The 72,089-nt window shown below is 39.7% G+C and overlaps 1 long non-coding RNA gene across 2 annotated transcripts; it reads right to left on the minus strand.

The window, feature by feature from the left end:
- Window positions 1-23,292: 23,292 nt before the first annotated feature.
- On the minus strand, window positions 23,293-37,306 carry LOC119004196 (uncharacterized). 2 transcript variants are annotated; one of them, XR_005070147.1, is made up of 3 exons: window positions 37,295-37,306; window positions 29,766-29,771; window positions 23,293-23,383 (listed from the first exon to the last, which is right to left on the minus strand). It is a non-coding gene; the product is annotated as an uncharacterized LOC119004196 (long non-coding RNA). The 2 variants fall into 2 exon arrangements; XR_005070148.1 differs by lacking the exon at window positions 29,766-29,771 and adding an exon at window positions 36,436-36,443.
- Between the last annotated feature and the right edge of the window lie 34,783 nt (window positions 37,307-72,089).

Raw genomic sequence — 72,089 nt, forward strand, 5'->3', positions numbered from 1 at the left:
CTATTTTGGCAGGTGTGATATGGTATCTCATTGTAGTTTTAATTTGCATCTCTCTGATGATTAGTGATGTTACATGTCTTTTCATGTCTATTGGCCATCTGCATGTCCTCCTTGAAGAAGTGTCTATTCAAGTCCTTTGCCCATTTTTTACTTGGTTCATTAGTTTTATAGAATTTTTTCTCTAGTAACTCTCTTAGCTCCAATATGTTTCCCTTGTTATCTTGTTATTTATGTTATTTATGTTATCTTGTTATTTATGTTTCCCTATGATATCTTTTGTTAAAGGAGGACTTATGAGACTATATATACTATGCTATGTACAATTTACACAAATTGAAAAATTTTAAAAAGAGATTTTTTTATTTCATTACTTTCTTCCACAACCATCTATACTAATGACAAGATCGCCCCTTCCCTTCTGAGCATGGAGTGATGTCATTTATCATTTCAAAGTGCTGTGGGTGAAAAAGTGGGGATGACAGAGAATTCCAATGAGCAAAGTGTTTCCCCAAACTCCTGTCTCAGTGTCAACAGAGCTCAGGTGGCCCTGCTTACAATCCCTACCCAGCACCACCAAAATAATCCTGTGAGCTACTATCTGTTGAATGCATTCTAAGTGCCAGGTAATGATTTCAGTGCCTCGTGGAAATGTATTATTGAATCAACCCCATGATAACCCTATGAGGTAGGTATCTCCATTTCCAGAGGAAGGACCTGGAACTCAAAAATATTAAGTGAGTTTTGCTTATGTACCTTATAAGAAGCATGGTCATTATTCAAACTAGGTCTTTCTGATTCAAAAGACACAGCTCTTAATGACTACAAGATGGATATTAAAATCTGAAGGTGCTTTCAGCAGAATAGCTGGGAAACTAGATATGGGATTCTAATGTACCACTGTGGATTTTGAAATATGACAGTTATGAATTTTCCCATGATACTCAAAGTGAAAAATGTAATATTTCTTAATTTTCATAAATCAAATTAAAATCTGGCTTATAGCCCTCACACACCGAAGTTGACTTGGAGTTCAACATCAGCAATAATTGAAGCTTTCTTTTATCTACTCTGGGGCTTACATAGGTCTATAAAATTGGGGCAGAGTCTGGTCCTTAGCATATTGTCATATCTGATACCTCCAATGATCCATGTGCCTTCACTATCTGTGGTCTTTGTGTCTCCTGGTCAGCTTCACTGGCTTTTACTTTCACCTAGGCTTCGTTGTAATGCACTAGGCCATCCCCACAGGAGGGCTTACTACCTGCAGTCTGCTGTATCTAAGTTGGATCCAATTCCTGCTGTGTGCATAGCCCCACCTACCCCTCTCCAGGTCAGGGAAGGTTTCTCTCCAACTGCATCTACCTTCAACCTCTTCCATATCACGCTTAATTAATTATGTCAATCCCCACCAACATTTGTAAACAAGTCTTTTAAGATTTGACCCTTGGGTTTTTCACTATTCCACAACATTACAAACAAAAACAAAACAAAATACCTGTTTTTGTTGCTCTTGGCCAGGAAAGCTCAAAACTGAGAAAAATGAGAGAACTTTCTTTCTTTTCTTTTTTTCTCCCCTAATGAAAACATGGGGAGTTGGGATTGGGAGATCAAATACCAATTTTTTTCTCATTAGCTCTTATTTTCACTTCAATGGTCATGAACTCGGGACAAAATATGAGAGTTGAAAGCAAGAAAGCTTCTTTTTCAAATCTCTCTGAGATTCTCCTGTTATGTTCCCCAGATTGAAATCCTCTGGAGGTCACAGCAAGTAAATAAAAAATATGCTTTTTTTTCTTTCCTCTTCAAGGTCCAGCTCAAATGTCACATCTTCCATGAAGATTTACTTGATTATCATTCTGATCAGAACTATTCTTTTCTTTCTCTGTTCTCACAGCTTTTGCCTTATAGTAATTGTATTCTGATTTGTATCTTATGTTAAATGTATTGAGTAAAATTTTTTTTAAAAACCTGTGATATCTCCCAACTAAGTGTTTTAGGGTACAAGAACATGAAACTGCTCCATCCAGTTCTGACAGAGACTGAGGGAACCACTTTGGGCCTAGCAGCCATACCCATAAATTGAGAAGAGAAAATCATAAATATGTTCAGATTTTGACCAATATCTTCTTCAAAACATATCAAGCAGAGTAACTTTTGCTGACAGTCATTCAGGATAATTTTATGTCAAGTTCTCTTATTTAAAACCTTAACCTGAACATCAACTAGGTCTATACAGTTGCATTCTTCTGCTGTCAGAGTATCTAACTTCTCTGTGAAGGGGTCTGTCTCTAGGAAATGGTGCAGAACATCCCAACTATGAGGGTGATTAACCCTCCTGTGGAGCAGAGGCTGCAGATCCTGCCCTGTGGTTGCAGACAGCTTAGAGATGCAATCTGGAAAAGCACAGATAGCACTCATCTGGGGGTCAGAAGCCTAGGGTGTACTGGGAGGAATGACCACAGAGCCTCAGCCACCTGCCGATTGGATATGTCTTATGGTTGTGTGAACTGATCACTGTGAGGTGGCTGCTGTGGCTCCTGGTCTCTCACCTATCCAGTTAGTTCAGATTCAATGACCATGAACTCTGAGACATGTAGGATCAAAGGAATCATGTTTGATCTTCTCCCCTGCATAGCATAAATTAATTGTCACTTTGCTCCTTGAAACCAAGCTTCTGGAACCTCCTACACCACTTTTTATAACTTGGTTGTGATCAATTTTGTCTCTTCCCAAATTTCTAAACAGTGCTTCAAGGCCCTGGGGTTGAACTCACCAGTTGCTTTCATAGTTCTGCCCCTGAACTCCAAGTCTAATTTGAGGTCCACTTATCAGATAGCCCTTGGGAATTGTACTTCCTCCTTGAACCTCAGCATAGTGCCTCCTACCATATTTCCCCATTACTGAGCTCTGTAGGCTTTTAGGAAACTCATGTACTCCCTCCTGTCACCCTTCGTTACTTCTGCTCTGTATGCTGCCAGCCTGGCCTCCACCTACTCCCACCATGGTGTTCTAGACTCATCAGGATGGGACATTCCCCTGGCCTCTTCTGTTGGGTGGGTTTCTGTGGGAGCCCCCCAGGCCACAGGGGATCAAGGACAGAGTCCTCCACTGTGAAAATGGTGGAGGAACTTGGTTTCTGGTCCCTGGAGCCGGCGGGTGTCTTGACATTTTCCTGACCTTCTTCTTATCATCTTGTTCCCAGCCTTGAAGGAAATAACAAGATCTTGGCATATGCGTCATGTTCCAAGGAAATGACGGTTATGAGAACATCTTGCCTTTTTGATAACTCAAAGATGTGTATAAACTTTGAAAAACAACATTGTTCCCAGTTCCTCGCGGTCTTGCTTCAGGCCACAGCAGTTTGTATATAAGACAGCAGTTCCTTGAATAAAGTTGCCATTTGCCAGCAGAGCATTTGGTCCTCTCCATTCTTTCAGTCCCTCGCCTCACCTCGCGACCACCCTTGCTGCGGCGGGCCGCGGCAGGTTTCCAACTGGAAGACCCAATTGTGTGGATCTTTCCATCATCTAGGCACCATCCCCCACTGGTCTGACCCTTCCCTCTAACAGTCAACACCTACTTTGGATAGGTTTCCAAGTAGCTGGTGTTTTCCTTAATATATTCTGCAGAATGTATGTGTTTTAGATAGGCTGCCAATAATTGGTACTTTTCCCAAATATGTTCTGCATAACCATACCATACACAAAGAGTTCTGTAGTTAAATGTTTGGAGAAGAATGTGTAAACATTTAAGTAGGATTCTTTGTGGGAGGGTTTCCGGGAGGCTCTAACGTGATAATGGGCACTGGCAGTACAGTACTGACAGAACCCGACACAGCGTTTGGTGTTTCCAAAGCTTACTTGACCACATTTTCCTCAGAGAATCTTATTGCACTAGTGTTACATGGAACAGACTTTGGAAAATGCTAAAATTATATTCTTCAGGTTCCAGCCACCTTGACCTTTTGAAATAATAGTGTTGAACAGAGGAAGCCCCAGAGGCAGTGGAGCCACATGCACTGGTTTTGAGTCCCAGTCCTTCCCCCTTCCTCTTACCCTTATTTAGTCATTGTTTGACTCTTGAAAAGGTGTTTAACTTATCTTTATTTTCATTTCTACTTCCTCTTCCCAGCATAATTAATATGTGATTGTGTACTTTACTGGTATTTTCAATAATGGCAATCACTAATGTTTATATATTGAGCAATTACTCTCCACCTATCTTACTCCAAAGTTTGCCTGCATCACCTCTTTTAATGCTCATAACAATCATATGATATAGAAATGAGAGTTTATGCCATTTTAAAGAGGTGCTGTTGAATCACAAAACAGTTAAATAACTTACCAAAGTCCACCAGCTAATAACGCTAAGATTCACATCGAGGTAGTTGGGCTGCAAGGACATTGTTCTCAATCCCAAAACTTGAATTACTCATGCATTCAACACCTTCTATATGCAAAGTCATGCTATAGGCTCCAGAGAGTCAGCAATAAACAGGCATTCTTGCCCTCGTGGGCTTCTGTGCTTGTGGGAGGAAGCAGGACATAAGCAAACAAGCAGAGGTCTTACAGGAAAAATGACATGGAGAAAAATGAAGCCAGGTATGGGAAACTGGAATGCTATTTTTACATGGGGTGTTAAGGGGAGGTCTTTCTGTTTTAAGGTGACACTTGAGCAGAATAAAGTAATAAGTGAAGGAAAGAGTATTTCAGGCCCATAAGCCCATGGCCAATAAGCACTTGAAAAGATGTTCAACATCTCTAGTCCTTAGGGAAATGCCAATCAAAACCACAATGAGAGAGCACTTCACACCCTCCAAGATGGCCAAAATGAAATCACATGTTATTGAGGATGTGGGTGTACTGGAACCTTTACACACTGTTAGTAAAATTGTAAAATGATGCAGATGCTTTGGAAAACAGTTTGGCAGTTCCTCAAAAGCTTAAATATAGAATTATTATGCAACCCATCAATTTTATTGCTTGGTGTCTATCTAAAAGGAATAAAATATGCCTACACAAAAACTTGTACACAAGTATTTATAGCAATATTATTAATAATAGCCAATAAATAGAAATAATCCAAATGTCCATCCCCTAGGTTATGTGGCATATCCATACAATAAAATATTTTTGATTTATCCATAAAAAGGATAAAGTATTGCTATATAGTATAATAGGGATGAATCTTAAAACATTAGGCTAAGTGAAATAAATAAGTAACTATAGATTTTATATTATATGATTCTATTTACATAAATATTCAGAATAGAAAATTGTATAGGGACAATCTCCTAAGGCTAAGGAGGTTGGTGGAAAATGGATACTGACTACTAATGGGTATGGAGCTTCTTTTTCAGGGATGGAAGTGTTTAAAAATTGATTGTAACAGTGGTTGCATAACTCTGAATATACTAAAACCATTGAGTAGTACAGTTTATAAGTGGGAGAATGATTTGGTATATGAATTATATCTTAATAAAGCTACTAATCCATTCACAAAAAATTACTAAATAAATAATATTACAAAGAATCTAAAGGCACTGCAAAAATTGTGAAGGTGTTACCCAAATGACTGAAGTAAAAATCAAACCCAAATCTTTAATGTGATATTCAAAGTCCTACAAATTTTAGCTTTACTTTCTTATCTCTCCCCAGTACTGTTTCCACACAATGTGAATTATGGAGGGATTCCAGAAGTTAAGCAGTGACCAACAGGCAGTGGCATGTTGTGACTGGGTTATACTGGTTGGTGAAAGTTTGGTATAAACATTTCTTCCCACATCCACATTGAGTGATGTCAAGCTAGTGGCATAGAATCAGCTGTCATTGGAGTCTTTACTCTGTGGAGACTAGCAAATGCTTCAAACAAGGGCTTTGGTTTGTCTATTTTGTTGTGTTTTATTGAGAGCCAATTATTAAACATTTTATATGACTGAGAATAGAATTTAAAAAGTGTCTCCTATTGATTTTTTTTGAGAGAGAGAAACATTGATTTGTTGTTGTCCCATTTATTTATGTATTCATTGGTGGATTTTTTTGTGTGCCCTGACTGGACATGAAACCTGCATCCTCGATGTATCAGGACAATGCTCTAACCTTCTGAAGTACCCAGCCAGGGCTTTAAAATGAGTCTTTCAGAAACAGTATTAAGAGCCTTCCTCAAGGCTGTCCCAGAGATTTTAATAGGCTGAGACTCTTCCTAACAGTTTTCTCAACCAGCTAGTAATCTACCATCTTTCCAAAATGACTTCTCTGGATATTTAGTAGTTTCACATTATGGTATAGCCCCCAACTGTGGTTGGCTTTTCACACCCTTCATAATTCAAGCCAAACCCACATACCACCTGCACTACTAGTTATTTAGGAATTTTCTTTAAATTGCCTTTTTAAAAACATTCATAAATATGTTTTTAAAAAGAAACCTAATGGCCCTGGCTGGTGTAGCTCAGTGGATTGAGTGCGGGCCTGCGAACCAGAGGATCGCAGTTCGATTCCCAGTCAGGGCACATGCCTGGGTTGTAGTCCAGTTCCCTGCAGGCCAACTCCCAGCAGGGGACACACAAAAGGCAACCATACATTGATGTTTCTCTCCCTCTCTCCTTCCCCTCTAAAGATAAATAAATAAATAATCTTTATAAAAAAAAGAAACCTAATGGATAAGACAGGAAAAGAAGCACAAAAAGCAGAAGGGGCCATGACCCCCAGAGAAAATGCTTTCATGCTGAGAAGAAAAAACAGTAAATGGGTCTGATGTTTACTACCTCAAGGGGTTAGAAGAACAGCTAAGAGAAGAGAGTGGAACCTGCTGAGAGACCAGCCTAGAAAGAAAGAAGGAAAATATTGCACCAGTTGGGTGTGTAGTGTTGGGATAAGAAATCAGAATATTATGCAGATCAGCAAAGTGAGGATGAAGCAGTGGAAACAAGTGGAAGCATGAAGTCTGGGGATGAGAGCATCACTAAGCAACTGGACTATAGGAAAAACTGATCTAGTTGATGAGATAACGTGGGGGGTAGTTTAAGAGAGATGGAGCAAAAGAGGATGACATGGTGGGATGAAGGCTTGGGAGAGGTTACTTGGAGAACTGAGAATAGAAAAATTAAAAGCGGAGATGAACGGATAGGTCAGAGAGAGGATGCAAAGGAGCCACAGTGGGTGGACTGTGGTGTCAGAAGGACCACAGAGGAAAGATGGTGGAGAGTGTGGAGTTACTATGCCTACCATCATATGGGGATGAGAACTTTGCCCTTCTGAATCTTGAGAGTGAACACACTGAATCTGTATGCAATAAGCAATGCATTACCTTGGACAAACCTCATGTCTTAAACAAAATTCGCCCACTTGTTTTCCAGTTCTCTGAAATCATCTACTCTCAGAACTCCTTAGAAAGGGTAGTAGACACTGTAGATTGCTACCTGGCACACATTTTTCCTCTTTCTCCCCAATAAAATATGGGTCTTAGGAGGATCTGACACTACCCCCAACTCCAGGGGTGATCTGATGGGGCTAATAGTAAGCCCATCCTCCTTGCCAGTGAATGGCTCAGGAGTGAACATGAGACCTCATTGTGGACAAGGACACATAATGAGAAACCTGCCAGAGGCTTTTGGTAAGCTTCTTTTTGTTCTGAAGAGATTCCTAGGATGAAGAGATCCCCAGGAAGTCAGTTTCTCTCCCAAAAGATAAACAAGCAACTTGAGAACCTGATTGTTGCTGGCAACCATCCTAAAGACATGAAAGGAACCAATCTTAGGATGAAGCTCATGCTGGCTTGTAAGACAGAGAAACAGAAGTGAAGCATGCAGGTCCTTAAAACATCATCAGGCCATCTGAGCAAGATGGTGGCAGAGGTAAACATGATATGTGAGTCCACCCACAACCACATCAAAATTACAACTAAAGTACAGAACAGCCATCATTCAGAACTTCCTGAAATCTAGTTAATGGAAGTTCTACAACTAGGGAATTCAAGAGTCACATCAAGATTGATAAGAGAGGTACAGATGACTGGTCCCACACCAATGTGTGGTGGATAAAAATCAGGAGTGATATCTCAGCTGCAGAGTTCCCCTTGAGGAGCAAGAGCCTCCAGTGCTACACCAGCAGCGCCCCCCCGCCCCAGCTCAGGGTTCCAGAGCCAGGAAGAGAAGTCCCCATGACTTCTGTATATAAAAACCAGTGGGGATCAAGGCTGAGGGAACCTGAGGGTTTCTAGAGTTTCTCTTAAAGGAACTTCATACTGCACAAGAACTTACTCGAACTCACTCCCTCTGACATTCAGCACTGGGGCAGTGACTCAAAAGGCACCAGAGACCTGTGTGGAGGAACTGAATTGTCTGGCATCAGAATGAGAACTGGGAAGACAGCTTTCTTCCAGACAGAAATGTTGGCAGAGGCCATTGTTCCTTTAGTGAGCCGTCCCCCAACAGGGCCAGCAGTTGGGACCATATCTGAGACTCCATTAACCTGGCTTACACTGATTGCCCCATCCTGGTGATTCCATGAGGCCCCACCCTACCCAATTTGCAGGCCCACTCAAGCTGTTTCTAGTGGCTTTTCTATAGAAATGGCTTGTCTTAGCTCAAGCTTCAGATTTTCCTAAATGTCTCAAACAAATAGCATGCATCTGGCCTTAGCAAGCCCTGTACCTCTAAGTGGTTTCAGGCCTTGCACAAGCAGCAGCCAGCCTTGGTCTTTAACTTGGCCTTGCCCTGGCACATGCCTTTGCCTTGCCTTGTCTACTACCCTTGGCCTAAGCCCAGCACAAGTAGTAACCACCTGCATATTTCTTTGTAGCTCATGCTGAGTGGCACTGGACAAAACCCAGGTGGTGGCAAACTTTGGCCTGCATCTCCCAGGAGTCCCCACAGCCAGTGCACCCAGTGGACAGCTTCAGACCACATCAGAGAATCACCACCCAACTACCTTCACAAATGACACATTCAAGGGGCAGAATCAGTGGGCACCAGAGCCTCACTAAAGTAAGTCCTGCTCTGTAGAGGTGGGCCCCTACACAACTGATTATCCAAGGTGGTCAGAAATTGGTGCTTATTGGTCGCAGACCATCCTTGTAGCTGACCAGACTGGAGATAAACCCCTCCCATTTACATGCCAATAGCAATCGTTGCTCAACTACAATAAGAGGGTATACACAGCCCACACAGAGAGTGCATCTCAACTACCCAAGCTTGGGTGATCAGGAAGGCTGTGCCACTGAACCCTACAGGATGCTTACTACATTAAGCTACCATCTCAAGCCCAGAAAACATAGCAGTTCTACCTAATACATAAAAACAAACACAGGGAAGCTGCCAAAATGAGGAGACAAGAAATGTGACCCAAATGAAAGAGAAAAAAACTCCAGAAAAGGAACTAAACAAAATGGAGGCAAGCAATCTACTAGATGCAGAGTTAAAAATACTGGTTATAAGGATACTCAGTGAACTTAATGAGAACCTCAACAGCATAAAAAAGGACCAGTCAGAAATGAAGAATACTGAAATAACTAACTAAATAACTGAAATAAAGAGCAATTCACAGGGAATCTACAGTACAGTAGATGAAGAAGAGGATCAAATCAGCAATTTGGAATATAAGAAGGCAAAAAAAACCATCCAATCAGAATAGCAAAGAGAAAAAGAATCCAAAAAAAAAAGAGAGAATAGAGTAAGGAGCTCTGGGACAACTTAAAGCACACCAACGTTCATACCATGGGGTGTTGGAAGCAGAAGATAGAGGGCAAGAAATTGAAACCTATTTGAAAAAATGATGATGCAAAATTTTCCTAATTTGTTGAAGGAAATAGACATACAAGTCCAGGAATCACAGAGTGTGCCAATCAAGATGAACTCAAAGAAGCCCACATCAAGATACACCATAATTAAAATGCCAAAGGCGAAAGACAAAAAGAGAGACTCTTAAAAGTAGTGAGAGAAAAGCAGTTAGTTGCCTACAAGGGAACTCCTATAAAACTATCAACTGATTTCTCAACAGAAACTTTGGAGGGCCAGAACTGATTGGCAAGAAATATTGAAAATGATGAAAAGTAAGGACCTACAACCAAGATAACTCTACCAATCGAAGCTATCTTTTAGAATCAAAGGACGGATAAAGAGCTTCCCAGATAAGAAAAAACTAAAGGAGTTCATTACCACTATATCAGTATTATATGAAATGTTAAAGGGTCTTCTTTAAAAAGAAGAAAAAAAGTCAAAACTATGAAAAAATAGCAGTAAGTACTTATCTATCAACAACTTAATCTAATAAACAAAATGAATGAACAAGCAGAACAGAAAAAGACTCATAAAAACAGGGAATATTTGTTTTAATCCTCACCAAAGGATATGTTTATTGATCTTAGAGAGAGAGGGAGGGAGACAGAAACACTGATCAGTTGCTTCCCCTACATGCCCTGACAGGGATCAAATCTGCTACCTAAGTATGTGTCCTGAGTGGGGATTGAACCCACAATCCTTGGGTGTATGGGATGAATCTTCAACCAACCAAGCCACTCAGCCAAGGCAATTCAGAGAATATTTTGTTGATTGTCAGATGGGAGAGAGGGGAAAAAAGAGGGGGGTGGGGAGGTGAGAAAAAAAGATGAAGAGATTGGGAAGTATAAATTTGTTGTTATAAATTAGGTACAGGGATATAAAATACAGCATAGGGAATATAGTCAATAATATTTTAATAACTATGTATAGTGTCAGATGAGTGCAGGATTTGGGGGGATGATCACTTATAAGTTATTTAATGTCTAACCACTGGGTTGTATACCTGAGACTATCATAATAATGTATGTCAACTACATTTTAAAAATTAAAAATGATTTTAAAATAAAAAACATCATTAGGATACTGATTGAGCATCATTTAAGTCCACTTAACATCTAAACTTCACTTTTGTGGGCCAGTAAATTGTGTTCATTAAACACAAATCTTTTTTAAAAGATTTTATTTATTTATCTTTAGAGGGGAAGGGAAAGAGAGAAGGAGAGAAATATCAATGTATGGTTGCCTCTCGTGAGTCCCCTGCTGGGAACTGGCCTGCAACCCAGGCATGTGCCCTGACTGGGAATCAAACCATGATCGTGTGGTTCGCAGGCCCATGCTCAATCTGCTGAGCTACACCAGCCAGGGCCAAACACAAATCTTTTAAATAACTTCTTTAACCAATTAAGTTTGCTTTTCTGTTGTTTATAGCCCAAACCACCCTAACTAAATACTGATAATAATACAGTCAATATGGTAAGTCCATGGTGAAAAGAAAAGGTAGAAGCTGGGAATAAAATAAAGTTGGAAATGTAACTGCCTGAGATAGGAGACTCTCCAGAGAAAGCCGGGGATCTCCCTCAGGTTAATAGCCACCACAGTATCTTTGGCACCAACTCCCTCCATTGATTTAAATCACTGGTTCTGGATGTGTTGTTCTGGAACCAAATCAGAAACACCTGGGAACTTGTTAGAGCTGCAAATTCTGGGCTTGCTCCCAGCCCTCATGAATCAGAAACTCTGGAATGGCAGCCCAGGCATCTGTGTTTGAATAAGCCCTCCAAGGGATTCTCATGAGAAATTGTGAGAACGTACCCGAAGGTGAATTTGCCCAAGTAGTTCTCAGTATTAATAATTAGCACTGGATTTGGAGGGGAGTTGAAAACCTGGCATCTTAATCTCAGGTTTGAATGTCAGGGTCACACATGCTCATCTGTTCGGGGTTTTGAGTCCCTGAATAGCACTTCTGGCAAAGTGAATCCCATGCATATTAACCTGAAGCCAATTTGGAGTTGATTAGGACTCCCTTTACTGCTGTTAAGAAACCAAACTTTAAAAAGCACTGGTCCACTCTGTAGAGTAAATATGAACAGTTTTATTTGGTACTAGAGGCACATAGAGAAGTGTGGTATTTTCTCTTTAAATTGCTGCTTCTGGAGCATTTAAACTGTAGTTCTGGTCTGGCTAAGGATAGATTTTTAATTAATGTATTTTTTTCTTGCTAAGTAATTTTATAGTTTGAAAAATTATTTAATATGCATTTGGGGGTTTTAATGCTTTATGCTCTGTGAATATTTCTGTAGAGCAACCGGCTCAGAGACAATTATTTTAGCAGTGTTCTGGGAGTGATGAGTATTGTTAACACAGTGTGATCATGTTAACGGGAAAGTGTCTTTCGCCCAGGGAATCTAACATGTGGTTAGTGTCTCAATAATTAACTGATTGCCCTTGAAAAGAGAAGGTAATTAGAAGCAGAGGCAATTAACTCCTTTCAGGTAATTTCCCTCTCATCTCCACTTCCATCCTATAAAGGGAATTCCAAAAGGACATGGAGGAAACAAGAGGACAGAAGCAGATAGACTGAATCAGGAGTTCTAATGGGGCCACCATACCTGAGAGTGAGCTGCTGCTTCAGAACCTGGGGGCACTCTCTCTCTCTCAAGGACTGTACCCTGTATGTTTGACACTTCAGAAACATCAAGAGCATGGCTTCCAGGTCAGAGTCTAAAACTAGACAGGCAACCATCAGGTACTTATCTCCAGTGACTCCCCATTTTATCCTCTGAAAAGTGGTGATAATTACACCCTCTTCAGGGGCTGCTAAAAGGATTGAATATAATAACTAAGAGGAAAAGATTTAGAAACTGAGAGTGATAGATTCATATCAGAGATTATGATTCTTGGTAATCACCATTGTGATAGTTCCTTTTGGCAATTTCTGTTTCTTCCATCCAGAACACCAAAGTGTGTGTGGTTGTCTCTGTACAAAAAGATAAAGGTAATGAAAGAGACTGAAAGCTTGATATGTAATTTCATGCCTAAATGAAGTCACTAAATTAAGCTCCTAAAACTTGCCATTCCAACTGATACAATTTTGAATAAAAAGAGAAGTATACTTAGAGTGCATCTAGATGAAGCAAGTGCAAAAGTTTCTGGAAATGATGTGCAGAGGGTATAAATATAAGTGAAGAATTAGGCAATGTGTTACCCAATTAAGAACTGGATAATAGGACAGTTACTAAGTGGGGTGGCAGGGGGGATGCATTCCCATAGAGCAAACAGCATTGGTTAAGTATTGCACACAGGATCTGGAAACCATAGCTTACTGGGGGAAATTCCAATAGTTCAGTATGGTTGGAATACAGATGTATTGGTTGAAAAGACAAAGTGGGGAGTGTCAAGAGGTAGGCTCAGAGACAGAGAGAGAGCTTACTTTAAACAGCTTTTTTGCACCCAATTTTAAGGGCTTATCTCACACTCACACACACACACACATGAAACCATTGTGACTGAATATAAAACAGAGGCAGTGCCAGAAATAACCAGATTAAATTGTTGCTTCATTATCCATTTTGACTTGGCTTTTCATAAAATTAAATCTCTCATGAATGGAAGTCCTTGGCTATTGGTTCATTCTGTTTGTTTTGCATCAGTGTCTTCCAGTTACAGCACCCACTTCACCAGCTGCTATCCTACTCATTCCTACTGTGAATCAGTGCATGGTTAGAATAGATTGTGGATGTTATCTTAATGAAAATAAGGAGACACTGAATAATTTTGCCTCAAATTTATAAATTCCATCCTTGTGGAAGCTTTGTGTAAAAATGCTGAAGGAGCCCTGGCTGGTGTAGCTCAGTGGATTGAGCGCGGGCCTGCAAACCACATGATCACGGTTCGATTCCCCTCAGGGCACATGCCTAGGTTGCAGGCCAGTTCCTAGCAGGAGACTCACAAGAGGCAACCATACATTGATACTTTTCTCCTTCTCTCCTTCCTTTCCCCTCTGAAGATAAATAAATAAAATCTTTTAAAAAATGCTGAAGGAATCTGAGATAGGAGGCAGATAATCCCATTCCTCCAGAGAATATAACTCCCTTGTTTCCCACTTAGGTAGTAGGTGGGTTGTGGTACCAATCACTGAAGCAGGTTATACTGGAGGGTGAGCAGGGCATGGATAGGGAGGCAAGTGACAAAATGAACAGTTTTAGAAGTATCATATCTGTGGAGACTAGTGGACACCCAAGCGGAGGTGTCAATTAATATAACAGGATGTGGATAGAAATTTGGAAGTAATCCGTATAATGGTGATAGTCAATGGTATCAGAGTAAATGAGGTTTTCAGAGGTACCAAAGAGGATAAGAAAAAGAAAGAACTTTGCTGATAATAGAGTCCTGGGGAACACCCATATGGAAGGAATGGGTGGGAAAAAAGTATTGTTGGAAACAATGAGAAAGAATGGCCAAGAAGAAGAAATAAAACCAAGATTTTGTATTATCTCAGAAGTCAGGGGAAGAGAGAGTTTTAAGAAGTGTATAACAGTGTTAACTATTTTTAGAAGGTCAGCTAAGATAAGGACTAGGAAATGTCAATGGGATGTGGCCAAAGTGACTTATTGGTGGCCCTGACAGAAACAACTTGAGTGAAGTAAAGAGGGGAGGTGCCAGATTGCAGTGGATTGGTGAATAAATAACAGGGAAGACATAGAAGAGTCTACAGTATTATTTTAATATATTTCACTGAGGAAATTATCTCCATAACCTTACCTTTGCATAGCCATCCTCCTGTTGGAGGTCCTCTTTAATAAGTTTTTCTCATACTGCACAGTTGTCCAAAGTTTTGGCATCTGCCAAAATCCTCTCCAGCAGATATAGTAAAATAATGAGACAGAACCTGACTTTGTGAATAGGGTTCTGTGAGAATCCAGGAAATGTGGGCCTTCATTTTCCTGTCTGTAAAATAAAAAGGAGGTTGAATGTGTGGGGTATCTGAAAAAGTGAAACTGGAAAACAAGAGAAGAGCATAAGTACAACAGAAACCAGGGTTATTCCTGAAAGGGTTGTGTCTCGAGTGGAATAAGAATGCAATACTCCCCGCTTCTCCCAACACAAATATCAAATCCATGATAACTTTATGTTGACATGCTATAGTCAAAATGAACATTAAAACTTCCAAATATGCAACTCTTGGGATAATTCTTGACTACAAACACCAGGGAATAATGAGTTAATCCTTAAAGAAGGTATTTTATATGGAGGGAATAATTGCAGTCTTCCTATACCCTCTATGTAGCAGCTCAGCATGAGAAGTTGGTGTGGGGGACACTCCTCTTTACCTCTTAGAGTTAACTGACTCTTCAACTTAGCCTCTGGCCAGTCAATTGCATCTGATAGTATATTGCAGGTTATATGAGTCCCAAATTATACTGGATTTAGAGTGCAACTGGAGAAGAAAAAGTGCTTGCTAGTGATAAAAATCTAGGAGTGGGTTCAGTTTTATGCAAAATGAAGTAAGCACCTTTCATACTGACTTTCTCACGAAGTGCTTCTATAAAATCTGGAAAGAATGCAGGGGATAGCTATTCAGTGACTCCGGAAAGAACACAGTAACAGGGTAATTGACAAAGAAGACCAGCATGTGAAGTGTCATTGAGTTGGGATGTGTTAACTATCACTTTCTTCTTATATCTTCCAACATGATAGCAAGGAAATCTGAAACTAGTGAGGATTGGAGCAGACAGAGAGCTCCAGGAAGAGCCCTCATGCTCTGCATGGAGGGACAGGAATGAGGCAGCCTCACACTTAGACTGGAAGAGTCTCCCATTGTTCTTTGATTTTTCACTTAGATCTTATCTTCTTATCCTCTTGAACTCCATGTAACCCTGTGGTGTCTGTAGTGTCCACAATGGTAGTGGAAGAGGGGACAGACACACAGAAACCTACTACTCAGATGCCAGAGAACCATCCTTTCTGACCAAAGAAGTCACGGTCCCAAGAGGATTGAGCTCTTTTCTCATTACTGTTTTCCTCCCTCTGTTCTTCCACCACTTAGCTTAGCAGACAGTCACAGGAAATGCATGGCAGAACAAGGTAATCATGTCCCTGCTCCCTGGCCATAGAAAAGGAGAACCTCAGGAAGTCTGAAAGTACTATGGTAATCACAGTGAGGAGGGAGCTCAGGAAAGGAGCCTAGACCTCATCACATTATTTATAAATTCTCAAGATTACCAACAAGTAATACATGTATGAATCTCATCCTACATGTACGCCAAAGGCTGTGAGAACTAGGATAGTGCATTACTATCTAGGTTCCAAGTCGCTCATATGGTAGAGCACACATTTGACACACTCACATAGCTCTGCAAAGGCTTTGAGCATGGAACCAGCATTGAAACCACAAGCCACAGAAGGCAATCTAAACATCAGCCTGAATGCATCTGATTGACTGCCTGCTAAAACAACTATATCAACACCCTCCACAGGATTTACATAGACCCAGAGTCTCATAGGATAATATTCAAAATGATAAAGATGCAATACAAAATTATTTGACATATGAAGAACCAGAAAAAATATAGGTTCAGGTGACAGAAGACAATAGCAGCAAATGCTGAGATAATACAGATGTTGGAATTATCTGACAAAGACTTTAAGGCAACCATTATAAAAAATACAGCCAATGATATTATAATAACTAAGTACAGTGCCAGTTGGGTACTGAGAATATCAGGGAAGACACTTTGTAAAGTATATGATTGTCTAACCACCATGCTTTATACTTAAAACCAATACAATGTAATATTAAATGTAAACTGTAAAAAATAAAATTTAAAACACTATAAGAAGGCAGAGTAAATACTACTCTTGAAATAAGCAAAAGATATAAAATATCAACAAAACAAAAGAAGATACACAAAAGAGCAAAATGGGGATTTTATAACTAAAAAAACATAATATACAAAATTTTAAAACCTACTGATATGTAGGACTGATAGCAAACTAGGAATCACAGTGGAAAGTCAATAAATTTGAAGATAGATTTAAAAAACTATTCAATTTGAGCAAAAGAGAGTGTAAAGAAGTTGAAAATGAATGGTACCAGCCAGTGTGGCTCAGTTGGTTGGAGCATTGTCCCATAATCTGAAAGGTCACAGGTTTGATTCTCAGTCAGGGTACATGCCTAGGCTGTGGGTTCAGATCCCAGTTGGGGCACATTCAAGAGGCAACAAATCAATGTTTCTTTCTCACATCAGTTTTTTTCTTCCTCTCTCTCTCCCTTAATTCCCCTCTCTTTAAAATCACTAAGAATGTCTTCAGGTGAGGATTTAAAAAATGATTAGAGACACAGGGAACTATACAATGGTATTAACATATCTAACATTTGTGTCATCAGAGTTTAAGAAATAGAGGGGAAAAGAAGCATTAAAGGAAAAATTACATGAAGAATAATGGCTTAAGATTCCAAAAAATGGCAGAAGACATAATACTATTGATTCTAGAAGTTCAGTAAATCATAAATAGGATAAACAAAGAAACAAACAAAAAATCCCTGCACAGACACATTATGAACAAACTGATAACAACTAAAGATAAAAGGAAAAATTTTGAAAGCAGTCATAGACTTATAAAATCTAAGTCAACATTATTCAAATAACTAAATTTCTCATCAGAAACAATGAATAACATTAAAAAGTATATAAATAAATAAAATTTTTTTTAAAGTAAATTAATATGTTTAAATTGCTGAAAGAAAGGAACTGTCAACCTAGAATTCTGTATGCAGCAAAAATATCCTTCAAGAATGAGGGTAAATAAAGATATTCTTAGATTTTAAAAAGAGGGAGAGAGTCCATTTTCAGCAGATCTGCCATTTAAAAAAAGTAATTCTCCAAGAATAAAGACAATAATATCAGAAGAAAACATAGAATATCAAAAATTATAAAAAGAAGTTTACAGGTCTGATATAAGGAGTTTGAAAGTCACCACTCTTTCTTAACAACTAGAAAGCCATATACTAAAAAATCAGCAATTCTCCTAGGATCTTTCAGATAAGTAAAACCATAGGGCAAATTGTTGTCCCCCAAACTGAAGAAACAGACAGCAAAATAAAGAAAATCACAACTCACCAGAATGAAAAGCAGTACCAAAGTAGGAAAACCTAACCTATAATTGACAAATTGCTGAAGGCTCAGTAAGGACAAGCTCTGGAAGGTAAAAACTCCAAGGAACCCAGTCACGCAGGAGTACCCACACCATTGCAAGTTTTACCTCCAGCACTGCCACCAGATTTCCAGAGCAAATATTGGAGAAAAATGTTGTGCTTCCAGCTGAGAGAGGGAAAAGAAATCACTGTGGAATACTCCAAAGCATTCTGCTCTTTTAACAACAGTAGATCTCAGGAGAAACTGTTTTACCAGAACCTACCTAACCTGTTAGGGTTTTATCAGATTCTTAGTGACCTGGGGGAAGGGAAATACCAAACTCTAGCCCTCTCCAGCCATCCTTTCTCATCTGGGGCAAGGAGGGGCTTGGAAGATGAAGAGACTGAGTGAAGTTCAGAGTCTAGGTCCACAGGCTCGCCCAAAGACTGAAACCTAATTATAAGACAATAAAACATTTCCCCTCTCCCACACCTTACCACTAAGTTACTAAAGGCCTATGTCACCCAGAACATCATGTCCACCTCTCAGGAAAAAATTTCAAGGCACACTAAAAGGCAAAAAAAAAAAAAATGTAGTTTGAAGAGACTGAACAAGCATCAGATCCAGAGTCAACCATCAGGGATGCTGGAATTAACAGACTGAGAATTTAAAAGCACTGTGATTAATATGGTAGGGGTNAAAAGGCAAAAAAAAAAAAAAATGTAGTTTGAAGAGACTGAACAAGCATCAGATCCAGAGTCAACCATCAGGGATGCTGGAATTAACAGACTGAGAATTTAAAAGCACTGTGATTAATATGGTAGGGGTTTTAATGGAAAAAGCAGAAAACATGCAAGTCATATGGATAATTTATGCAGAAAGTTGGAAATTGTAAGAAAGAATAAAAAGAAATTCTAGAGATCAAAAACACTCTAACAAAGATGAAGAGTGCCTTTGATGGGCTCATTGTTAGATGGTACTTGACTGAGGAAAAAATCTGTAAGCTTGAGAACAGAACAACAGAAACTTCCAAAATTAAAAAAAAGAAAAAGAAAAAAAAGACTGGAGAAAAACTGAAAGAACATCCAGGAATTGAGGGCCAATTTCAATGTGTAACATATGCATAATGGGAATGAGAAGAGAGAAAGGAACAGCAGCAATAACGACTTGGAATTTTCCCAAACTGATGTCAGACATCAAACCACAAATTCACAAAACTAAAAAATACCAACCAGGATAAATGCAAAAAATAAATAAACCCTTATACCTATGCTTATTATTTTCAAATTAATAAGAACAGAAAGATTAAAAGGTAATCCTGAAGGAAGCCAGAGGGAAAAAAACCTTACATTTAGAGAAGTGAAGACAAGAATTTCATCTATCTGACTTCTCCTCAGAAACCATTCAAACAAGAAGAGAATACAGTAAAATATTTAGTGTTGAGAAAGAAAATTAAAAAAAAAAACAACCTAGAATTTTGTACTCTGTGAATTAATCCTTCAGAAATTAAGGAGGAATAGGGATTTTCTCAGATAAATAAGCATTGAGAGGATTTGTTGCCAGTAGGCTTGCCTTGTGAGAAATGTTGAAAGAAGTTCCTCAGAGAGGAGGAAAATAATACAGGTCAGAAAACTGGTTCTACATATACACAGAAAGAGCATCAGAGAATAAATAAATGAAGATAAAATAAAATAATTTATTTTTCTCATTATTAATTGACCTAACATAAAACAGTTTGTTTTAAATAATAATTGTAACAATGTATTGTGTCTACCTATATTCTGTTGTATAAATAAAATGAATGACAGCAATAATACAGGGTGGGATAAAGGAATCAGAAATTTTTTATTATTATAAGGCATTTGCACTATCCATGAAACAATATGGTGCTATCTGAAGAAAAATAAAGATCAACAAAAATAGTGAATATCTGAATAACTGTAATAGACTACCTTCCCTTAAATTTTTAAAAATGTTCTTGATGACTGACACTAAAAATTATAACATTATCTGCTGTGTTTTCAGTGAATATGGATGTAATACCTAAGAAAACTACAGAATAAAGGGAAGAAAATAATGAAACCTACATTGTGATAAGTTTATTACATTCTATTTCAAATGATAGCAAGAGGTATAGTAAAAATAGTAAATGAATTAAAATGGAATGCAAAACTTCAAATAACATAAAATACAACAGAGGGAACAAAGAAATAAAAAAGAGAACAAATGAAAGACATAATTAAATAACAGACTAAAATCCAAGCATAGCAATATTTTCTTTAAATATAAATGCATTAAACTCACTGATTAAAAGGCAAAGATTATCTTTTTTAAAAAAGATTTTATTTATCTTTAGAGAGGAAGAGAAGGAGAGAAATATCAATGTATGGTTGCCTCTCGTGAATCCTCTGCTAGGAACTGGCCTGCAACCCAGGCATGTGCCCTGACTGGGAATCGAACCACGATCGTGTGGTTCTCAGGCCCGTGCTCAATCCACTGAGCTACACCAGCCAGGGCCAAAGATTATCTTAAAAGTCTAAACACATGATCCAACTTTATACTATCTAAAAAAATGAAGAAAATTACCAGGGCTATAAATAATATTTTATAAACATAAAAAAGTCAGATTATCAAACGACATAACAACCTTAAATATATACACATGTAAAAAAAAGGTTTTAAAATACACAAAGCAAAACCCCACAGAACTGAAAGAAGAAATAGACAAATCCACAGTGTACTTGGAGACTTCAGCACACTCTCTTAAGTACTTGACAGAACCAGTAGATAAAAAAAAATCAGCAAGGATATAGAACTGAATATAATCATCAAATAACTGTGTCTAATTGACTGACATTTATTAAACATTCCATCCAACAACAGCTGAACATTCATTCTTTTCAAAGGTGTATGGAACATTCTCCCATATAGACTATATCTGAATTCATAAAACACACCTGAACAAATTTAACAGAATTAAACTCATGCAAAATATGTTCTCTGCTCCTAATGGAATTAACCTATAAATCAATAACAGAAATATAAAAAAAAAACTTCAAAAACTTAGAAATTAAACAATATATCTCTAAATAATCAATGTGTCAAAGAAGATATTTCAAGAGAAATTAAAAAATATTTTGAACTGAAAAATATAAAATAGCAAAGTAAAAATTTACAGATTGTAATTAAAACAATATTTCCAGAAAATTAATAGAATTAAATATGCATTTTAAAGAGAAAGAAAGTCACAAAACTATTATCAAAGTCTCCTCCTTAAGAAACTAAAAAAAAATAAGAGAAAAATAGGTACAACATAAGATGAAGGAAGGTATTAAAAACAGAAAAAACAGTAATAAAAATCAATAAAATCAAATGCTTGGTTATATCATCTAATTTTATTTTTGTTTTTTATACCAACCCTCTTTCCCTCTGGTAATCACCATACAGTTGTATATCTATGAGTTTTGGAATTTTTTTTGGCTTAATTTCCTCAACTTTTTCACAAAGCCTCCAAGTTCCCCTCCCCTCTGACAACTGTCAGTCGCTTCTCTGTATCTATGAGTCCTTTTAAATCTTGTTTGTTTATTTCTTTTGTTCATTAGATTCCACATATAAGTGAAATTGTATGGATTTTTTTTTCTCTGTCTGGCCTATTTTACTTAGTGTAATGATCTCCAGGTCCATCCATGCTGTAACAAAGAGTAAGATTTTCATCTTATTTATAGCTGAGTAATATTCTATTGTGTAAATGTACCATAGCTTTTTTATCCACTCACATAGTAATGGGAACTTGGGCAGTGTTGAGGGCAAGGGGGAACTAGCCAGAGCGTAGCTATAAGGAAGTAAAAGTTGTTTTGCTCACTAATGCAAGGGGGCTCCGGGACACACCCGAAGAACAGGGTGTTCCAGGATGTGGTGCAAGGAGGAGAGTTAGGCAGTTTAGCCATCTGGACAGTTACTAAAGAGGAAATTTTTACCCCTGTGCATGAGCTCCACTGACCAATCAAGTAAAAGAGCACGAGCCAGTGCACGAGTTAACTCACCAATCGCTAACCACCACATCTGCTTCTGTATCCAGCTTGCTTGCGCGCCTCTATAAAACCCTGAGCCTGTAAGCATCTGGCGTGACTCTCATTTGCAGCCCTGTGGGCACCGTGTCCTTGGACACTTTGAGAGTTCGCCCCTGCGCAGGTTAAACTTGGCCAATAAAGCAACATCTTTGAACCCCTGAAAGTCTCCGACGTTTGTTCTCGCAGTTTTGAATGCAACATTTGGAGGCCCCAGCAAGATCTCCCTTCTCGGAGTTTCGGTTCGGAGACCGGACGGGCAGCCCGGGCTGAGTAAGTATTCGCGAGGATCCTCATTTGGTTTTNACTGACCAATCAAGTAAAAGAGCACGAGCCAGTGCACAAGTTAACTCACCAATCGCTAACTGCCACATTGTGCCCCTGAGCCAATCGCTAACCGCCACATCTGCTTCTGTATCCAGCTTGCTTGCGCACCTCTATAAAACCCTGAGCCTGTAAGCATTTGGCGTGACTCTCGTTTGCAGCCTTCGAGGGCACCGTGTCCTTGGACACCTTGAGAGTTCGCCCCTGCGCAGGTTAAACTTGGCCAATAAAGCAAAATCTTTGAACCCCTGAAAGTCTCCGACGTTTGTTCTCGCAGTTTTGAATGCAACATTTGGAGGCCCCAGCGAGATCTCCCTTCTCGGAGTTTCGGTTCGGAGACCGGACGGGCAGCCCGGGCTGAGTAAGTATTCGCGAGGATCCTCATTTGGTTTTGGAAGGTCTAGATCATTTGACCCTGAGGTGGTAGGCGGGACGCTGCCGTCAGTCCACCCAGGGACTCCCAAAGGAGGGGACGCCCTCGGGAGTTGTGACTAGGTCACATTTGGTATTGGAACTAGTTCTGTTTTGCGCTGTGCCGCGCTGCAGCAAGCTGAGTGTGATGGTATGCCTGAGAACCGCGGTTCGCTTTTGTGCAGATGTGAGAGACGAGTGTGTGTTTTGGCGACTAGTTTCCTAATTCTTGGTTTCAGCTCTCATTTTCGAGATCCCGAAGGTCATCCAGTATATAAAGATGGGCCAGAGAGAATCCATGCCTGGGACCCCCCTTGACTGCTTGTTAAAGAATTTTTCTGATTTCCAGAGGCGTGCGAGCGGCTACGGGGGACCACCGCCGAACCCAGAGTTCCTCTGGACCCTTTGCCAGCTCAAGTGGCCCACTTTTAATGTTGGCTGGCCCGCAGAGGGACACACTATGGGGAAGGCACCGTACCCTCGGGTGGGGTGCCCGGCCATCCGGCGGGAGATAACGCTGCCTCCGCCATTTTGTTTCTGTGGGAAGCGCCGGCCATTTTGCCGCTGGGAGAGGCGCCTCCAGCCCCAGATGCGCCACCACGTGCTCCTCCCCGGCTAATATATGTACCCTTTTCCACTAGTGATTTATATAATTGGAAGCATCAAAACCCCTCATTTTCGGAAAAGCCTCAAAGGGTTAATCTCCCTCCTTGAGACCATTTTTAGAACCCACCAGCCAACGTGGGATGACTGTCAGCAAATCCTGCAGACCCTCTTCACATCAGAAGAAAGGGACAGGATTATTAGAGAGGCTGCAAAAGCTGTCATGGGGGAGGAGGGCGGCACAGCAGCGGGGAGGAGGGAGCTAGAAGATATCCTCCCCTCTCAGCCATCTAATTGGGACTCCCATTCCAGTGGAGGAAGGGACAGGCTCCTCCAATATCGCTGGGCTCTACTCAGGGGATTAAAAGCGGCAGCTAGGAAGCCCACCAACTTCAGCAAAGTCAGTGAGGTCATACAAGGATGAGAGGAGTCCCCTGCTGCCTTCCTAGAAAGACTTATGGAGGCTTATAGGGTATACACCCCCCTAGATCCAGAAGCTCAAGAAAATAGAAGACTTGTCAATATAGCATTTGTAACTCAGGGAGCATCAAACATTAGAAAGAAATCACAGAAACTAGAAGGCTTTGAGGGAGAGAATATAAGTAAACTCTTAGAGATAGCCCAAAAGGTATACATCAATAGGGACGATCCAGAGGTTGGCAGGGCGAAGGAGGTTGCCAAGATTTTAATTGCTGCACAGAAGCCTTCCCCAAAAGGAAAAGGGGGACAGCAAAAGGGCCAGAGGCAGTGGCTGCATAAAAACCAATGTGCCTATTGCAAAGAAAAGGGACACTGGAAGCGAGACTGCCCAAAGTTAAAAGCAGAAGCCCTCAGCCAGAAACAGGGCCCGGAAGTCCTGCTCCTAGACTGACGGGGCCCGGGGCCCTTAGTAAAGGCGTGCAGGCTTTCCGTTCCTCCCACCTATCAATTGTGCTGCTCCAGTATGTGGATGATATCCTCATAGCTGCCAGGACCAGAGGGGAGTGGGAAGAAGCCACCATAGATTTGCTGCAGGACCTCAAGAGGATGGGATACCGTGTCTCCTCCAAGAAAGCCCAGATCGTGACTCAAACTGTAAGTTACTTGGGATATAACTTACAGGGGGGACAGAGGACTCTGTCAGGTCAGCGGATCCAGACAGTCTTGCAGATTCCTGAGCCCGCCACCAAGAGGCAAGTACGGGAGTTCCTGGGGGCAGTTGGCTACTGCCGATTGTGGATATTAGGGTTTGCAGAACTGGCAAAAGCGCTACATGAGCTAACCTGAGGCAAGGAAGAGAAGTTTACATGGACAGATAAGAAGAGGCAGGCCTTTCAGGCACTGAAAGAGGCCCTCGTAGCTGCCCCAGCTCTGGCGCTGCCGGATTTGACTAAACCCTTCCAACTGTTCCCGGCAGAGAAGGGAGGGGTAGCTCTAGGAGTACTAAGCCAGGAGCTAGGGCCATGGAAGAGGCCTGTCGCCTACCTCTCCAAGAAACTTGACCCTGTAGCCTCGGGATGGCAGACTTGCCTGAGGGTGCTGGCTGCCACCTCAATATTAGTCAAGGAGGCCAGCAAGTTAACATTAGGGCAAGATATACAAGTAATTGGAGAACATTATGTAGAGCAAGTCATGCGGGCACCCCCCAGACAGGTGGTTATCAAACTCGCAGCTGACACAATACCAAGCCCAGCTGTTAAACCCACCAGCAGTCCAGTTCCTTAAGACTACAGCTCTGAACCCTGCTACCCTGCTCCCAGTCCTGGATACCACTATCATCCATGACTGCAGACTGGTGCTCGATACAGTCATGGGCACCCGCCCAGACTTAAGAGACCAGGCATATGAAAAGGCAGATTTGATGGGAGCAGTTTTATCAAAGATGATAAAACTTCACCGATGGGAGCAGTTTTATCAAAGATGGGCAGAGGTATGCAGGGGCAGCAGTGACCACAGAGGATAAGGTTTTGTGGCAGCAGGCGCTACCCACAGGGACTTCTGCACAGAGGGCGGAGTTGATTGGACTAACTAGAGCTTTACAGATGGCAAAGGGGAAGACTGCCAATATCTACACAGACAGCTGTTATGCATTGGCCACTGCCCATATTCATGGAGCAATATACAAGGAGAGAGGCCTACTAACAGCAGGCGGGAAGGACATTAAAAACCGCAATGAAATACTTGCCCTGCTCGATGCCATTTGGCTGCCCGCGAAAGTTGCAATCATACATTGCAAAGGACATCAGAAAGGGAACTCTCCTATTATACGAGGCAACCATTTTGCAGACAGTGCTGCCAAATAAGTGGCCACTGACCCGCCAGAGAACCTCCTCTTGCTAATACCTCAACCAACACTGCCTCCGGATCCTAAATATACCCCTGAAGAAGAACAGGCAGGATTTAAGCTAGGAGGGAAAAAGAATCAACGAGGCTGGATAGAGCTCCCAGACTATAGACTCTATCTACCTCATGGAGTAGTTAGAGAAATAGTAAAGAACATCTATGCCAACACCCACCTAGAGCAGAATAAGTTAGAACAGTTAGTCAAGGAAATATTACACAAGACCCAATACCTCAGGAGTGAGCTACAAGATTAGGGATTGACTGGAAGCTACATTATATATATAGGCCCCAAAGTTCAGGACAAGTAGAAAGGATGAACAAGACCTTAAAAGAAACCATAATAAAATTGAGGGAGGAGACCGGCGAGAATTGGGTTGAGCTACTCCCTTTCGCCCTTTTCCGTGTAAGATGCACTCCCTATATTAAGACTTGGGCCCCTTATGAACTCCTATTTGGGCAACCTATACCTCTGGTTCCCCGATTGAACAGAGAGGAAATAGAAGCCTCTAACCACAACTTTCTCAAGCCACTGCAGGCTCTACAGAAGATCCGAAGTGAGGTTCGAGCTCTCCGACAGGTCGCCCCGCCGAAGGCAGACAAGGTGCCTGGTCAACCAGAACCTGGGCAGTGGGTGTGTATACTCAGCCATCTCAGAGGAAACTTGGAGCCCAGGTGGACTGGCCCCTACCAGGTACTGTCGAGCACCCCGTCCGCTGTCCGGGTAGCTAAGAAACCATATTGGATTCACCTCTCCCACACCAAGCCGGCACAGGCGCCAAGTGAGGAGCCCCGGGAATGGCGAGTCCAGCGAGATCCGGACAAGCCCTTAAAACTCACCTTCTCCAGTACCTAGGAATTTGGCTCCTATGTTGGGCCCCCATCCGTGGACTTGGGTACCAAGAATGGGTATTGATTAGAACCGCTGATGGCACAGTAATTGCCTCTAACTTGACCTGGGGGTTGGGGGGGGAAACACCTATAACCTTAAGGGCTGACTTCTCCAAGCTGTTTGATACTATAGGACCTATTGTATTGAATAAGATATTAGCCTTCATCAAAGAAAGAGTAGAAGTAGTTAAACTGATGGTACTTTCCCAGCCCTACACAATCCTACCCACAGATGAAATAGAGTCAAGGGTTTGACCTACTCTCAAGGAAATGGGGGAATGTTGAGGGCAAGGGGGAACTAGCCAGAGCGTAGCTATAAGGAAGTAAAAGTTGTTTTGCTCACTAATGCAAGGGGGCTCCGGGACACACCCGAAGAACAGGGTGTTCCAGGATGTGGTGCAAGAAAGAGAGTTAGGCAGTTTAGCCATCTGGACAGTTACTAAAGAGGAAATTTTTACCTCTGTGCATGAGCTCCACTGACCAATCAAGTAAAAGAGCACGAGCCAGTGCACGAGTTAACTCACCAATCGCTAACCACCACATCTGCTTCTGTATCCAGCTTGCTTGCGCGCCTCTATAAAACCCTGAGCCTGTAAGCATCTGGCGTGACTCTCGTTTGCAGCCCTGTGGGCACCGTGTCCTTGGACACTTTGAGAGTTCGCCCCTGTGCAGGTTAAACTTGGCCAATAAAGCAACATCTTTGAACTCCTGAAAGTCTCCAACGTTTGTTCTCGCGTTTTGAATGCAACAGGCAGCTTCCAAAATTTGCCTATTGTAAATAACACTGCAATGAACATAGAGGTGCATATAATCTTTCAAATTAGTGTTTTGGGTTTCTTCAGAAATATTTTCAGAAGTGAAATCACTGGGTCATAAGGCAGTTCCATTTTTAATTTTTTGTGGTCTCTCCACACTCTTTTTCACAGTGGCTTCACCAATCTGCATTCCCACCAACAGTGAAAAGTGTTCCCTTTTCTCCACATTCTCACCAACACTTGTTTGTTGATTTATTAGTAATGACCATTCTGATAGGTGTGAGGTGACATCACACAGGATCAATTTTCATTGGGTTTAATTTTCATTTCTCTGAATAACAGTGACACTGAGCATCTTTGGGTCCCTTGACCATTTTTTGATTGAATTTCTTTGTTTTGTTTTGTTTTGATGTTGACTTGTTTGAGTTCTTTTCAAATTTTAGATATTAATTCCTTATCAGATGTATCAGTCAGAATGTACTCCCATTCAGTGGGTTGTCTTTTCATTTTGTTGATAGTTTCCTTTGCTGTGCAAAAACGTTTTAGTTTGATAAGGTCCCATTTGTTTGTTTTTTTCATTTCTCTTACCTGAGAAGATGTATCAGAAAAAAATATTGCTAAGAGAAATGTCCAAGATTTTATTGCCTATGTTTTCTTCTAGGGTTCCCATGGTTTTGAGTCTTACATTTAAATCTTTAATCCATTTGAGTTTGTTCTGTGTATGGTATAGGAAGATAGTCTAGTTTCATTTTTTGCACATATCTGTCCAATATTCTCAACACTATTTATTGAATAGACTATTTTTATGCCATTATATGTTCTTGCCTCCTTTGTCAAATATTTATTGACCATAAAGGTGTAGGTTTCTTTTCTGGGCTCTCTATTCTGCTCCATTGACCTATATGTTTGTGTTTATGCCAGTACCATACTGTTTTGATTACTATAGCCTTATAGTATAGTTTTATAGCAAGTAGCATGATGCCTCCAACTTTGTTCTTCTTTCTTAAGATTGCTGTGACTATTCAGGGCCTCTCTTGGTTCCATACAAAATTTTAAAAATTATTTTATTGTTGTTAGAACAAATATTCCATATAATTTTTTGAAATATTTCTTCTGGTTCTGTGAAATATACCACTAATTTCTTGATAGAAATTGAGTTGAACTTATAAATTACTTTGGATATTATGTACATTTTGATGATGTTGCTTTTTCCTATCCATGAAAACAGTATATACTTCCACTTCTTTGCATCTTCTTTGATTTCTTTCTTCAGTGTCTTATAATTTTTTGAGTACAAGTCTTTCATATCCTTGGTTAAATTTATTCCTAGGTATTTTATTTTATTATTTTATGCAATTGTAAATGGAATTGTTTTCTTAGTTTCTCTTTTTGATAGTTCATTATTGGTGTATAGAAATGCAACTGATTTCTGGATATTTATTTTGTGTCCTGCTACTTTACTGAATTCATTTATCAGTTCTAGTAGTTTTTTGTGGCATCTAGTGATTTTTACCCTTTATTTTGTTTATGTGGTATATCACATTTCTGGATTTGTGGATACTGTACCAACTTTGCATCCACAGAATATATTCCACTCGATCCTGCTGTATGATCATATTATTAATTTTTTAAAATTTCTCACCCAAGCATATGTTCATGACTTTAAACAGGAAGCATGGGGTGTGGAGAGAAAGAGAAAGAGAGATGGGAGAGAAACAGATTGGCTGCTTGGAAGAGAAACAGATTGGCTGCCTTCTATGGGAGTCCTGACCAGGGATCAAACTGCAAACTTGGTGTACAGGACAATGCTCCAACCAAATGAGCCACCCAACTAGGGCTGTGGGGTTTTTTTTAATGTATTGCTGGACCCAGTTTGCTAACAATTGAGGATTTTCGCATCTATATTTATCCAGGATATTTGCCTATCATTTTCTTTGTTCGTAGTGTCTTTACCAATAATAGATTTGGAATTAGGATAATGCTAGCCTTGTAGAATGCATTTGGGCATTTTCCATCCTCTGAATTTTTTTAAATAGCTTGAGAAGTATAAGTATTAGTTCTACATTTAATGTTCAGCAAAATTCTTACAAAGCCATCCGGTCCAGAACTTTTGTTTGTTGAGAGGTTTCTGATTACTGCTTCAATTTAATTAGTTGTAATCTATCTATTCAGATTGTATAATTCTTTCTGATTCAATTTTTGAAGGCTGTTTCTAGGAATTTATTCATTTCATCTAGATTGTCTAATTTATTGGCATATCATTGTTTGTAATATTTCTTACAATCCTTTGTATTACTGATTTTATGTATTCAGGTCATCTCTCTTTTTTTCTTGATGAGTCTGGTTAAGAGTTGTCAATCTCTTTTATCTTCCAAATGCTAGTTTCTTTTAAAATACAGGTGGCAAACACCAGGCCCTTGGCCAAATCCAGCCCTCCACCTTGTTTTATCTGGCCCAGCACTTTGTTTCTAACCAGTGGCAGCACCAAGCTCTTGCTTAACTGTTAAGGAGTGGTTACACTTATACAGCCCTCAAATCACATTGGGCCCTTTGAAGGCAGCCATGAGGCTGATGTGGCCCCCAGTGAAAATGAGTTTGACACCCCTGTTTTAAAAGATCAATAAAAATACATACACCTCTAACAAGACTAAAAAAAATAAAGAAAAGAATAGATATATTCCCATTATCCGGAATGAAAGAAAGGATCTTCAATAATGGCCACAGAGTTCACAGACTGAGCAACTTTGAACAAAGCACTTGAACTCTTAACAGCACTAACAGGCCAAAATAATCAGAATTGACACCTTTTCAGAGTATACACTATATTAGGCAAAATTAGCTCAGTTGTAAGAGACACTAAAAACCCAATGTAGCATTAGTTTGAGGAAGGGGTAAGTCAGGAATTAGTCTGCCCAGAGCTGAATGCTGCTCTATTACATTAGTCCCTGGCTCCTTAATTCTTGCTGTTCCACCATTCAAGGCTTCCATTCTTGAGATTGTCTCACGTGTGGGGAAGCTCTGCCCATAGGGCCCCCCAACCCTGGCTGCCACCGTTGAGAATAAGTCTACCAAGACATGATATGCTTGGTAAGGAAAGGCTGATTTCTCAAAGGAGAAGGGCCAGAAGCCTATTCCTCAGTGGGCTTTTATTGGGTTTAATCTGCATAGGAATACAGGGTATATATACAGAATAAAGCTCATCTATAATACACAATAAAGCTCATCTATAATTGTCAGGCAGTAATGATCCAATAATAGATAACATTCAAAGAACTATGAGGGCTTATTCTGAGTCAGGGTCAGATAGCTAAAGGGCCATAAAACTTTGGGGAAACAAACTCATTCTATGCTTGGACTCTCACCATTTAGATTGAGGGTATTCTTGACAAAGCAGGTTTCACAGGATTTTATGCATTCTTTCTTAGGCCTGATTGCCCTGGGGGACCTATCCTATCCTGCACAAAGCTGCACCTGCCTCCAGCATTGTTTCAGATTTAAGGCATTGTTTCAGGCTTAAATTGGCAGAGGAAGTAAGGCAGCCAAGAGATTAGGTGACTTCTTGCAGACAGAATGAGGACTGAGGCTATGTCAAAGCCGAGGGACAAGGGTCCATCACCCCCTTTTTCTATAGCCCCCCAAGTCCTTCCCTAAAGGCCCCTTAATGACCATGACTGTCTTAGGTCATCCCTCCTTTGAGGACTCTTACCCATCTTTGGGTAAGACATGTCTTAACCAGACATCCCCCACCCCAGGGCCAAGCAGGGTGAAGTAAAAGTGGGCAGAGGCAGTGCCTCTACAAGGAAGATAAGCATTATCTCCTTAGTGGCTTATGGTTCCAAGATCTTTTTACTCAGCCTTAGCCACAAGGCATTACAGTTTCTGAAACCAGGCAGGGTCATTCCCAACACTCATGGTTCAAGATGACTGAAGCAACTCATTCAATATCCATTCCAGCCCATGGGAAGAAGGAAGCTAGAAAGAGAGGCAGGAATCAAACTTTGAAGTACACTCCCTAGGAATTGTACACATCACTTCTACTCTATCTCATTGGCTAAAGTTTAGCCATGTATTCACATTTAACAGCAAAGGAAGCTGGGAAATATTATCTTTATCCCAGATGCCTGTTTGCAGGTAAAATATTCAAGGGAGAAGCAGATAAAGGATAAGAATACAGTTAGTAGTATTTGCCACATATAATGTACAAGCTCCTCAAGATATTATCAAAACAATTCCTACCTCTTTCAAAAAAGTGCAGTTCCTTCTAGAGAAAGAAAATAGTATGCCCTGTGAGACCAAATGGGAACCTCTACTTTCAGTTTGAAATTCTATCCTGGAATAAAATATCTTTTAAACTACTCATTTAAAGTCTTGCAATTTTTCCCATAAGATTAGGCATCCACATCCACTCAAAACCATTCCCACATAGTGATGTTAATCTCTCCCACTCCCAGGGACACATCAGATTAGATAATTTACATCTCAAAGCAAGACAGTGTCCACCTGGATGAAGTTCAAAATGGGCCAGTCAAGGATTCTTTAAGAGTCCAAGAAGCTGAGGGGTCCTGCTCTCCTCCATGACCCTTCCATTAGTTCTCCTGCCTCTGTTTCTTTTCTTTTGCCTTCTATTTTCCTCATAGGCCTCAATCAAGCAACCAGCAATTTCTTTTGCATGAACCTTCAAAATAAACCCTCAATTCTGCAACTTCTTCCTGTCTCTACTTTATACTTTAGCTCAAGCTATCCTGACTCTTGTGACACATCTTTGCTCTTCTTCTATAAAGTAGGATTTAACCCTCTCTGAAGTCTAGACCAGGGTTGGCCAACTTTTTCTCTAAAGGGTAAGATAATAAGGATTTTAGGCTTTCCAAACCATGTCATCTCTGTGGTACTTGCTCAGCTTTTCCACTGGAGCACAGAAGCAGTCACAACATGTTAACAGACACTCATGGCTGTGTTCCAGTAATATTTTATGTATAAGAACCTGCAGGGAGCCAGGTTTGTCCCACAGGCTGCCCCTAATCCTGGTCTGGACTCCCACTGTAGGAAGTCCCTGAGCATGTTTCACAGTCATGGAAACACAATTTTCCATTTTAATCTTTACTCATTAGAAGTCAAAGCATCTTTTTTAGTTCATTATTCTGTATTGTGTTATGCACCATTTTCAAAATATGCTCACAAGTGCTCTTTCATTTGGTCATTGATTTGGAAACACAGGTTGCCATGATGTTTTCTACACAGTGCTGCAGTGTCATCGTCTGAAACCCCTGACATCACTATTTCATCCAGTCTGTCCTCCCTAGATCATGATCTATGTGACAATTGCTTCGCAGACACTCATTTCATCTCTACAGGACAACTAAACACTCTAACTAATAACTCCTCTAATTAAACCTTTTTATTCACCTTGAAATTTTGTTAAGAATGTAAAGAAGCCAAATTAAGTACTTGAACAAAAATAAAATAAATAAATGAATGAATGAGTGAATAAATAAATAAAGCTTCCACTTTTCTTGCATGTTGGAGAGCATGTAAGGACCTGGAATGCAGTTTGTTCCCAGAAGTTTTTCAGAAAAGAAAGGAGTCATTCACACTATCACATAGGAGGTATGGAATACAAATTTATGGGAAAAAAGGGAAATTAATTTGAGATAAGGCATAAATTACAAGCCAATGGCCTATAGGCTAAATCCAACCCAGAGACATGTTGCTTGGTATTCATAGTAATTTTATGTAATTTGAGCAATCACTAAAAAGATCAGGACATTTCACATTTAAAATTTATATTTCCAACTTATCTTGTAAAACACAGGTATTTCTGATAATGTAATGACCACATTATTCCAGGGCAATAATGAGTTAGGGTTGAATAGTAGCCAATTACTTGTAGATAAAGAGTATGCCTACTTTTCCACAATTGCCATTACTCACTGTAGTATACTTAATACTAAAGCAAAGTGTCAGTTGCTAATTATTATTGTCTTCACATTCTTTTTATACCAGAGAATTTTTTCTTTGCCTTTGTTCCAATCAAAAGCAGAAAACAAAACATTAAGAAGCTAATTTAAGGGGAGAAGAGGGATAAAGTACTCATTTATGTGGCTTGTCTAGCCACTGTAGACATTTGAGTTTTCCTCTGTGCAGAAGATCCTAGACAGGAAGCTGGACCTGAGTTCTAGTCTTAATTCCAATTTAGTGTAGATGACTTCCAAGCAAGGTCCATACTGTCTTGGCCTCAATTTATCCCCCTATAAAATAAAGGTTTTGTATATGTTAGGGTGCTTCTGTTGCAAGAAAAAAAATGAGTAATTAGAGGATATCAGATGTCATGAGATTGATTTGAAAGCTGATGAACCAGATTTAAGATATGATGCCCAGTACACTGCAAAGAGTGTGGCAGCAGCAACAGCAGAAATAGACCTACTGTTACAGAAAAATGAAGCAACCAGACACCTAGGGTTCAGGAGCACGATCTTTATTTACATGCACGGGCCCAGAGGAGGGTGATCTCCAAATTCTGAGCCCCGAACAAAGGGCTCTTGGGGTTTATATAGCCTGCAGGACCTTCCTGTCTACGTAGCAAGCAAGTCACAGAAGCAGAATGCAGAAGTTAGGTCTATTTCCTTATTTGGGGATATCTGAGGTGCTGTGGCTCTCATTGGCTGCACAGCAGAAGCAGGTTACAGAAGCGGAATGCGGAAGTTAGACTCTCCTACGGGGCATTCTTAGGCTAACAGAAAAGGGGCTTTTCTCTATCACTACAACAGATCAAACAGGGCAATAATGTCCGTGCCAATGAACCCCAACAATTCCATTTGCTTTTGCAGTCCTTGTTCCCTATTTCAAGTCCCGGACAGATAGGCCATACTTAGGGAAGGTGGCCTTTTACTAACTGCACCAGCTCAAAAAGCAGATAGGCCTGGGAGAAGGAGGCCCAGAGGCAAGAGACCCCTCTTACCTATCTTTGCAGAATAGACACCTGGATTTATAGTCCCACCAAGACTATGCAGAATGAGGGAGAGGCAATTCCTCAGAAGGAAGGGGGCTGCTATTGGAAAAAGATAACAGCTGCCCAGGCTAGATAGATAGATAGATAGATAGATACCCCCCATTGGGTTCCAGCAAATCTTTGCTGGAACCTAAATATGAAAGACCTTGGAAAGTGCAGTGGCTCTGTTTGGAGCACAGCAAAAAGCCCCACTGTCCCCTCCCTCTGTCTGAGTCCCTGAAGTCCTGCTACCTAAGATCTCCCAGGAGCACCACGTGAAAACCATAGGACAAGGTCATCCTGTAAGACCTTGTGGAGCTTCAGTTTTAGGATTCAACTGGCAGAAAAATTAGCTAAGTATCCAGTGGTTGACTCAGACAAGGACTCTAGGTAGAAGATGTCTTCAAGGTAAATCTCAACAGACAACTGGGACATGAGAATTGTTCCCCTGGGAGGGGCAATAGCCCACTAAATCATTCCCATTGGCTCCCAGTGAGAGGGGCTGACTTCCAGGTTGCTACCATTAGAGGCAGAATTCGAAACAGTGACCTCAGTTTTAACAGCAGAAGGGCTCATCACTACACCACTGGATTCTCAACCCATTTGGAATGCATCTTCCATTGCATTACTGAGAATATCTCTGTGCCCACCTCTCTCATGCACATTAAAATGTCTTCATCTTTTGTTCAGCAAGGGAATGTGAGAGAAGAAAACAGGCCCTCATGGCCTCTTAGCATGTGTAATCAGCAGGAAGAAATGAGGAATGTGAGACCAAAATATTATATTTACCAAAGACTTGTTTTGAAACACCAGCAACTTAGGCTACAAAGCAGCTGAAAGCACATTATGAAACCATTATAATATTGAAACAGGGCTATGCTAATAGCACACATAATAGTGAGCACACATAATAGTGCTCCAATTGCAGAAATGATTAACACTTTGGAGATTTTGAAACAATTTTTTTCCATTCTGGAAATGTCCTGACCTTACACCATTCTGTTTACTGAGCCACTGTTGGTACTGGTGTTTGTATGGAAGCACACAGCAAGCTCAGTTGGCAGATCAAAGTTTTCTCCTTGTAAAAGGGTCCTGTTTACAGCCTAATCTTAATTTGCTCTTCAGACATGACTGTGTTGTGATTTTCCAGGTAGCATCACCATCTCAGAGAGAGCTGAGCCATTAAAGGAGCCCGGATATGATGTTATGAGAAGTGCTGTCTCTTACCCACAAGTTCACATCTCCAGGGAAACAACACACTTCTATCTTCTCTTCAGAAGTCAGAGACTCCTGACATCACTGTCAGTAGGGAACTTTGCATAACTACCTTCAGAGGACAGGTCACCGTGGTTGGTTCTGGGAGTCAGAGTAAAACATCAAAGCTTCCTTCACATGGTTTGCAGTCTGCTCTCCTGGGCAGGGATGTACGTAAAATGGAGCTGAGCAGCCCACTTAGGAATAACACCTTTGAATGCCGAACACTTGACCCTTGGGCCCACCTATCATCTCCTCAGCCATGAGGACAATAGAATGTCATGCATAGTGGCACAGGCACTAAAGATATGTCAAGATATGAATATAAATTCCAGCTTTGCTGTGTGTAAGCTGGATGATCTTAACAATGTTGTTACCCCATGTTCCTCTTGTGAAATGGAAATAAAAACTCACTGCACACATGAGGATTAAAAGAGATGATGTATGTTGTAAAGGGTTTCAAGCATCAAACCTACGCAATAAATGGAAACCCATTATTTCCAAACTTACCCCACAGAGTGCTAAACATTAAAAATTGGCCTAGCAGTTCTCAGAGGTGAGTGTGGAGTGGACTCATCTACTAAAAATAGCCTGCAGACAGGCTGTGTCCAGTCACATAGGATGCCATGCACATGAATGTGCATGTGTGTTTATTAAGCTCTCCAGGTGATTCTGATACAGCTCATCTCCAGATGGAAATTTGAGATCCACTATGTATAATAGGAAACTATTATGTGACTGTGCTTTGGTTTGAATTAATTGCATAATTGAACATGATCTAAGAGGTATCAGGTAGAGGAACAGAAGGGGGGACACACAGAGTGAAAACCTAGTGATGATCTTAAAACCTGTTTGTGCTCATGTCTCCTAAAGATATCTTTCACTAAGGTCCTTCTAAGCACAACCTTCAGATAACCTGCAGATCTCCCATGATTATAAGACTTAACAGAAAGTGTTTCAATGAAACAGTTAACACTAAGATTCCTGTATTGAATTTAAGCTGAATTAGAGTTTAGGCATCTCTCAGCATTCTTTGTATTTGTACTCACTTTTAAAAATGGCACTCAGGTTGCATTTGCGACCTCATGTTGGAAAAATTATTTGGAGAGTGACTTTTTCTCAAATTTATCAGTGTGTTCTGTGAACCAGAAATCGTCTTGTGGAAGACAGAGTGGGTGCTGGCCACTGCTGTGAGCTTAGGAAAATTCAGGAAGGCCTCTAGATTCCATTTCTGTTTTCTAATGCAGACATCACCTTCAAGGAATTAACACTTTTTTCAATCCGCATTCTTCAATCCTGGCCCTATATCAAAATCTCCTAAGGAGGTTTGAAAAATTCTAAGCCCCCACCTCAGGTATTCTGATTCCCTGTGTTTAGGGTAAGACCCAATATTTTTAAAATATCTTTTAAACTCCTTGTGAGATTCCAGTGTGCAGGCAAAGTTGATAACCACTGCTTCAATTAAAATCTCAAATTCTGTCAACAATAAATAGCTCACATTAAGGGAGTATTTTAAGCCATTAATAACTTCTTATACTTTAATGTTTCTGATGGTTTGTACTAAAAGGTACTAATGTCAGGATCTCAGATAAAATACAAGATTCCAAGTTAAATTTAAATTTCAGATAAACAGTCATGAGGCATACATACAATGAATATTATTCATTATATATCAGAAATTCAAATTTACCCGAGTGGCCCATAGTTCTATTTGCTAAATCTGTCAGTCTACCAGAAGGGCCTCAGGAAAACTAGAGGCAAACTTCCAGTAAAACCGGAAGAGGACAGACATGGTGCACACCCATCATTTTTGTCTGCATCCATCTCTCATTCTGTTTGTCACTACACTTCAGCTTTCCTTGGGGAAAACCTCATCGCTGCTCTCTGTCTATGTGGTTTAGGGGAGCACACGAGCTAGATGTGCCACTGGCAGTTTACTTCTACCTGGCAACAGTGGTTAGCACAGGCATGGCAGGCATTCAAGATGAGAGAAATACCTCACTGGAACCTCTGTGTGGCTTGGGGGAAGAGGTAGTCTTTCTCCTGGGGCCCTTCAGAAGGTAGACTTTAAATCCAGAACTACTGGTAATCTCCTTATATAAAGGATCTCCCTGAGTAATGTCAAAAAAGAAGAGAGCAGAGTTGAGCAGTGAGGAGAGACGGCACCCTAATGAGCCCTGGGGTCCAGTCTGGCCTGTGTGTTGCAGTTTTTGTGATTCCAATGAATTGATTCTTTTTTTTTTTTCAGCTCACATCAATTTGAGTTAGTTTTATGCTCTTAGTACTTAAAACCATCCTGAATAATACATGCAATGGTATAGATTGAACAGATGGAATCTAAAAGTGAGATTTCCCTGCCTTACCATGTTATCTTAACTCTAAGAAACAATTCTAAATGCACCAATATTTCATTCTTTTCAGTAATTATCACTGATGCCCCTCTGTTCCTAATTCAATATCCCCTTCTTCGTACCTCCTCATGGCATGTCCCCTCTATCATGAGACTTTTCATGCAATGTATAGCTATTCATACACAGAGCTCTCCTAGATAATTTATTTGCCTTTGTATTCCAAGCCAGGGTCTGGCACATAATTGGTGATGAATTGATGTTTGTCAAATTAAATCGATGGTGTAGGCAGGCTGTGATGATGATGTACTCAAAAGCTACGTCAAGCTACGGGGTCAGCCCGCACCAGAGGGGAGGGGAGGCTGTTAAAGAGAGAGTTAGCTCAAATCATGCAGATCCTTACTTCTGCCCACCAGCCCTGCATGTATGGAGTGTGGGTGAAGCTTCAGGCTTTGTGTTTAATTTAACCCCCAATGTCATCAGATTTTTTAACCAAATTAAGATATACCACATTCATTATTCAATGTATACTCATATTCTAGAGTTCAGTAACAATAGTCATTTCCAGGTTATTTTCTTTCTTTGGTGTGATTCCCAAGAAAAGAAGATAGGAGATAATTGGTGCCTTTTCTCTCCCTATAAAGTTTCTTAGTCATTGAGATCCACTACATGAAGAAAAACAAAGAAGTTTTTTTGTTTTATGATAGGAAATGTAATAATGACATACTCCTTGACTTAACATTGAACAATGTTTTGGTGATCATTGACTTTAAAAATTTACAATAATGGCCCATGTGGCTCAGTTGGTTGGAGCATCACCCTACAAATCAAAAGGTTGTGGGTTCAATTCCCAGTCAGGGCACATGCCTGGGTTGCAGGTTCAATCCTGAGTCAGGCACATATGAGAGGCAACCTCAATGTTTCTCTCTTGCATCAGTGTTTCTCTCCCTCTCTTTCTCCCTTTTCCTCCCTCTAAAAATCAATTAGCAGGTCCTGGGGTAAGGATAAAAACAAATTACAATAACTTTATTGGGAATATGGAGAGAAGGAAAGCAGTGGATTATAGTGAGAGTTTCTTCATTTATTTCAACAGGAAGTCAGTTGATAATGTCTATAATTGATTGTGGGGGCGACTTTCTCGCAAGTCCCCCCGGGTGCCACGGATGAAGAGTAATCATGACCGAGATGTGAAGTGATCTGCTTGGGGAGGAGGGGTGGCCATTTTCTCTGCTGGGAAAAGGCCATGGGCTGGTGGCCAGTTTCTCCAAGGAGAAAAAGGCCCCGAACCCCCTCTTCCAGGGTTTTTATTGGGTTCTAATACACAGGAATACAGGGTGGCAAGAATCAAACAGTAGATAACATTTCAAAGAAATCTGAGGGCTTACTATGAGTCAGAGTGTCACGAACAGAGTTTTAGAATTTCCTACTCAAACTCTTAACATATGAATGAAAGCACTCTTAGCAGAGCAGATTTCACAGGTTTATCAGGAAGTCTTTGTGATGACAGATTTTTCCCCAGGACACACTCTAGCAAGGCAAGGAGCTGCACCTCTCCCCATTAGGTATTCAGGCTTAAGGGGATTAGAGTCAGGAAGCACTTTTCTCAGAGAACATGGGGACTCAGGCTATGTTAAAGCCAGGGGGCGAGAGTCCATTGATCCCTCTTTGTTGCAGCCTCCTGAGTCCTTCCATGAAGGACTCCCAAGTGATCGAGTCTGGCTTAGGTTGCCCCTCATTGTGAGGGGTCTTACCCTTCACTGACTTCTGACCAAACTTTGGGGGCAGGGAGAGGAAACTGAGGCAATATTTGCTACCAGAGACAAGCTTTGTCTCCTGCGGCTGGCACTCCAGAGGTCGTCCCTCGCCCTTAGCCACAGGGGGTCGAGATACAATTCCTAGAACCAGGCAGAGTGGTCTACAACAATTGATAATATGCCTAGATCACTACTTCTTGATATTTAGCAATATGGAGGCAAAAGCCAGAGTAAAGAGCTAAAACAGTTAAAAGTAGTTGCTTCTAGAGCCAGAACACACGGAGAGTGGAGCCAGGGACAGAAAGGGAGGTGAGAAGAATTGGGAGGCAGTGTGTCCTTTTTTTCACAAAGACATTTATTATACAGCCTGTACATGCCATGGTGCAATCTGGTATTGAATAGATAGAAATGCCTGAAAATCTTAAAAGATGAAATGTTGCTCAGAGCAAGGAGTTCTCCTGCTTGTGTGAAGAGTGAAGTAACACTAGATCTCCCACAACCATGTCTGCGACAGCAAGCATAAAAGGCAAAGGTCAATTATGCTGGAAGAGTATTGAACACTATAATTCTCGCCTTACCATTGGAGCCAATGCCATGAGAACAGTCTCCTGAAACATGACACCTGACTCTGTCTCAGTGTGAATCTTTGTAGACTGGCACAGAAACTTCTTTTTAAACTCCCCAGTGCTTTATTTAACGATGATGAAAATCACTCTCTTTCTTAAATTTACACTCCACAAGGAGCCTCAGCCTTGGCCACTAGGAACACCGCACTATTCATTCCTATGAGCATGGCTCCCAGTAACCAACCTGGCTGTTCATCTATCAAAACAGACTAGTAATTCTTAAAGTCAATTAACAATAAATGAGGCCTTCATGTGGCAGGAATCTCCCTCCATCGGGCAAATCAACACTTTGAAGTGGTGCAGATGCCACAGAGCTCTACTGGGAGGATTGTCTTTGACTGGGTCCTTCTCATCTTGGAAAGACATCACAGGTAATGTCAAAGGCTGTCTGACGATCTTGACTAGGAGCTGCCATCATTGCAGCTTTGAGATAAAAAATCACTGCATGTTCCTCTTTAGAACTGCCCATCATCCATTTTCTCTAGGAGATTTCCTTGCCAGTTAGTAAAACCATCCAAAGCAGACTGACAGGGGGCAATTACAGAGGAAGAGAGCTTCTGACACAATTATTTTAAATAAAGAAAGGGAATAACATGAGGCAGAAAAAATGCTTCAAAGGCTTGACTTCAAATAGCATTAAAGGAGGACCATTTTAATTCCTTCCATGAGTTTATTTAGTGTCTACCCCCTGGTCTAAAGGGGTTATCAAAATCAGATACATTCATGGGAAAAAGCCACATCTGATGCTGCAATAGATCCTGGACAAATCCCAGGAAATTGAAGTCTTGTGGAGGAGGACAGCATGTGTCTGTGAGCTTCCCTTTTCTTCAAAGAACCAAAGGATTTTAAGTGCTGGGAACACATTCAAGGCAACACAGTGCAACCTCACGCCCAACACAATACCCTTCATCACTCGGTCTTGTGTTAGCTTTAAATTTTCAGTGATGGAGGCTCTCTGTACCCTAAGGCAGCATGATCTATTTTTTGAACAGCTCAATTTGCTGAAAAGTTCTCTATGGAGGCTGAATAAAATGTTGCCTTGTAACATTCACACATTTCACTGTGTGGAATAACAAAGAGTTATTTTTAACTTCTCCTCCTTCTCCTAGTCATCCTTCAATTGGAAAATGCTACCATGTCAACAATTTCTCCAGGACAAACAGCCTCCATTATTGTTCCTTAACTTGGTTGTTTTCAAACTGTTCTTTTGGGGTTTTTTGTTTCAATTAATTAATTAATTAATTAATTTTAAAAATTCAATTATTGTTCAAGTACAGTTTTCTGTCTTTTACTCCCATCCCAGCCCACCCACCGTGCTCCCCACCTCCCTCCCATTTCCACCCCCCTTAGTTGTTGTCCATGTGTCCTTTATACTAGTTCTTTACCATGATAACTGTCTCCTGAGTAGGCTGTAAGGCATTATTGTCACATACAGAACTACAAGCATCTGCGGCAAACCAGTTTCTTAACCCTGAGAGGTGTGCTATCTATTGTCATGCATTGCTGGGGCATTGTGAACATTGTGCAAGTGTTATTCACTATGTGCAGGTATTGTAATTATAAAGTGCAATGACCACCTTGGTTCCTTATCCAATTAACTTCATGAAGTAAGACAGGGGTGGAAGAATTTAAAGAAAGAGTAAGTAATATTCCACAAAATTTTGGTCATTACTTCATTATTGCCAGCAGAAATTACCCATTCAGTTAGCAAATTAGCATTTGTAGGAGAATAACTATGAGAAGAAAGAAACAATCTGGCACTGTACGGGACATTACTGGCTCCTCTTGGGAATTCTGCCACTTTCATAGGTGATGCAAAAATCACCTAGGCCCCTCCAAAGCACAGGGATTTTCAAGCAGGACAGCTAGTCTGTAGCTTTCCCTTTTCACTTGTAGAGCAGCATGTAGTTGTCCTCACATAAGGCTCTGGGTAGGCTCCTGAGCTTCCCAGAGTTTCACCACTTATGACTTGTCCCAGGGTGTGCTCCATGCTCAGCTTCCATGTCCAGTGGGTTCAACCCCTTGTAACTGAATTGACTCTCTCAAGAGGACAAAAATTAGTTAAAACAGTGTTGACATAGTCTTTGATTCTCTTCCCTCCAAAGGCTAATTTGACCAGCTAGACCTCCATTGATTCCCTTCCTTCCTTTGCCAATATTGACACTGGAGGACTAACAGCACTTCAGGAACAGAGCTCTCCATTTGCATGGGGCCTGGAGCTGCAGGTCAGTAGTATTAAAGCCAGATATGCCAGCAGAGATTAAAAGATAAGCCCCTGGTGTGTTTGTTGTTTTGACAAAGTAAAGAACTTAAGGATGCGGAGGACAGTTCATTTTCCATCAGTGTCATTGAGAAAGATGTGTTCAGAACAAGAGCCACAGGGCCAAGAACCATGGCAGGAGGCCAAACAGTCTCGTCTACATCAGCAGGTAGGAGAATTGACTTCTAGCACTCTCATGTTGCTGAGGCTGACAGATGGGAAGATGTGATCAGAAATTCAGAGCAATAGGACTGTTGGGCTCTGGTCTGGTCTCCACGAAGCACCAAAGTCAGCCATCCTATGACTCATCCCAACAGAGGGCTGGGCAATCACTAAATCTGTGGCTCAATAAAACCAATGGCCTGGAGGTTACAATGGTGGAAAATACCAGGACTTTCTCATTGAGTTCTGTCATTGCAAGTGGCCTATTTCACAGCATCCCTGTGAGAAATAGAACCAGACATGGTACTGCCTGCAGAGTCACACAAGGTGAGTCATGCCCACTGCTCCTTGAGGGCATCATGGGTGTCCTTGCATTAGATTTCTTTCTGTGCTGCACACCAGCTTGAAACAATCTCACATTTCCAGGTAAGGAAGAAAATGAATGCAAATCTCCCAAATAGATATTTGATACTACTTAGAAATTGGTTTGGCCCTGGCTGGTGTAGCTCAGTAGATTGAGCATGGACCTGCGAACCACGTGATCATGGTTCGATTCCCAGTCAGGGCACATGCCTGAGTTGCAGGCCAATTCCCAGCAGGGGACTCACGAGAGGCAACCACACATTGATACTTCTCTCTTTCTCTCCTTCCCTTCCCCTCTAAAAATAAATAAATAAAATCTTTAAAAAAGAGAGAGAGAAAAAATGTTTTTAAAAACTGGTTTGTATATGTAAAAATATACACACGTGTATCTATGTATAGATACACGTGTGTATATCCTCATATGTATATGTGTATGTATCTGTACACATATACATACATGTACACAGATGTTTATGCATATACCACTTAAAATGTTTCTTATTTTCATCATTTATATATAACATATTTTATGTATTTATGTTAGTATTACCAGAGTTTATTTGTATTAAAATAACTCATGAATGTCATTATCTTCCCTATTTATCATCCATGTCTCACGGGCAGAAACCATTTCTTGCCCACCTTTAAATTCCCCTAGAGTATTCTATTTCTTTTATTTTTAAATTTAAATCTTTTTATTTTTTAATTACAGTTGACATTTAATATTATATTAGTTTCAGGTGTACACCCCAGCAATTAGATATTATATTACTTGCCAAATTATTATCCCAATAAATCTCATACCCATGTGACACCAAGTATAATTATTAGAATATTATTGACTAAACTCTCTATGCTGTACTTTACATCCCCATGATTATTCTGTAACTACTAATTTGTACTTCTTAATCCCTTCACCTTTTTCATCCACCTTCCCAACACCCTCCCACCTGGAATCATCAAAAAATTTTCTGTATCTATGAGTCTGTTTTTCTTCTACTTGTTTGCTTATTTTGTTTTTTAGATTCAGTTGTTGATAGATATGTATTGATTGACATTTTATTGTCCATTTTTAAAATTTTTTCCCTTGTCTTTAAGAAGACCCTTAACATTTCATGTGTCAATAATATTGGTTTGGTAAAGATGAACTCTTAGCTTTTTCTTGCCTTGGAAGCTCTTTATCTGTCCTTTGATTCTAAATGATAGATTTGCTAGGTAGAGTAATCTTGTTTTTCATCATCTTGTACATATGTACATCTTGTACATCTTGTACATCTTGCCAACCCCTTCTGGCATATAAAGTTTCTGATGAGAAATCAGTAGCCAATCTTATGAAAGCTCCCTTATGGATAACTAACTGCTTTCCTTTTGCTGCTTTCATGAGTCTCTCTTTTTGTCTTTCACCATTGGCCTTTCAATTATGTTGTGTCTTGTTACGGGCTTATTTGGGTTCATTTTGTTTGAGACTCTCTGTGTTCTTTAGACTTTTATGTCTGTTTCCTTCACCAGGTTAAGGAAGTTTTCCATAATTATTTTTCAAATAAGTTTTAAATTTCTTGCTTTCTCTCTTTCCCTTCTAGCACCCCATGATTTAAAAATTGGTACACTTGAAGTTGTCCCAGAGACTCCTTATATTATCATCATTTCTTTAGATTCTTTTTTTGTTTTGCTGTTCTGATTGGGTGGTTTTTGCTTCCTTATGTTTAAATCTCTAATTTTATTCTTGTTGTCATACACTCTACTGTTGATTCCTTGTAAATTATTCTTCATTTAATTTCTGACTAGGTCTTTTTTATGGTTTCCATGTGTTTTTTTATGCTATTGAGGTTCTCACTAGGTTCACTGAGCATCCTTGTAACAAGTGTTTTGAATTCTGCAGATTGTTTGTTTTGAACTCTGTAGACTGCTTGTTTCTATTTTGTATAGTTTTTTTCCAAAGTATTTTTTTTAAATTTAGGACATGTATCCTTGTCTTCTCATTTTTTCTGCTTTCCTGTGTTTTTTCTATGTATTAGGTAAAGCTGTTATGTCTCCTGGTCTCCTGATCTCCTGATCTCCTGGATTTGGTAGAGTGCCCTAAGGTTCTATCAGTTTTAGTTGAATAGTCATTTCAGCTCAGTAGGGCCACACCCACCACTTCTCAGTGCTGTGTTCTTGTAACACCATTTACTACACATAATTTTCTGCCTATTGTCTCAGTTAGCCTATTCATCTTTCTTATCCCATATTTTTCATCCCCTTGTCCCAGGAGAGGTGGTCAGTTTTGTTTTTTCTCATATCATCTTCCCAGTAAAAGGGATTTTGTAGCTATTTTTGTATTTCAGCATTTACTCCAAAAATCTCCAGGAAATCACTTAAAACATCACCTGCCAAGTACTCCTCTTTGGGGGTTGAAAGTGTTCATTCAGTTTTATGAACAAGGGATGCAGTTCACTTACTTTCCTCCCTAAAACTTTAAATAGTAGAGATTAACTGATAGAAAATTGTAGTTTTCATATGGGTTTGGCAGACTTGAAATTTTGCATCCAAAAGCACATCTCCTTCAATAAAATATTCGGTCACTGTACTTAGTCTCTACTTTTTGCCAGTTTGGTTTAGTTCTCTCATTTGTTATGACTAATAAAAAAGAAAGGCCTTCCTTCACTGTCCCTGACTACTCCCTCTCTAGTTTCTGCTGAAGCCCAGCTAGAAGAATACAATAATATGTATGCAAATGTACTATATTCATTGAAGAAGCATTCCTCCATGAAATTAATGTTTTTAAAAATGTTGATGATTTATACTTTGAGTTTCTTGGTCATTTTGCTTACTAACATTTTAAATGCTTAATTTATATGTACAGTGTTCTACACTAGTAGATATTAAATACATATTTGCCCGTTAAATAAATGAAAAAAAAAACTATTTGAAAGCCTTTTCAATATGCAATTAGCCCCCCTGAACCCCGCCAGTTTGTCAATGTTTGTACTTTCTACCAGAGCAGTACTGAAAATAGAGATGAAGGAGAGTGAGGTGTCCAGACCAGCAGAACTTCAGATGTGTGAAAGCAGAAAAGAAGCAAGAGCACTGTCTCATGCACCTGATCTAATTTAATGTTATGTGTCCCTACCCCCTTAGAAATGTGAAGAGACCCATGCCCACAGTCAGGGTCTGATCAAATCTGTATGCTTTCCCCTGAGAGGAAACAAAGACACTGTGGAGAAAGTAAATATAGAAGTTTTAGTGAGTACAGATGTTCCCTAAAGCTTAGTCGCATGTTACTTCTTGGGGAAAAAAATCTTCAGAGTTACACCTATTGTCACTCAGAAAGCTGGAATTGAATTCTTCATGCTGTAAACCCCCACATAAAATATAAATTATTTTCCTAGGGATTTAGCACTTGTTTACAATTGTCACTTTTTTTCAGCATGTTATTGAATTAATGTAATAAACTGGGAACTAAAAAAGACACTCTGATGTACATACCAGTAGAATTAGTAATTAGTAGTAAAGAAGCATATGAACAAACAAAAATAATTTCAGTAAAGGTAACTAAGAAAACAAGCAATGATTAATAGCTTGTGTTAGTTATTTTTCCATGTGATATTATTTACAAGTACCATTTAGTAAGCCTGGATACAGCAGTTTCAAGATAATGTGACATGGAATCTTAAGAACAACCTATTGGTTCTTATTCCCAACAACATTTTCATAGATATTAAAGTAATTGATTTAATCAAACAGGTATGGAGAATTTAATTTTCTCTCTAGTTATGTCAAGAATGCAAAGGTAAGGCAAAACTATTGTCCATAGAAAGCTGTTGGTTTAATGAGGTAAACATACAAATAAGAAATTGCATTTTGAGATATTAAGGCAAGTTTTTTCCTTTGATGATTATTTATTGAATTTCTATTCTGTGCTAGGTACTGATTTAGGCACTTGAAATATATCAGAGACCAAAACAAACTATAATATAATATAATATAATATAATATAATATAATATAATAGTGATTAATACAATGGAGATAAGTGCAGTGGGAAGAACATGGAGATGCTGGGGGACATGAGAGTTAGGATATAATTTCAAAGAAGATCAGAATGACCCTCATTAAGAAAGTGATATTTAACCAAAGACTTTAAGTAAGTTCACTATACAGATAAACAGGACAGTAGAATTCCAGGAGGAAGAACTTGATGATAAAAATTATTAAGACAAGAGGAAGTCTTGCATGGTTGAGAAATGGCAGCCTGAGAACAACACTGAGAAAAGCACCAGGCAGATTTAAGAGGGTGGCAGCTGGATGTTTGACATCAACCACCAGGAATGCTTCCATTAGCATGTTCTCTTAAAGAGAAATCCAAACAGCATATCACCAGAACTGCTGCAAGAGTGAAATAATCTAGACTACATATAAAAATCACTCTGGCTGATGGGCAGACAATAGATTGTATGAGACCATGAGGGGAAGCAAGGAAGCCAGCTGTGAGGCCACTAAGATCATCCAGGTGAAAGATGAGGATAACCTGGAATAGAGCCATTGTTCTCAAGGGGACATGTGTCTGGGACATTTTTGGTCGTCACAACTGGAGAAAATAAAATGTGCTATAGCCACCTAGTGGGTGGAGGCCAGAAATGCTGCTAAACATCTTACAGTGCACAGGACAGCCCCCACCACAACAGGAAATTGTCCAACCCAAAGTGTCAATGGAGAAACCCTGGAATAGTTTAAAAGTAATGCAAGTAAATGAGTTTTTCCCCAACATTCTTTGGCTCTGTAGACTGACAAAATCTGATGATAAATTAAACACGAGGTGTGTCAGAAAGGGGAATGTCTGTCAGGATTCCCTGAATTTTCCCCATCACCTAAAGAGATGGTTCCAGCTTTCTTTTTATGACTTTAGTTTTAAATGGAACTAGAAAGGATGAAGGGGAATAAGTGGTCTTAGGGATATGTACAATAAGAATTTTGTTTTAGCTATGATTAGTTTGTATGACTATGAGACATTCAGCTAATGTCAGATAGGCAATGTGGAGATTTTCAAGTCTGAGAGAGACTAGAAATTAAATGTGGAAATCATCATCACAGAATTGGTATTTAAAGACATGGGACTGAAAGAATTCCCCTAGGACATAAATATTGTTAGAAATTATAAGAAATCCAAGACAGAGTTCTGAGGTACTTCTTTATGTAAGGTGGGAAAATGATGGGGATCTGGTCAGTTGAGAAGGAAACACCCAGTGAATTAGGAAGACAATTAAAAGAGGATGGTGTTTGTTCTGAAAGCCAGAGGGAAAATGCCACTGATGGCTTAAGCAAGATGGAGAGTGAGAATTAACCATTGAACTTGGGGATGTGGAGGACACTGGTGGCCTTGACAAAGATGATGGCAAGAGATGATGTGCCTGTACCTGACTGCCATAACAGAGCTCACAGAAACAGGACAGAAGGAGGCAGCTGAACAGAGGCTGGGTGGGTTTGCTGAAAAGGATAGCGTTGGAGAGGCAGGCACAACAGCATCTGTCCCCATTTACCATGCAGCTTTTACTTAGTGAGACCTTTCACATATATCAGAAGGAAGAACATTCACATTATTAGGGTTCTACACAACACGAATGACCTCAAACAGACCCAAAGGAGGCTGTAGAAAGTTATCAAGTTTTTAACTTTAAAAAAATATTATAAGATGAACTCTGAGCAGCTCCCAGAGGATAATGCCCATTCCACACATTTTCTATTTCCATCAAGACAGAGACCAGAGATTGTTGTCCCCTTCTTTGACAAGTTCTGCTGAACTGAAGGCTTTAGGTGGCTGCACTGGGGAACAACTGGTTGTTTTGTGATTTATTGTAAACTTTGCTTTGGGGTCAAGATATAGCTGTTCATTTCCACCTAGAAGAGTACTCCTGGACTGTCAAAATTCTATTTCCCATGCAAAACTTCCTACAGTTGCAACATCACCACACATTAACTTAACTCAGAAGATGCTCAGAAAATAGTAAAAGAAGTAATGTTAAAAGCCCTTTGGCTTTTTGTTCTTGCCACTAACAGAACAGACCAAGAGCAGACAGTTATTTTAAAAGCACCAGTTGGCTGGATTGAGGTACTATTCAGAGTCCAGAGTGCTAACCATTACACCATGGAACCTACTCTGGATCGAGGTCCTATTAATTTAATTCAGGTACTAAATTAGCTAAAAATCTTTAAAAATGTAACATGCCTCATAATCAACAATGGCCAGAATATTCAATTAGTTGGTTTTTAATTTTTTTAAGTTTCTTGGCTTTTACAATTAAAAATGTTTAATTCCACCAGCTATAAACTCATTTGTAAGATATGTATCAGATATGGAAGTAAGACTAAATGGGTTCCCCATCTCCTCTCTGGGCCAGTTGCCAAAATTAGTCATTTTATTAGAGGACTCTTTTCACAGTGCTTCTAGTTGATCTTTTTTTCAGGGATAGGACTGTAATGTTGTTATAGAGGGGTTAAGGCCAAGGATCTGGTTCACACTGCCAAAACTCAAATCCTGACTTTGCTTCAGGCTAGCTGTGTGGCTTTAACCAAGATTCTTAACTTCCATGCTTCAGCATTTCTTCTTTTACAAGGACCTAATAATAGCAACAAGATAATGCTCTGTGCAAAAATTTATCTCTCTGATTTTCAGTGTGTGCACATGGATGTTTGTTACTTCTTTATGCATAAGTTATTTCTAGAAAGTTTACCCTTGAACCCAAGGAGAATAAAAAACTAGGAAACATAAAATGTAGATTCTGGTAGTAGCTCTTTGGCTAATAATCATGACCTTGTGCCAGTCTTTCTGCCCCTAGTTTGCTGGAGAGTGGCTGTTATGCCCTATGGTTTTTTCTCCTTCAGAAATGCCATACCAAGTTGTTGCTAAAGTTCATATCTGGAAGTAGAGTTAAAATAAAACTTTAAGTAGTATGACTTAACCTGATATTAAATTCAATTATAAGAATAATCTCAGTGCCAAAAATAACCGACTCCATCCTTGAAAGACTATCCTAAAACCCAAATTTTGATCAGTTTAGTAAATCAGCTTTCCCAATGTACATATTTAACAAAACCCATTCTAATGACCAACTTATCACAATGTACCAACTAGAAATTATATTTTATGTTAAAATAAAAAATTAGCAATTAAAATAAGGCTTTGTCAGCCTGTACACTTTTTATTATAGGGGTAAATGCATAATTTTCTGACAGTCTGTATGTATATAAAGTAGTTCAAAGAACTTACATCCATTTTGAATCTCTTAAAGTTAGGGTACCCCAAGTTAAGAATCATTTGCCTGTGAAACCCTGAGTCAGTGCTGATAAAGCAATAATAGGCTGGTCCACAATTGTTTAAGCAATAATGATATTACTAATCATTTACAACTGCCCACTACGGACTTCGGAAATAACCTCAAAGCAATTAACTAATTACCTACCTTTGATTATATCTCCAGCTTTGAAAGCAAAAAGGTTAGAGTTCATATATCAAGCGTATTGAGAGAGTGACATAGCTGGGTGGCCAGCTCCCTTCCTGAATAGAACACATAACTCTTACCTGCTTAATCTCCCTTCCGAGTGCACTTCCAGAAGATGGTAATCTTTATAGCCTTTTACCATTTTTATAACATCTTTTTCTCATTTTAATTAAAAATATTGCTCAATATAGAAAACTTGGAAACCACAGAACAGCACACAGACAAAAACACATTATATGTAATCTCATCATCTTCCCCAAAGTTACTTTTGATATTTTTAAGTTTATATTTCCAACTTTTTACACATCAATGGATAACATTTTACTCAAAACTTAACAAAATTTTAATACTGTTACTTTACCTGCACTTTTCACAGCATGTTGGGAGCATGTTTTTATGACAGTAGATATTTTATAGGTACATAGTTTATTTAATTCCTTTCTGTAGGGCATTTGGATGGTTCCAAAGGTTTCATGACTATAAATGAAACTAGAATCCTATTATTTCATTAATTTATTAACAACTATTGATAGGCATTCTTTCATATAAAAGATCTCTTCCCATTTATATCTTACACTGATAGAACAAAATTTTAGAATGGAATTAACATCAGTGACATGTGCATGATTTTGAAGCATATTGCAGATATTCTCTCCCAAACTATTATTTTAATTTTTATTCTCTCTGAAGGTATATTTGAGAGTGTGACCCCAACCCAAGGTTTGGCAATATTAATAATATTTCAAACACTGACATATGACAAATATCATCTCATAGGATTTTCACTTGCATTTCTTTGATTATTAATGAAGTTGCATATTGTTCACGTGGTAATTGGTGATTTGTATCATTTATTGAATTGCTATATGTATCCTTTGATCATTTTTCTACCAAGATATTAACCTTTTCCTTATTGATTTCCTGATCGATTTTCTCATTGACTTATTTTATTGTCATTTTATTATAACTACTTTTATGAGCTAGGACAAATGAAGCTAACTCATCCTTTGTAAAGATGGTGTTAAAATATGTCTTATGCATATACACAAAATGGACACTTTCACATGAATTGAATCCTCCCATGCATTATGGATTTACAATACAGTCCTCTCTACTTTTTCTTGCCTCCTTCCCACTCCTCCCCATACCCATACACGTCTTCACCAGCACAATCCACAATACCCTATGTTAACAACCTAGTATACTTGTATGTCTTTTTTCTTTTTCTTTATGTTTCATAATTATGTGTTGACATATAGAGATGCAAAAACATATATGGCATTTTTAATTTATTGTTTCATAAAAGCAAGATCATAGTAAACATTTTCTGCATCTTGTTTTACTCACTCAAGTAAACCTCATAAAAATCCTGCCAAGGTAATTGGTATAATTCTAATTCATTCTTTTAATAGCTACATAAGGTTCCCTAGAGTGGGTAAACTGTAGTTCATTCAGCCATTTCCCTATTCCTGACAGTACTTTGTTTCTGGCTTTTTACAAATATGAATGAGGCTGTAATAAACATCTTTGAGCAGATATGCTTACTTATGGGAGCTTTCATTTTGATGGAATGGGTTCCCAGAAAAAATACATATTGCTGAGTCAAGTAATATATTCAATTTATTTTTATTTTTTAATTTTTATTTTTGCTGTCAGAATGCTTCCTGAAAACATAGTAACAATCCATAGTTTCACCAGCAATGTATAAGAATTTCCTCATATCTGCACTGACAGTGACCATAGGGGAGTGGGGAGATATTGGGGGTCATCAAGGAACATGTATAAAGGATCCACAACTGGGGGTGGGGAGGATTGAATGTGGGAGATTGTGGTGGGTAGGGCAGAGGACAGTAATGGGGAGGTAATGGGGGCAACTGTAATTGGACAACAATAACAAAATAAAAAATTAAAATTATAAGAAAGAAAGAATTTCCCCATATCTGCATTAGCAATAGGTTTTATAGCTCTTTTCAGTTTGTATGTCTGAAGAGTAGAAACATAGCTCTGACCACTTATAAATCCAAATGACATATTGAACATTTGGATTTCACTTCTCTGAATTACGGATTATTCCTTGGTCTGTTATTTTCATTGTTTATGTTAATTTGTATAATTCATGTATACTATCAATTTTAATACTTTTCAGCTGTATTGCAAATAATTTTTTCCAGAACTCATATATGTCTAAGCATTTTGTTTGTGGTATTATTTTAAAATTTCCAATTCTTAACAGACCAATGTTTCATACTATACAGAATCACACATTCAGATGTCATGGAAACATCTGTATTAGTTTATAAGTGCTTATTCTTTGTTTCTGTACTTACCATGACATAATTTGGTAGCTAAATGTGGATCACCACTGTGCCACTGGCCATGCTGTGAGTAACAATGGTTTGTTCCACCTTTTTTTGTAATCTAAACATTTCACTTTTGTGTAGCCAAAATATTTTCTTTTATAGTTTTTGGACTTTTGATCTTGCTTAAGAAGTTAGTTTAAGATTTCTTTGTAAGAATTCTATTGCTAAGCTTATCCCATTTAAGTTTCTACATTATGATGATTTTATAAAATTTTATTTTATCCACCCTTTTTCCACTGGGTTTTTTATAGTGTGGGGTAGGGTTCCAATGCGATTTTCTTTTAGATGTGCCACCACATTACCTTCGTCACTGTGGAAGATATGGCCTGGTTCATTCGGCAGTCACTTCCTTTCCCGTCTTGTTTGCCCTCCTACAACACAGATATAGACTCTGGAAGGCTAAAGTCTTACCTTCTCAGGAAAGCTGTACCACAACTCCACATAGGACATTCATACCACCAAGCAGACACTCCCAAATGAGTCCTGGAGCTGAGAGGGCAACAGAATAAGCAGTTGCACACAGGGTCCTCATTGTCCAGGTAGGCACAATAGCATAGATATTTTATTCTATTGGGGTGAAATGTTTCTCAAGCTCTCTATTATAAATGCAAACTACTAATAAAAATAGTGGTACTTCTGCTTGATAAGTCTCAGGTATGATCAGACCTCCTTTCTGGCTGCATGACATCCAACCATTGTTCTTTCATCTCCCCAGATACTGATGAACGAAAGTTGCAGAATAACCCTAATAATGGATGGCTGCAGGTGGAATGTCCTCAAGAAAAAAATGATATATTATTTGACTGTTTTTTATGTGAAAATTTATGTTGAGAAACATTGGATCGAACTTTAGAAAATTTTGGAATATAATCATAGCCTCAGGGAAACTTCATGAATAAAAAGACAGTATTAATAATAATATGCAAAACAAAAGTGTATATAGGCAACAAAATATAATACCATCAAAATACCCCGCTTAAAATAACGATATTAATATGGTTATATAACAAGCAATTAGCTGATAACTAGCTGATAACTAATTTAATCTAGAACAGTTAATACCTGAATATGGACCTATCATCTTTACTGAAGTATTATTTATGTGCAATTAATGTCATACATTTAGATTATATGATTTGATGAATTTTTAACAAATAATTATACCCAGAAACTACTTGCACAATAAAAATATAGAATTTTGAATACATGTACCCCTATGTTGATAGCAGCATTATTTACAATAGCCAAGATTTGGAAGCAGGCTAAGTGCCCATCAGTAGATGAGTGGAGAAAGATGCTGTGGTACATTTACAAAATGGAATACTATGCAACTGTAAAAAGGAAGGAGACCATACCTTTTGCAACAGCATGGATGGACCTGGACAGCATTATGTTAAGTGAAGTAAGCCAGTCAGAGAAAGATAAGTACAAAGTGATTTCATTCATATGTGGAATATAATGAACAAAACAAATTAACAAACAATATAGAAACAATCGTATATAGAAACAGACTGATAGTTGTCAGAGGGAAGGGGTGTTGGGAGGCTGGCTGGTAACAGTGAAGGGATTAAGAAAAAAATTATAGACACAGACAACAGTATGGTGACTGCCAGAGGCAAAGTGGGTGGAAGGAGAGGTAGAAGATGGTATGAGGGTATAAATGGTGATGGAAGGAGATTTGACTTGAGGTGGTGAGCACACAATATAATACACAGATAATGTCATATAGAATTGTATCCCTGGAACCTATACAATCTTATTAATCAATGTCACTCCAATAAATTCAGTTTAAAAGTGTGTAGAATTTTGACCTTATCACTGAAAGACTCCTTAGAATCCTTTGCAGTTCACTTCTCTATCTGTTCCCAAAACTAGGCAATAGTTTATCTGTTTTTGTCACTATAGAATTTTACAAAAATGGAATCCTATAGTATCCATTGTCTCACTTTCCACAATTTCTGTTACCCACAATGATCTCCATATATATGTAAATGGAAAATTCCAGAAATAAACAATTCATAAGTTTGAAATTGAGAACCATTCTGAGTAATATGATGAAATTTCATGCTACCATTGTCCATCCCATCCAGGATGTGAGTCGTCCCTTTGCCCAACATATCCACGCCACATACATGAAGCCCATTAGTCACTAAGTAGCCATCACCAACTGTCACAGTGTCACCCTTATTTTATTTAGTGATGGCCCCAAGGAGCAAGTGTAGTGAATCTGGCAATTCATATATGCAGGAGGAAAACCCTGAAGTGACTCTTTTAAATGACAAAGTTCATACATATAGGAAATAAGCATAGTAAGTATAGAGTTCAGCTCTACCGGTGGTTTCAGACATCCACTGAGGGTCTTGCCATGTGACTTACCCTCCACGGATAAGGCAGGACTACTGGGTGTGCTCTTTCAACTCAGCCATTTCACTGCGAGGAGCCTCAGGAAAAAATGAAAACATAAGCTTTCAAACAATGAAAAAAGTTTTTCATACAATGTTCTTAGTACCTTAATTCACAATGATTTAAAAAAACCTGAAAACATCCACCAGCAGAAGAATAGATAAATAAATTGTGTATGTCCATATAATAGAATACTATTTAGCAGTAATAACAATTACAGAAAATTGTGATCAAATCAATTTACCAGATGGTCTTATCTATTTCTTTTATTCCAAAATGAAAAATGAGAATCTAATTAAGTTTCTGGCCCATCTTTGTCCAGTTTATGCAGGTTTAAGTTAGATTTCACCAAGAGAAAGCAATCAAACACATCTACAAATTACAATATTCTATAAAATAATGTTTTGCTTTTTTGCCCTGGGGCTGGGTATTCTCTACATGAAAGAATTAGGTTTCTTTGTTGTGTTTTCTAAGTGTGTAATAATTTTATCAGCAAAAGTACTATTAATTTTTTTAATTTTATAAAATTTATTTTATTGCTTTTCTTATTAAATCACCTAAACATCATAACCAATTTTGAACAATAATAATGTCAATACAAAGCATCCCCGCTTAGTTCCTAATTTTAATTAAAATAGTTTACTTTTCTCTATCCCTGCCTAGATCCTGATTTTAACTGAGATAATTATTTCTCTATTTAACTAAAAGTTTGTAGTATTTTAATTAATTTAATATAAAAATTAATTAGAATAGTTTGTAATATTTGCTGTTGATTTGGGGGACAAAGGCTGTATTCTATTTATTGTATATGAGTTTCTTTTCTAATCAATATCTTACTTGGAGTTTTGTTATAAATAGATCTTGAATGTCTTTCAGAAGCTATTGATATGTTCAATGTTATATTTCTTTTTTTTAAAGATTTTATTTATTTATCTTTAGAGGGGAGGGTAAGGAGAGAGGGAGAGAAATATCAATGTATGGTTGCCTCTCATGCGTCCCCTCCTGGGAACTGGCCTGCAACCCAGGTATGTGCCCTGACTGGGAATCAAACCCTGATCATCTGGTTCACAGGCCCGCACTCATTCCACTGAGCTACACCAGCCAGGGCTGTCAATGTTATATTTCTTTTTAATCTGTTCATTTAGTATAGTATATTGATGAATTACCTAACACAGACTCTAGAATCAACTTTACTTGATCATTCTTTTGGTACATTGCAAGGTCCTATTTCATAGTACATATTTAACATTTTTTTGTATTCACTAGTGTGGTTAAGTTAAAGTTTCTTGTGTTACATTTTCAAGTTTTTATATTGTATGTATTCTGGCTACATGCAATGAGTTGAGGTTTCTCCTGTTTTTCATGATCTGGAATTAACTGTTGGTGCAGTTACCACATGTTTTAGGTAACTGCACATGTAGTTATTATGATCACTTAGAGTCTGGAACAAAATATGTCCAGAATCTCAAATTCTTGATCTTATTTTTCCTCATCTTTTTTTAGATAGCCACCAATAATTTTTCAGTATGATTTTAACTCTCCAGTAGAAATAAGACATACTTAAGCATGTGCTGACACTTTATCTCACCCACTATTTCAGGACAAAAGCTGAAATTTCATGAGCGCCAGTGGGAGGTGTATTTTTTCTAGCACATATCAACATGTCTTTCACTTAGGAAAAAATTGGAAAGTGAAATGTGAGATAGATAGATGGATAGATAGAAGGATAGATAGGTAGATAGATAGATAGATAGATAGATAGATAGAAAGAAAGAAAGATAGATAGATAAACATCCCAGCTCTTTCCTGTACTATTCATTTTTTTAGGTATATAAGTTTGCTCTATAATTTAGATAATAATAATATTATTATTATAACCATATTTAATTGTAGAAATCACTTGTAGTTCTTTGATCCAGTCAATAAATATCTACAAACTATTGTCCAATTTAGTTGTCCTTTAAACAAAAAAATCACTTTCTTTTTCTGTATAACATATTTCATAAAATGGTATTGATTTAAAGTGCCAGCTGTTTAGTAAGACTTAGGTAAATCAATGGACTGTAGAGTTTAAAGTGGACATGATCCTTAGAGATCATCTAATCAACTATGTACACACTTACCATTTTCCTTTAGTAATGAACAGCAGCCACTGCTCTGGCTCCCACCACCACAAGACACACCCTCTGTTCAGCTCCCTAGTCTGACACTGCTTATTTTGAGGAATAAAAAAAAATGTGGGAAGGATAGTAAAGAGCTCATTACTTTTTTCCTTTTAACAGTTTCTATTCTGTCCTCAGAATAGCATTTCCATATACTGGTTCTGCTAAGATCTTCAGAAAACTATCCCCAAATACTCTGTTGTATAAATTCTGTCCATCAGTGTTCTTGATAGAATATTACACCTATTTTGGTAAATTCTTCTGGCTTTAAATTCACTTCTCACTTATGTGTCATCTAGACTTCTCCAAAACAATACTGATGTGGGTTTATTCTTGGTGTCCTATTTATAGCAAGAACCTTTTCTTCATTGGCTCTTAGTATCACCCCTAAAAGTACAATTTCTTTAGATCTTTGCTACTCAAAGTAGACCAGCAGCATTAGCATCTCCTGGGAGCTTCTTAGATGGAGAAGTTCAGTTCCCACCCCAGACCTGTCACAGAATCAGAGTAACATTTTAGCAAAATCTTCAGGTATTCACTAAAGTGAAAGAAGCACTTCTTTTTTTCTACCAGAACATCTCCATTTAGTACAGGAATGTCCAGTGACAGCTCACACATATGTCACATCATCTACTACATGGTACCTGCCATGCCTTTCTCTCCTGCCCTGAAAGATCTCTTTGGTGACGAACACAGCCAAGTCTCCCACTGCCTTCAATGGGCCTTGCAGGTATCTTGCTACCAAGCCCTTCACCTACTGGCCAGGCACCTGCCGATGGACAACACTCCTTCCATCTCACCACCCCAGTGCATTGCTTCTGCTCATGCAAGCAGGTTAGGGCCTGAAGACTCCAAGGCTTGTTAGTCATGTGAACATCAAAACAGCTCTGCATTCCCAGCCCAAGAAGGAAAAGAAGGCTTCTAACCCCATTTGTTACATAAATGGGTTAAGGAATGCTGTTGCATGCCAATGTCTTACAGTTTTTAGAGGAAATATCTTTCACATTTTATTTGCATCCCACTCTCTCCCTAAGATTGAGACATGAAGCCAAGTGCGGCTGAGGAGCTGTAGTATTGGGGATCCATGGGCCAAGTGAAAGACAATAGAACTCATTCATTAACTTACTCATTCATTTAAAAGAGATATTTGTCTAATGCCCTTTGAGGCAACGTGGTAGACCCTGGGGTTACACCTTTTTCCATCCTAGTGAGGCTCTGTCCTTGAGTCAAACCTATGCCCCTGGCACATTCTCTTCTACAAACCTTCTCAGTCCCTTATGCCAAAAGTTCCAGGTGATAGAGTCAAAGCAGAATAAATCAGACATCTTAGTTGTTTAGGCAGAATCTAGAAAAAAATTCTATCATCTATCTATCTATCTATCTACCTACCTATCATCTACTCACCCACCCATCTATCTCAAAGTATCTTTTATTAGATTCTAAGTTCCCTCAGAACAGGGGTCATATGTTCCTCAACCAGCCATGCTCTAAAGCAGGTTGTCTAAAACTGTAGCTTTTTAAGGCCACATGAGACATCTCTTAAATGTAGTCTTAGACTCACTGAATCAAATCACTAGAATTTTTTAAATTCATAAACACTTAAAATCCTACATTAGAATCACATGAAACACCTACATTAGGGGTACCTGAAATGCAAATTCCTACACTGAACCCCAAATTTTCTGATTCTGAATCTGAGGAGAACACAGTGCACTCAAAGAAGCATCCTGGGGCATTTGAGACATTTGATTAAAAATGGCTATTCATTGGTGACTCAGAGGCACAGTGGGGTCATAGAGGCTTTTATACCTGCATTAGCTTACACATTGGGCATCTGAAAACATGTTATTGTGAATAAGAATTATTTTATGACTTAAATGAAAAGTTAAATGGTAATTGTTCCAAAGCACTCAGCACAAAAATACCGTGTGGGATGAGATAAGAAATGAGGAGAAACCACAAAATATTTAGGGAAAATAAAGCATGGAAGCAAGCGGAAGTTGGGACAAGGTATACACAGAATTAGGTGGGGAACCAAGAGTCCATTTGTGTGATCTTGCAGGGTCAATGTCCAAGCACATTAGCCAAGTAGCAAGCTCGAAGTGGTTTGGAAGCCTGTAATAAATGGCCCAGACACAGCTGCAAAGATGAGGTTAGGTTCACACTGAATGCCTCTGAGGGGCTTAATCCTGACCCTGTGACATGCCTCTGCTGCCCTGAAGAATTTCTGCCTGATCCTTGTCAAAACCCTGTTTGAGCTGAGAACAAAAGCACAAAATGAAACCCATAAACTGGTGTCTTCCCTGCCCTAAGTCTTATCTCCTCATCCTTAAAGCAAAGGAGGAGGGCCATCTGTCTCCCACATGCCTGCCAGGGCAGCTTTCTGAAGCTGTGGGGAAGGGACCAGTGCATCCTGGAACCTGAGCACCCAGGATCCAGTGTAGGTTTAGCTGCAATTCACTTCTGAGTTACCTAAATTGGAATAATAAGTAATGACTGGTCAGCTTCCTTTGTAGAAGTAGAATATCAAGGATGAAGCAATATCCGTGGTCCTGCCCATATGTGCTTCTTTTAGGAAACAAGTAACTGCCTTCAAAGAAATGGGGTGGGGAGTGGACTCCTTGCATCCCATGAAAAGGCATCCTGTCCATGGGGGTGAAACGGAGAAAAGGGAAGGAGTCCCTGCCAGTTCTGGACAGTCTCTGAGAGGAGGAGACAGTGCTGCAGAGGGAGCTACTCCCTTCTAGACACAGCCGTGGGAAGGGCAGCCAGGATCTGATGAGCAGCCTCAGCCCACTTGGAGAAACTGTTTTAGGAACACATCCCAGGGGCCAGCACTGGATTCCAGAGCAACTTTATAAGGAGCTACTATAAGGTAATGAATATATTTTTATCAAATGTTCCAGATCTTACAGAAGCAAGTATTGAAAGCACCCCTTTTGCAAATCCTCCCTACCCCTCAGAGCCTATGACAGATCTTAATTCTCTGAGTGATATTGAATATTTGAGGTTTGGAAGCAGACAATAAGAGCGAAGGAAAATGAATCATGTCAGCACCCAAGCACAGTGTTTGGGGTCATAAAAAAATGATATTTCTCCACCTGGTAGGTGACTTAGTTGGTTCAAGCATCATTCCGTACACCAAAAAGGTTGCAGATTTGATTTCCCATCAGGGCACATGCCTGGGTTATAGGTTTGATCCCCTGTTGGGGTGTGCATGAGAAGAAACTAATCAATGTCTCTTTCACATTGATCTCTCTCTCTCTATCTCTTTCCCTCCCTCCCTCTCTTCCCCTCTGTAAAACCAATAAACATATCCTCAGGTGAGGATTTAAAAATGTAATGAGTATGTATCACTTTCACAATAAATCAAAGTAAATTCAAAAACATCAGACTGACTTCCTTTCATGACTCAAATTTGTCTTGAAAGTAATTTGCCAAGAGGAATATAAAGATGGCTGGTAACATTCATATGCACTCACCCATGGTGATGCTACTGTGGGAAATAACCCTCACTACTAATGCTGGCGTTCATTTTAAAAGGTCTTTGTAGGGTTCTGAAATGAACACTCTGTTCAGAGATTTGCATGATCACCCAGAAACCCCCCAGTTCCAAATCCTCATTGGTGATATGCTACCTCAACCAGAGGCCCTGGCATGATCCTAATGCTGGGGACAACTCTAGGGACTGAAAGAAACCAGGGCTCCTTCCAGGATAGACTTGGAGCAGGAAAATGGATATTCCTGTCCAGGAAAAGGAGTAGACCATGTTAACAACCTTCTACCTAGTGCCTCTGGTCCCATCTTGCCTCCCCTGCACACCACCCCACATTGCCGTCAGAGCAAGCTCACTAATCATCATGTTGTACCCTTGACTTACAGGTGCAATTTGTAATGTTCTCCTTACCTCTCCAGGACACAGTGTGAATCCAGTGCATGGCACACAAGATCCTTGGCCAGCTGCTTTCCTGTACAACCAGGTCACCGGCCCATTTGCGCACTGCACACAGCTATCTAAACTGGCTGCAGTTTCTCTGTAACCATATACTCTTTCTTAGCCATGCTGCTGTATGCAGTACTTGTGCCCTCCACCCCAGGGGCAAATTATCTTCTCTTTACTGGTCCCTTGGATGTCAGAGATGAGAGGAAGGGATGACTTCTGTGTCAGGATTAATTATGAGGCAGTCCCAGTATGTAGAAGCCATTGAATAAACTTTGTCCTGGTCTTGGTCTTGTTTCTGCCTGAACCCCATCACATAATGACTGCTGTTCTACCAACTGTTTCTACATGGAGCCTCTGAGCTGACAATTTCTGGTCAACATTTTATATCCAGGATGATCCCTATAGATAATTCACCAGAATAGTGAATTGGGTCAGTTTACCATGCTCATGGATCTTAAGACCACCTGTATATTCAAATCAGCTGAGAATTGTCTTTTAATGTAAAGCCAGTGACATTAGAACTCCTGAAACTTAGCCTGAACAGCCATTACATCAAAGCTCCAATGGACATTCTAATGTTGATGACCATTGTACCATTTTCTCAACTTCCTCCTGCCCTGGATCTTTTGCTCTCTTTTTATTGCCCTAACATATCTCATTTTGGGGGTAGACTAGTTCACTTATTATGATTATCTAGTGGAAATGGAAGAAATGATTTAACCAGGGTTGCACTATAGTTGGGATTCTAAGCTCTAGAAACACCATTTTGTCATATTCAGTACAGCACAGTACCTGTTTTCTCTCCAGCTGGTTGGTTTATCATCTTTGGAAGAAACTGGGTCTGACTCAATAGAGACTATGATTAGACAGGCAGAAACCAGGCAGGATTCAACAAGGCTAGGCTACTAGACTAATGGAGTAGTTACTTAGAGTGGTTGAAAGAAACACAGATCCAAAATGGAGGTGAAAAGACCTGTGTTAGAGAGGATTCTAGAGAGGTGGGATAACCATATTAGATCAAAATGATGGGGGAAAAGGAAAGACAGAGACAGGGAGAAAGTAGGTCAAAAAACAAGAAGAGAAAGCAGGTTGATGGTTGCCTCAAATGGGCGTTGAGAAATAAGAATTGACTGGTAAAGTGACTCAAGAGAACTTTTTAGGATCGTGAAAATATTGTCTTAATTGGAGTGATGGTATGCAGGTATATTCATTTGTCAAAACTCACCCAACTCTTATAGCATGTCAATGATTTGCCAATAAATTTTATACTTATTGTTGATTCTTTTTTTAATGTTGTTCAAATACAGTCATCTCTATTTCATGCCCCCACCCATCCCCACCTCCCATCCTCGATCCTACCCCCTTTGGCTTTGTCCATGTGTCCTTTATAAATGTTCCTTAATGACCATTCCCCTTTTCTCCCCCATTATCCCTTTCCCCATTCCCTCTGGTTACTGTCAGTTTGCTCATTATTTCAATGTCTCTGGTTGTATTTTGTTTACTTGTTTGTTTTGTTGATTAGGTTCCACTTAATCAAGTGGAAGGTGAGATCACATTGTATTTGTCTTTCACCACCTGGCTTATTTCACTTAGCATAATGCTCTCCAGTTCCACCCACGCTGTCCCAAAGGATAGAAGCTCCTTCTTTCTTTCTGCTGCATAAAATTCCATTGTGTAAAGGTACCATAGTTTTTGATCCACTCATTTACTGATGAGTGCTGAGGTTACTTCCAACACTTGGTTATTGTAAATTGTGCTGCTATGAACAGTGGGGTGCATAAGATTTTTTGATTTGGTGTTTCAGGATTCTTAGGTATGATCCCAGCAGTGGAACTGCTGGGTCAAAAGGCAATTCCATTTTTTGTTTTCTGAGGGAAGTCCATACTGCTTTCCACAGTGGCTGCACCAGTCTGCATTCGCACCAACAGTGCACTAGGGTTCCCTTTTCTCCACAGCCTTGACTAATAATTTTTTAAGTAGGAAGAAGAAATAGATGCAGAAGTATGAATAAGGGAGAGGGCCAAAACTCTGGACCAGAACTGTGCTGAGATACCTCAAGTGGCCATCTCACTAGTAGCTAGCCATGGGTACCAAGGCAAAAGATTGTGATGATAATATTATGAGAGATGGAGATGCTACTCCACATCATAAAACCATGTGTCAGAGCTGAATCCCTTTACTGAAGTATATTCCATAGGACAATAATTTCATGAGTTGCTCCCTACATAAAAAGAATCTGAAATGCTATCAATTTTGGAAATGTTCATACTCTGTCTACTTCTTGGATGACTAACACTGTCCACCAGAATTATAATGCTGTCCACCAGAATTAAATTTGTAGTTTGAAATTTTCAAGAAGGCATTGTTTTAAAGATAAATTTAAGTTAATTAATATATTTTATTTAACCCAATATATCAAAAATATTAATATGCAATAAATATAACAAGTATCAATAAGATATTTTACCTTTTAAAAAAAATACTAAACCTTACAAATCCAACATGGCCCTGATTGGTGTGGCTCACTCAGCTGGTTGGGCATTGTCCTGCAAAAATGAAAGGTCACCATTCTGAACTCTGGTCACATGTCTGGGTTGTGGGTTTGGTCCCTGGTCAGGCCACATATAAGAGGCAACTGATAGATGTATCTCTCCCTCTTTTCTCCCTTCCTTCCCCTCTCTGGAAAAATAAATAAATGAAATCTTTAAAAAACAATTTTTTTTAAATGCAGTCTGGTGTGTATTTTATACCTGCAGACATCTCAGTACAGATAAGCCACATTCAGGAGCTCAAGGCCATGTGTGCCTGGTGGCTGCCTTATTGGACAGGGTAGCCTCATAGTACTAAGGGCTCTGAGAAGCCCTAAAAAATGTCTTTAACTTTGTGGAACCCAATGTTTACAAAATTTATTTGACCACGGGGCTTTTTTTTGGTCAGTTATATCTATTAGAATCTCTCCTATAGAAACACACTTCAAAAATATTAACCTAGCTCAGAAATCACAAAGTTTTGATTCAAAAATTAGATATAAATATAAGTTTTGATTGTGCAATAAAATGTTTTTACATAATTTAAGCTGCCTTTTAAAATTGGGAAATTTTGTATTAAAACTCTGGATTTGTAATTTCTTTATGAAAATGGAAACACCTGATATCACTGACTGTATTTCTTTGTGGCAACAGGCTAAAGCTGTGGCAGCTGCTCTCTTTGTTATCGGGGTGGGGAGGTGAAGAGTGGGCTCAGAAACACACACAGAAGGGCATGTTTGCTATTCAGAATCATCCATACCACATCCACAATGTACACAGGTACAGTATGATCATGTTGGGCACCCACCTATGTAAGTTACCTACTTGCCCTAGAGGCACTTGAGTATCTCATCCCTGGTCAAGCTCCATCATCTCAATTCTAGAGAAATACAGTTAGGTAATAAAGTTGAAGGTCACATGCCTGAAGTCATGACAGAGCAAGAACTTTCCTCATTTCTCCTGACCAGTCCCATATGCTCTCTGATGTTTCTGCTACTGTTCTTTCATCTGTTCCTGCTTCTTCTCCTCCTACACCTTGAGAGAATCGCAGAGTCAGTGAGTCACAGACCTGCTAACTCTTCACTGTTAAATTATGCTCTTTAAGCTAAAGCGATTCTCTCTGCCTGACACAACTTGGATCGGCACTCATCGCTAATTAGATGCCGATGAAACAAACCAAGGGATGATAGGACCTTTGTGAAGGTCAAAATATCCCACTGTAGTACCGAAGATAGTCCCAAATTCCTTAGATAATCATTCTGCCTTCCTGTTTGGACTTCATCAAAACATCATGTTCACTGTTGAGAATAGACATCAAGAATCTCTGAACATAATTCCAACACAAGGCATCAGGAGACAGCACCTCTGGGCAGGAAGCCAGAGCTGCCAGGGTTTTACTACTCCCAGAGGCATGTGTGTTCCTCTTAGCAAGATTCAAGTTTCCTATGGCTGATGCTTATCTCCAGGCCAAGGCCAATAACATTTTTTTCTTTATAACAACAGAAAATTTCCCCAGAGAGTTTTAGCTACTTTTAATAAGAGAAAACATATCTAAGAACGTGGATAGATGTGTGTCTGTGTGTTTGAGAATTTGTGGGTGAGAGAGAAGTGCCTGGTACTCAGCTATCCTCATTGCCTAGAAAGACAAAAACCAAAAAGCAGCAGAAAATGAACCTGCAATGGTTTTTCTCTACATTTAATACACTTGTTAGCTCACTGTGCACTGGGAGCTAAATAGAGAGATGCTCTTCCTATGACCACAATATTTTCCAATGCAGACCTTTGACTAGTCCCAAGAAGAGCCTTTACTCCCTCAACTTCTTGTTATAACCCCAATCAAAAAGCAGAAAGTAAATTCATAACCCTGCAGAGGAAACATGATAGAAGGAATTACAATGGATGCCCAAGACTGGCCTACAGAGACACTGTCCACCCACTGTTTCCAACTACTGTGCCTCCCACAACTGCAGTTAACCTCATAAGTACTCCTACAACCTAACAAGTTTGAGGGAAACCATAGTGTCTTTTCCACTTTGTGTTCTAAATAGCATCAATCAGAGTTTCTCACTTACTGGTTATTTTTGCCTGGCTTCCCTAGAAAGCAGACCCCAAAGCAAAGTCATAAGGCTTCTACTAAAGAGGCAATGCAATAGCAGGGACAGGTGTGAGGATAAAGGCAGTGGAGCAGTGTTAGAAGGAGAGTGTGTGAGGGTATGTCATTGGGTTGGCCATCACGTGGCATCCAGGGAGACTTGGGATCAAGAGGCCTTCAAGGCAAGAAAAATAGGTGCCAAGCACCACCCCCCTCTACTTTATATAGTGAAGTGCTCCACTATCTACACAAGACTTGTAAAAGGGATAAAATAGACCAAAATCATTATTCCTGCATTATCCCTCCACCTACCCCAAGGTTATTAGTGGCTCAGAGGCTGGTTAATGAGAAAGATTAGAGTATAAAGATTAGCAAGGGTACTGTTTGTTTTCTGTTACCTAAGAGGAAGAGAAATAGAGTGTTCTTTTATTTCCTTACCTTAAGTGGTATGAACTTCATAAGAATAACCAGAGACTTGACTTTTTCCCATAGAATTTGGGGACACAAGGCCTGGTGCCTGCTTCACACCTGAGGAAGAAGTAAAGGTAAGGGCCCTTGTGCAGGCAGAAGAGTGAAGAGAGCTGCATTAGGAATGGTCTGTGATTTCAGTGTTTGGGATAAGGACACATACATGTTGCTTTGGGTCACGTGAGCTCCTTCTGGAAGAGAGTCAGCCACAAGTAGTTTTCAAATAGACCCCTCATAAGAAAACTGAAGGAGCAAGATGACCCCAATAAAGAAGTGGACCAACAAAAGCCAGGAGTCCAAGTAGCCAGGTAAATGAGATATCAACCTAGTCAAGGGGACTTCTGGCAGCAGACCTCAGCAAAATAGAAGCAGTCTCTAAAGAAACCCCCTTTCAAAAACTGCACAAGCAAAAGATGCCAAAGTGCTCACTGTGCCACAGGTAGAGAGTACCTATGGCAGGTAAAATAGCTCCACAGGACAGCACTGTTCTTCTCTAAGCTCAGCACCACCCCAGCTACTGATTGTAAGAGCAGATAGTGAGAGAAAGTGGGGAAGAAGCTGGGCCTGTCTCCTCTCCTACTTACAGACTTCCTGCCCGAGACAGTGTGAAAACAGGGAGGGGAGAAATTTTAAATTGATTAAGAATCCAGAGTTTTGATGCTAGACTAACCTGGCTTATATTATCATTATTACCCAAAGAGAAGTGGCCAAAAAAAGTCTGGAGCTTTCTGGGATTTCATCCAAAGGCTGAGAAAAATACATGAAGAAAACAGGTTGGAAGAGGTAGTGGTAAGAAAGATGGAAATTGGTCCCTTGATGTGCCCTGCAGAGCAACTGAACAGCCACGGAGCTGAACTGGAGGGCCCTTCAAACTATTGTGCATCCTAACTGGTTCAGTCAATGTCAAGACAAAAACTACACATCATGTCATCTCATCAATTTATTCTTTTCTACAGAACTTAACTTATCAAAATACCACAACAAAGTCCCTGGATGTGTGCAGTGTTCATTGAATGAACACCAACCTGCTCCCCAAACTTCTCTGCTGGCCTTTTCCTCACCCCATCTGGCAAGTAAGTAAACTTTGCTAAAAGCAAAGATGTCAAAAGTGAAAATTTCTAGGGGGAAAAAAACTTGTTCTTGACTGTGAAACAGAAATTACTAGACAATAAATTTGGTGATAATGCCAAAAAGAACACCCTTTCAGAAGATGGAAAAAGTAAGGGGGAACACAAGGTGATAAACTGAGGATACTGAGGAGCCAAGCAGGAGGGAGGTGATAGGGAGAAGATGCCCACACATGGGAGTAAGAGGAAGGTGGGTTGATGTGCTGGCCCCCAGCTCTTATCTGAAAGGGGCAGCCTAAGGATTAGAAAATAAGAAAGAAAGTAGAGGGAATATTTAAAAGAGAGACTCTTCATTGACCTGGGGGCTGAAAGGTTGACCAGCCCCAAGAATTCACCTGGTCACTAATGAAATACATCAAGGCAAAGCTCTTGGCTATTTGCCAGACATGAGGCCACACCTGTGTGGAAGCATCCACACCAAATCTGCACACTGCATATGCCACCCCCAGTACCCTCAGTGGTCCCTCTGGTGCCAAAGAGCGGGAGCAGATTCCCCAGGACACAGCTGCTTATAAAGAGAAAGACTTCAAGGAGGTCTTCAAACAGGACACCTTTCCTCCCAGACCTGACACCTGGCTGAGGTGGTTGCTTTATCAGCAGCAGCAACAGCCAGGAGGAGAGAAATAAACTCAGATTAAGGGCTTTGAAGAGAGCCAGCTAGGAATCATTAGGCTGGAGGCTCAGAAATCAGACCAAGTTATAGAAACTGAGTTCGATATCCAAGAGGCAGGCTGTGTCTCCCAGACAGTCATAACTGTGAGGACACAGCCTCTGAGCACAAGTCTTGTTTGTCCTTTTCCCTGGTGGCCAGGGGAGGGTGGGAAGCACAGTGGCGAGGAATGGAGAAGTGCTGGCTCCTTCCCTATGATTTCCTTCTTCCTTGTCCTTCCCTGTTCAGAACAGTAAAAAGAGACAAGATCAACTAATCTGATTAAAATATTTCTGCGTAGTTTCTTTATTTCTGTTATTTTCAATTAGAATAAAAATGTCTCTACCCACATAGTCTTTTACAACTTTCTAAATACTGAAAGAGTTTGCATCAATTTGTTAATGTTATACATCAAAGACATCTCTGGGAGAACCCATATTCTATAAAAAGCCATGCTTTCCTTTTTCTGAATATTTAAGCAGAATAAAGCCATTTACAAATGAAAATAAATTATGGCATAAAAAGTCCTCCCATGTGGAATTGTGGCTGTTGGTTTCAGCTCTCTCTTATTTAAGGAAACATTTGGACTACACCAGTGTGAAAATAAAGCATCTTGACATCATGAGGTTAATGGAGCAGAACCACCTGTACTTAACATGCTGGCTTCTACTCCATTAACATGCCTAACTCAGTTTTCTTGATGTGCCAGGGAGAGATGGGATGAAAATCAATAACCTTCTCAAAAGCATTGATGAAGTTTTGTTCTCTCAGATGGCAAAGGGATGTCAGATTTCTTCAGAGAGATTTCCCTAACAAATTGCAGTGTTGTGGTATAAAGCAATGTTGTATGAAATCAAAAGTGCACCTCATTATTTTTTCCTTCCAGCTACGTATACTTCATGTTTGCATTCGTGTATTCAAAATGCCAAAAAGATAAGTACTTTACCAATCCCAAGACAGAAGTAAGTGGAGGCACTTGTTAATAGTTTCAGTACATTTCCTTTTGTTGTAAACTCTGCTTTCATATCTTTCCAAGAAGTCCCTCCCTCTATTTTGGCAGTGAATGAACTTGCCTGGATGCCTGCTCTCCCCACCCCCAACTCTAGCCCTGCTTTACCAAAGCAGAGGCTGAACACTGGACTACCATCCCAGGCTTTGAAGTCTTGCCCACTCACACACTGAGAAATGGATGAGAAAACAGAGCTTCTGCTATAGGAATGAGGTAGCAGTTCCTTGGCTACCTCAGACTGATCCTCTGCATCTCACAGTTTCCCTAGATGCTTCTGGGCCCCCATGGCCGTTCTTGCTTCAGCTGCCTTCTTGAACTTTATCTTGTACTTGCTTGAGTGGCCTCACTCTCCTCCCCTGCCTCATTGCCTGTCTGACTCAGTATCTGCAAACCCTAACCCCCACGCCACTTGCCTAGATGCTCCTTGCCCTGGCTGTGCATTCCTGCCATCCTGCCCTCCCCCTTCAGAGTCAGGACGTTGGGAGCATGTACCCTGTATTCTGAGTGTGTCCATCTTGTGTTAGAGCAGGGGTCAGCAAAAATGTTCTGTATAAAAACAGCTTTATAGTCCACACAGTCTCTGTCACAACCCCTCAGCTCTGCCACTATCCGGTGCCTTAGTCAGGAGTCTCCAGGAAACAAAGCCAATCAGAGATACAGGCAGATATGTGAAAGGGCAGTCAATAAAATGGAATTTATTTGTTAAAAATTGTGTATTATTCTTCCATGTTTAAACTTCAGTCACCTTAAAGTACCCACCGGTTGATGCAATACACCTACTGAGACACTTTTTCCACTGCTCAAAACAGTTTTTGAACTCATTGATATTGATGCCTTTTTGTGCTTCTGGTGTTTTTTTGTTTAACCTCTTCCACAACAGCAAGACATTTCCCTTTGAGGACTTTTTCTCACTGGGAAAACAAAAAAGTCCCTTGAAGTGAAATTAGGTGAATAGGAAGGGTGGGGCACAGGAGTCATGCCGTTTGGGGGTGAAAAACTGGTGAACATTCAGCGCAGTGTGGGCAGGTGCACCTGTAAATCACCCATCATGAAATGAGCAAATGCGTTGAAAGAGTCTACAGAAAGAATTCACTGAAGCCAAACACAGCCTCTCACAACACCAGTTGGTACACTGATACAGATGGGTTACTAGAACACTCACCTAGTGGGACAAGCCTGTACTATAAGGGGCCCACCCTGCAAAAGATAATTTTTTTCTGGGGTTTTCCTCATTGTAAAAGGAGATTTATGATGACAACTGGCTCATGTGGTTAGGCAGGTTGAAAAGGCCCACAGTCTGCCATCTGTAAACCAGAGAGCCAGGAAAAGCAGTGGTAGCAATCCATCTGAGTGCAAAGGCCTGAGAACCAGGGTCTCCAAGGTCTGAAGGCAAGAAAACATGGATGTCACAGCTCAAGAAGAGAGACACAGAGAGGATTTGCACTTCTTTAACAGTTTTGTCCCTATGGGCCCCACTCATGAGGGTGACCTTCCTGACGGTCTCCTCCAAGACACTTCACTGGCACACTCAGAAATCATGTGTTGGCAGCTCTATGGGCAGCCATAAGGTCAGTCAAGTAGACACACGTAATTAACCATTATCCTCATGGAAGCTGCCCTAGATAGTGCATGTGAACAAATGGGCCAGGCAATGCTCCAGTGGATCTTTATTTACAGACAACTGACATTTGAATTTCATCTAGATATCATGAGTCACAAAATGTTATTCTTTTCATTTTTAAAAACCATTTAAAAATGTAATAGCTATTTTTAGTTCAGGGACTATGTGACAACAAGCAGTGGGCCAGATTTGTCCTGTGAGACTTTATCTGCTGAACCCTGTGTTAGAGATGTCAAATTAGCTTCTTGTAGTGGTTGGCATAGAGTGGATAAAAAAAGTTACTTTGTGAATTAATTAAAAAAATAATGAGGAAAGGATGATAGTTTGAGAGTATGAAGGAATGAATGATAAAATAACAGAATGAATGAAGAAATGAAGGAATAAAATGATTATAAAAATATTTTATTGATTCTAAGGCACTACAAAAATGTCCTTAATCATTTTCCTTTTTTCAAAATATATTTTATTGATTATGCCATTACACTTGTCCTATTCCCGCCCTTCATTTCCCTCCACCCTGCACACCCCTTCCCCTACCATTCTCCCCCTTTAGTTTATGTCCACGTGTCTCAAGCTCTTTAGATTCTATATTTCCCATATATTCTTGCCCTCCTCCTGTCTATTTTCTATCTACCATCTATGCTACTTATTCTCTGTACCTTCTCCCCCCTTCTCCTCCTCCCACTCCTTTGTTGCTAACCCTCCAAGGGATCTCCATTTCTATGGTTCCAATCCCAATCTAGCTGTCCTCTTGGTTTGCTTTTGTTTTAGGTGTGGTTGTTAATAACTGTGAGTTTGTTGTCCTTTCACTGTTCATATTTTTTATCTGTTTTTCTTAGATAAGTCCCTTTAACATTTCATATAATAAGGGTTTGGTTATGATGAACTCCTTGAATTTGACCTTATCTGAGAAGAACTTTATCTGCCTTTCCATTCTAAATGAAAGCTTTGCTGGATAGAGCAATCTTGGCTGTAGGTCTTTGGATTTCATGACTTGGAATACTTCTTTCCAGCCCCTTCTTGCCTGTAAGGTCTCTTGAGAAATTAGCTGAGAGTCTGATGGGAACTCCTTTGTAGGTGACTGTCCCCATCTCTCTTGCTGCTTCTAGGATTCTCTTCTTCATTTTAATCTTGACTAAGGTAATTATGATGTGCCTTGGTATGTTCCTTCTTGAGTCTAACTTCTTTGGGACTCTCTGAGTTTCCCGGACTTCCTGGAAG

The sequence above is a fragment of the Sturnira hondurensis genome, unplaced genomic scaffold (assembly GCF_014824575.4).
Source record: "Sturnira hondurensis isolate 20B ecotype Veracruz unplaced genomic scaffold, ASM1482457v3 Scaffold0019186, whole genome shotgun sequence".
Lineage (NCBI taxonomy): Eukaryota > Metazoa > Chordata > Mammalia > Chiroptera > Phyllostomidae > Sturnira > Sturnira hondurensis.